This window comes from Herpailurus yagouaroundi, unplaced genomic scaffold (assembly GCF_014898765.1).
Source record: "Herpailurus yagouaroundi ecotype Mexico unplaced genomic scaffold, PumYag 189, whole genome shotgun sequence".
NCBI lineage: Eukaryota > Metazoa > Chordata > Mammalia > Carnivora > Felidae > Herpailurus > Herpailurus yagouaroundi.
Window position 1 is genome coordinate 7334543 of NW_024412420.1, and position 72089 is coordinate 7406631.

Genomic DNA, 72089 nt, shown 5'->3' on the forward strand with positions numbered 1-72089 from the left:
AGAAGGCTTCCTTGAGGAAGTGATATCCAATCTGAGAGGTGAGGGAGGAGTAGGTGTTAGCAATCCATTGAATTTAGCAAGAAGGAGTCGTCGGTGACCTTGTCAGGGAACAGTTGGCAATGGTTGGAGGAGTGAGTGGGAAGTGAGAATGTGAGGAGCCAGAAACATTTCTTTGAAAAAGCTTGGCTGGGAAGGAGACAAATCGTGCAGAAGCCAAAGTGGGGTGGGATGCTGATGGGTAATTATATTTTGTTTGGTTTGGTTTTAAAGATGGACACGATTTGAACATGTGAAATGCTGGTGGGAGAGACAAGTGGAGGAGGAGATATTAAAAGTACAAGGGTAAAGGGAGAATCGAGTGAGGCCTCCATACATTACATGATTCCATTTACATGAAATGTCCAAAACACACATATGTATAGAGACAGGAGGTAGATTAGTGATTGCCCAGGGCTGGGGGTTTGGAGGTGGGTAGGTTGGGGTAATAGGGAGTGACTGCTAATGGGTACGATTATTTTGGAGAAGAGTGAACATTTTGCAAAATTGATTGTAATGATGGTTGCACGACTGTATAAATATACTAAAAACCATCCCATGGTGCCCTTTAAGTAGGTTGATTGTACGTGAATTATGCTTCAACAAAGCTGTTATTTTTTAAAATGAGAGGAAGAAAGTGGGGGTGGGGAGAATGTGATTCACCAGAAAGGGGAAGTGATGAGTTTTAGGTAAGAGAAGGGACAGCTTTCAAGTGACATTAAAAGGAGTATCTGATGGGTCCAGGTGAAGACTGCACCTTAAGGTGGCTGGAATTTGAAAGAATCCAATAACTTTTGTGCATGCATGTGAAGTAAATGTATGGGACAGGAGATCAGCTGAGGGTGCATGAGGAGGTGGTGAAAGGTCTGAATATGCAAGGTTAATTGTTGCCACAAAGAAGGAAGTGATGAGTAAGGCGTCAAAGGACTTGCCAGGTGGTACCAGGAGAATAGTTGACTTTGGAGACTGTGGCTTTATCGTGGCCTCAATCTGCCAGGTCCTGTTCCTTCCACCAGCAGGCTTGCCGATGTGGTAATCAGACAACAGTCAGGAGTTAAGAATGACTCAGATTCCAGGTCCCCTCAGGACAGGGCTGTGGAAGGACGGTGGTGGCGTGTGATGAGGATAACAGGGTAGGGTTAAGCTGTAGTCCCTAAATCTTAACTGGAGGTAAAGTATGATGTGAGAGTACTGAATTTTACTTGTGCAGTAGGCCAGTTTCTTACAGCATATTGTGTAGCTACTGTAGTCCCAAGAATCATAATAGTTTAGGTTTATGTGGTACATTATCCTTTATAGAGCATGTTTGCATATTTTATTTTCTTTCCCTAATAATGATGTCCATGTTTCATGTCTGTCATTATTTATGCATGCAGTCATTAGAAAATATGGAAAAGGACTCTGTGCTTTTGCCCCTGTGCATCTAACCTCCTAACACATACACACAGACATACAGGCACGCACACGCACACACGCGCACACACACACATACACACACACAGCTGTACCCAAAGCAAGCATATTATAAATGAAATACAACAGTTCTGCTGAGCAGAGATGACTTAAATGAGTTCAGAATGTGGTCGCAAATCACCTACATTTAAACTAGTTTCATCTCTTCAAGTTGTGTACATTAGGGCAAGTTATTTAAACACTCCTGACTTTGATTAATATTTATAACAAGTGTATGTTTAACTTTTGCTGTCCTAACTTTTGCTTATTTATAGGTGTTTCCCAGAAGGTTTGCTACGCAGCAGCATAGGTTACTCTTGCGTTACTCTCCTAGCTGCTGCCTTGCCACATGATCTAGTCCCTCTGCTTACAACATAATATTTGATCTCTTTTCTTCTGTTTTTTCCAAAAGTAAAAGTAACTACCCCAATCACCTGTCACTTAAAAGGAAGTACATTATTTTTAACTAAAAACAATTGTAATACAGCATTAAGATACATATCAATTGAGCAAGTCCTCTCTGAACATTTCTTAGATCAGCCTTGCTCCAAAGCTCCCGTCTCTCTGCAGTAAATGATGCATAGCTGTCATTGGCCCAAGATCAGGCCTCCAGCGTGTAGTCAAGAAAAGGAAGTCCGAGCTGGTGCTCTGCTGGTGAGGTGATATATTAAGCTATATACCCTGATCCTGACTTCTCTGACCTGTTTCCGTGTAACAGTTTTATAGTCTGTAGAACTGGAATGTGCTCGTGTAACAAGAACCAAGGTCTTTGTTGGGGAGTTCAAGCTTGTAACATCATTGCCCTTTCAATCAAGGGAAAGAATGGTAAGGGTGATGGATTTAGCTATGGGCATGGCTTTGGAAAGCAAGCCAGGAAGGGGTTAGCTGCAGCCATGGGGATACTGGTCAGTATTCTAAGCAGAAAGGCTTGGTCTCTAACAGGGAGCCAAAAGGACATGTCACAATCCTAGGGTACAGAATGGAGAATAGCATGTCCCAATTTGTTGTCTTTTCCTGAAGCTTCTGCTTTCTAAATTCTTTGCACTAAAAACTACCATTATTCCCTGGTTATAAAAACTCACTTTTGGGAATTTAGGGTACATGTGTCTTCCTAGGCATTTAAAATAACTAACGGGAACCTTTTGTGTCTCCATGTGGTTGTATGTATGCCATAGAAAGTTGAAAGAGCGAGCCCTCATGGAATAAAGTATGTGAAAGTACTTTATAAAAGGCAAAGCATTACAACCTTGTAAGGAATTATTTCTTTAATTGAATTGAATCATCCGTGTATCTGCTTCACTTTCTCTCTGCCATCCTCCCCATCCCCATGCTTAGCTAATGGTCATAATCTTCTCTGATGTGTTAACTAAAAATAGCTAGAGGTATTCTCTCTCCCTGGGGTGTCTGGATATATATTCTCATATTTATCCAATTAGAATGATTATTCTTTTAAAATAATGAGAGTAATATATACCTCTTATAAAAATTGGAAAATACATGAAATAATGAAGACAATAAAGTTATTTGTCATCCCTCCACATCAAGGTAATCATTTTTATGTCATTTTTTGCTTCGTTTTACTAGAGATACTAGGAAATAAAAACATATATATTTTACACATTATGATCATCATGCATATTAATTTTTAATATTGCTTTTTCATTTTAAATTATATGGAGAGAATTTTATCTTGTGATTAAAGGTTCTTCAAAAATTACTTTAAGTGCTTCATCATGGAGCATAAATCATTTTAAAACTAATTCTCATACCAATGGATATTTTTATTGTTCCCAATTTTCATTATTTTTTAAAGCTAATTAACATTTTATCATAAAGCTTCAACTTGTTTTCTTAAGTTTCTACTTATCTTCTTAGGATCATGTCTCCAAATGGTATTATAAGTTAATGGGATGTCAAATGTGTGTGTATTTAGTAGAACACTCTTTAAGGTATAAATGACTTAATCTGGAATATAAAGTTTTAGACATTTTGTCAAGAACAGCAGTGAAGAGAATGTATGTTAATGAAGGTCTCTTATGTTGATGTAGTCACATCCTACCCACCAAAGAAAGCACAGTATGTGTCCTTGGCATTTCCAAGTTTTTATGACTTACGTGAAAGGTTTACATTGTGTTCTTTAATGACACTCTATTTCCTTGATATGGCTTCAAACCTTCTCAGCCTACTAGTTCACTTTGGATAAATTTTATGAGTACTTGGTCTATATATCCACACACAAATTGAACCATCTTCTCCTTTGCAAGACATTTAATCCCTCCACCACTGAGAGTGTATGGACTTGCATTATTTATTATTTGTAGCTTGTGCTATATACTCTTAGACTTATAGCTCCTAAAGGTGATAAAATATGTTATTTGTTTAGTATAGTTGTCTCTGGCTAGGTTTAGAGGCTACATATCAACAGAGTAAATACTATCTTCAAAGTATCTCTTTGACTATTATTGTATCTATATTTTGATACTGTATTGATGATTTTCAATCGTCCAAGGTTAAAAGAGCTTCATCTTTTTTTTCCCCACACAATCCTGAACCACTTATCTCTCCTGCCCCCACACAGTTTGATATAGTGTGAACTTAAGTAAATAAAATGTGGGAAAATGGGAATATGGCATTTGTAACCTGTTATTTATTTTAAGATGACTTTACCCAGGTAACTGTTAGGATTTGGCTGCTGAAGGCTGTTGCCTCTTGAGTAAACACTCCATACCTAACTCTTCAGCTGAAAATTTTCCTTTTCCAAGGCTGGTTCTGCCACTGAACTCAGCAAGTTAACCATGCTTTACCTATTCATGTATAGGTAAAATACATTTAAAATGATTAGTGGAGTAGGTACACATACCTCAAATATGGCAGTCGTGATGTTCTCTCCATGAGATATGTTACAGCTAAGCAAAATTTTGATATTGTTTCTATTTCTGTATTGTCTCAAATAGAACTGTAACTTATGTTTTACAATTTGGTTAACATATCCATATACCTTTGAGGGTTCTTTCTTACTTAGTCGGTTACAACGTCTTTTCCCTAATAGGCCATTGGATTATTGTGTGAGGTTGTTAATTGTATACAAGTGGGACAGCCAAGGGTCCAAGTGGACCAGCATCTCATTCTACTTTTTATGAGCACAGAGCAGCTTCCTTTATGTTTACCTGGGCATTTGAATCATGCTGTTTGCTGGTGTCTCCAAATTCAATTCTATGACCCAGGGTCTATATTCCTGCATTGGCTTTAATAATTCAGTATCTGCTGATCCTTGTTCTGTTTCAGTCCTCATAATATGGCAGGATCACAAAGACCAGTCATGCTGATACTGAGGAATCATGGCCAATATTAGGGTTTTAGCCCAGGTTAATAACAGAAAGACTTTAGAGAATCAGTTAAATCTAGACCATGGCATGAATCAAAGTTGAGTTAGGCCACAGCTAGACAAGGAATTAAAGTGCCAGCTCTGACAAATCTGAGCAGGACTGTGCCTGAGGATGTGTCCTTGGGCAAGACTGAAGGCTGAAACTACAGGAGTTGACAAAGAAGTAAATATGCTGAATTGGGGAGAGCCCAGGGGGCAGATTTAAAACCATGATTCTTGGACTCCACCTTGATATGGTAAAACAACCTGTGAATTTTGAAGTCCCATGCTCTGTGAAAATCCTCAGCTGGTCTTGAAGGCACTCTACTTTGAACCCAGTGCCTGTCAGTCCAAAGCCTAGTATTTCCTCTTTGGGTCAAAGCAGGATCAAACCAGCAGATGGAAGACTGTGGTGGCCTTCACCTCCCAGACTGGTCTGTTTGAAGCTTGACCTCCGGTGCTTTATCTCTAAATTTGAAGGAAAACTCTGGATGAAGTTATGGAAATAAATGAAGATAAACTTAAATGAGAGGAGGTAGAGGCTATTTTGAGTTTGCTACAGCAAGCTAGTCAACTAACCATCATTTGTGTTTGGTAAAGACTCAAATACAGGCAAGAATGAAAAAGATTTTTAGTTGAGAACAAGACAGAAGATTTTAGGTATGCTTTCATTGGAGGTTGCTGGCATGAGGAAGCTGGAGTCAGGCTAAGTAGAAGCAGGAATCTTACCTGATATGTTGTAGAGCAATATAACATATTTTGGTTGGTCCTGAGGTGGAAAAATGAGCAAAAATTAGGGAAGCTGGCAGTCATTTGCCAAGTCTTGACTGGGGCAAATTACTGCAGAGACTGTTTTGGATTCCTGGTAGGTGCTACAGAGTTTTACTGTCAAATGTGGTCTGGTCATTGTTCATTTGCATATTCAATCTCTCAATGTATGTATGTGTGTGTGTGTGTATATATATATATATATGTATATATATATATATATATTCTAAAATCTTGTCAGGCAATTGTGTTGTATTCATATCTTAACATGAAATAATTTCAGTTAAACTAGTTCAATGCTAAGGACAAAATCTGCCCTCAAAAAGTTTATAATCCAGTAGGGGAATAAATAAGCATTAAATGACAAGTTCTACAGTACAAATGCTCTAGAAATCCAAGTATGAGCTACCATGCCTAATTTTGTTGAGTAGATTGATTTTAAAACGGCTCCATGGAGCAGACAGATTTCGAGTTGAGCCTTTAAGAATGTGAAAACAGCTCTTTAAAGTGGGAAAAAGATGGCTATAGGATGCATAAATCCTAGGAATAAAAGACCCTGCATGGGAATATTGTCCATTATATTGTGATAACATTATATGGTGACAAATGGTAGCTACACTTGTGGATGAGAACAGCATAACGTATCACTATGGATGTGGAATCACTATGTTGGACATCCAAAACTAATGTAACATTGTAAGTGAACTCTACTCAAAATATAAAAATAAAAAAATAATAAAATAATAAATTTGGGGGAGAGAGCTGCGGATATGGCCTTAGGGTTGAGTGCAGTTGAGTGAAGTAAAAGCCCCAGACAAATTAGCTGACTTTATTAGGTTTGTATTGACCCAGGCTATTCTTTGTTTTGAATCTTCTTACTGATTCTTGAGTCCTACACTGAGAGTCCTTGTTCTGGATTCCATCCCCTCTTTGGTTGTTCATCTCCTATCCCCGTCACCGCATGTCACTTCTATGAAATTATGCTAAATTGTAAGTTTTCAATATACAATATTGCTTAGGTATATTCTTATCAAACTGTTCCTAGAAAGAACCCAAAGAAGAGGTTTTCAAAGCATTCCATTAGTGCAAGGTCCAAATCATAAATATTTTTTGGCTTTGCAGTTCATACAGTCCCTGTAGCAACTACTGATCTTTGCCACTATAGCACAGAGCTAAGACAAATGGGTGTGACCAGATTTGACATCAGTATGCTAAATTTGGCCTGAGACATGGGCTCTGGTTGGCTGATCCCAGTGTTAGCAGATGGAAGTTTTCTAAGGGAGATTGGCTTTGTTAAAACAGAAGTGGGAATTGAGAGAATGCAGGACATTGGAGCTTTGGAGGCATTCCAGAAAGATATCAAATATATGTACCAATTACCTTCATGGAATGTTATCTAGACACCTTCCTATTACTAAGAAAATATGCAGTTCATTATTAAGAAAAACAAAGAGTTAGGATATTCTTCTCTTATGAAAACTACATGTAATTCAATTACGTTCAACAGATGTTTCCTGGGCCCTTACTACTCTTGTGGAAGAGAAGGGCATAGTCTTGCCTGTTAGAATCTTACAGATTAATAGTGGATTAAGACAAGCAGCAGGATGGAAGTACAAACAGAGTTTATGGGCACATTTATGGTAAGGAGAAGTTAGGCAAACGTGCTATACCCTTCTTTTCCTTCATGAACATTTCAGATGGAATTTGTAGTTTAGGTAGAATTAATGAGTGAAAACATGGAATGTTAAGGATTTAGGCAAGAGAGCCAGGACATGATGTGCGAAATAGTGTATCATCTGCTTTAAATTCCTCCCAGGTCTCTTAAATTTGTCATATATCAAATCTTCATCTTACTTTCCCCCTATACCTGCTTTCTCCTCTTTTACCAATATGCTTAATATTGCTGGGGGTATATTCTTACCAAACTGTTCCCAGAAAGAACCCAAAGAAATGATCTTTCACCATCTCAAAAGTTGTTCAAACTAACATGTCTGATTGTCTTCTCCAACCTATCAGTATGTTTTTTCTAAAATCTAAAGTATATTTCTAATTTCTCTGCTTATCTCCAGTGTATTTATTGCCCATTGGTGCCAAGCACAGTTGCATCATGCATAGACTCCTGAGAAAGCCCCTAATGATTCTTACTACTTCTCTTGCTCGGTTCTCATCTCTTCCTAACATCATAGTCAGAATACTGTTTGTTTGCTTTTTATCATAAAATGGAGTGTTTCAATGCTCTACATGAAACCCTTAAGAACTTCCAATTATGTTCAGGCATCCAGGCAAACTTTTAGTTCTTAAAATTTGCAGCAGCCTTTTCTGCCTGAGGGCCTTCCAGTGTATTCTCCCCTCTCTTTGGACAAATTTTATTTCTATTCTTTGCAGGGTTGATTCTTTTTATCTTTTGAGCTGAGGCTTAATTTTTCTTTTTTTAAACTCCTTAGGGATTCTTTCCCTGATTACCCTATCACCAAACTGTCCATTCTTGGATTTCATAACATGTGTTGCTTAACTCTTCATGTTTTATTTATTTTTTTATTTGAGTTTAGTTGACACACAACATTGCATTGGTTTACAACATAGTGATTTGACATGTTTATACATTATGTTAACATTCACAAGTGTAGCTACCATCCATCCCTGTATGTCACTATTATAATAGAACTGACTTATGTTTGTGCCTTTATTTTCCTGACCTGTTCATTCCATAACTAGAAGCCTTTACCTCTGCTCCCCTTCACTCATTTTGCCCACTCCTCTGCTCTGGAAACCATCAGTTTGTTCTCTGTATTTATAGGTCTGATTCTGCTTTTTGATTGGTTATTCTTTTTTTCTCTTTCCTTCCTTCCTTCCTGTTAGATTCTACTTATGAATGAAGTCGTATGGCATTTGTCTTTCTCAGTCTGACATATTTCATTTAGCATAAACCCTCTAGGCCCATCTATGTCATCTCAAATGTCACCATCACATTCTTTTTTATGGCTACAAAATATTCCACGGTATATATATGCCACATCTTCTTTATGCATTTGCCTATCGATGGACACTTAGGTTGCTTCCATATCTTGGTTATGATAAATAATGCTTCAGGTGTACATATACCTTTTAAATTAGTGTTTTCATTTTCTTTGGATAAATACCCAATAGTGGAATTATTGGATCATATGGTATTTCTATTTTTTTATTTTTCCAAAGAAACCCCATACTGTTTTCCACAGTGCCTACACCAATTTACATTACCACCAACAGTGTACTAGTGTTCCATTTTATACACATTCTCACCAACATGTCATTTTGTCATTTTGATTTTAGCCATTCTGATAGGTAGAGGGTGATATCTCATATAACTTGTGGTTTAGATTTGCATTTCCCTGATAATTAGTGATGTTGAATGTCTTTGTATTGCTTAATTCTTTATTAGCCTGAGAGTCTCTGCAGGCAGAAATAGACTGTTTGGTTCACCTTAGATATCCAGACCTGAATATAGTGCCTGGCACTTAGTAGGTATTTATACAGTCATTCCACAACTGTTTGTTGAGAATATCCAAGACAGTTGCAAATATAGTTTAAGGTTGTGAGATATTGAGGAATGATACATGTAAATTTGGTAGTCACTTTCATGGGGGTGATTGATAGGGCTATGAAAGTGAATAAAATCATCAGAGGAGATGATGGAAAAATTGAGACAGACTTTAGGGTGCTTTGGGTGACTTTGAGTGAGTTTCTTAACCACTTTGTTTCAGTGTTTCTTTGTCCCCTACAGTCTTGAACTGAAGGTGCAGTGATAGGTACCTAACATATAATAGCATCATCGTCCCTTTTCCTTCTCATTGTAAACTGCTAGATTCCATGCAATATAAACAAAACTAAATATAAGATTGCATTTATGTCATTTGGGGAAGGTAGTCCTAATTTACCATCTTCTGTGAATAGCAGGTTTTATGCCAACTTCTGAGGATATTTAGAAAGAAAAAAAGGAGTTTATGGTTTGGAGAAGCTTACAGACATATAATATGATGGGCATGAGGGTGTAATATAAACATACAGAAAAGTGTTCTGCTCTTTTTAAGAACTTAGATATTCCAATGGGATCAGTGTGATCTTGTCAGGAACTTGAATCTTTCCTTAGGCATTTGCTAGAATGTGATGGGGGCAATTTATGTAATTCTTGAATTTCACTTACTCACATGTAGTGTGAAGACAGTAAGAATCCCATCTTTCAAGGTTGTTGGGTGTCAAATGGATTAAGACAAATGACTTGCTATATTCTGAAGGGATTTTGGCAAGGATTTGCCAGTGTAACTCAAAGAAGTTCTTTTTTAAGTTTATTTATTTATTTTGAGAGAGAGCAAGCACAAGCAGGGGAGGGGCAGAGAGAAGGTGAGACAGAATCCCAAGCAGACTCCGCACCATCAGTGCAGAGCCCGACGTGGGGTTTGATCTCATGAACTATGAGATGATGACCTGAGCCGAAATCAAGAGTCAGTCGCTTAACTGACTGAGCCACACAGGCACCCCCAAAGGAAGTTCTTTAGAATAAAGCAACTGCATTTGGTACAGGACTTACCAAATACTGTCAGCCCAACAGAAGAATTATAGAATTATCACTGCACACCCTTATCACCTAAGGTACCTACCATCATGAAAATACTTGTGTAGAAATAAAATCATAGCTTTGATTAACTGGAATCTTCCATTAGATTTTTAGACATGCTGTCCTTTAGAGAATAAAGAAAGTGATAACTGATAATAGGGAATCGGCAAGGGAAATGACTCCATGCTATGTCTTGGAAATAGTTCACATTCAGATCAGTCTCTCATATGTTGTTTTTATTTAGTTTCTGTGCCATACAAGGAAAGTATATTTAAAATGGTGACCCTTAAGCAATATAAAAGCATTATCAAAGAACATTTCTTTCATTTTGCTATACATAGAGTATAGCTAAGGCATGAAAAGGGTACCTATATTTAACATAGACTTTTGAACAACATAGTCTTGAAAAAGTGCTATACCAATCATCTTTTAGCTAACAATTTTGATTTATCAGCACTCAGAATTATAGAGAATAAGTCTTAAGAGACTGATTTTACACAGCTTAGAAAAGGAAAAAAATAAAATCTACATCACTTGATCCCAAATTAGATTTCCTGTTTTTCCTTTATTGCCAGGAGGTTTTTTTTTTTAAAAATACATTTTAATATTAATGAAAATATTATCATTTAAATAAGTTGCCATTTAAGGATGGCATCTGTGTAAAATATTAGGCAGAACATCCTTGACAAATTCAAGAAAAGCAATCTTGAAGTGATAACCTAATTTTAACAATATGACTGCTGTTGTTGTAACTTCTCTGTTAACTCTTGTATTTTTGTCACATTTCAATCACCTGTTTATTGTTCCATGAGTATTTCTTTTCCCTATTTCCGACTTTTGCCTTCTTTTGTAATAATGCTATCTTTGTCATTACCAAGTCTAATTTGAAAGTTCTTGTGAAATATGTGTATATTTAGAGCAAAGAATCCTGAATTTGGTAAATTCATAACTGAATTAATATTAAGTGAATTACATTTTGTGGAAGCAATGGCAGCAAAATCTAGCAAGTTATTCCAGCAGGTGGCTCCCTAGTACTGCCTGATTTATGGCTGTGTCTAAAGGATTCTGAATATAAGTAATAAAAATTCAAATGGTGGATTTTAAATGTGCTGGAGTTCCCCCACCTCTCAGATTCAAATGAATGAACTGCAGTCCCAAAGCCAGTTTGCCACTTGGTTTCCCTGTTGATACAGTCTCTTCATTTAAGAAGCAAATGGCACAAAGAAGGCTGCTAACAATTCAACAAAGTTACAACTAAGTAACGACCTTTGGGATTGTTTGGGGGGGACTTAATTGCCATTCCATGTTGCATAAATAGGGATAATAAATGGCCTGGGAATTGTTTGCCTCCTGGCTTTTTATTCAAGCTTCAAAATATTCTTTCCATACTTTGCATTGTTACGAATCATGAAGAAGAAACAAGAAATGAGAACACGGATTGGAGATTGTATGTTTTTCTTTCCATGTTGCCTCTGATGAGTAATTTTCTGTCCTTGCCTCAAATCCTTTAATAAAGAAGTTTGCAGGTAATAGAACGTACTTGTACTTTGGTACTTTCCTCACTGATTCGTGGGAGCCAGCATGGTAGGGTGGAAAGACTCAGAGAGACAAGGCTAGGGATTTTTATTTCAGGTCCGGCAATTATTCCGTGTAGAACCTGAGAAACCTACTGAATTTGTTTTTCATCTGCAAGGTAGAGTTTGCAGAAATCAATCTAGAGGATTGTTAGAAAGATCAGAGATTTCTGTAAAATGTTTCGGGTATGTTAGATGTTCAGTAAATTGCAGTTAATATTCTCATAAGCAATCTTATTTGATCCTTACCATAATTCCACTTTCATGCAATTTATGATTTCAACTAGCTTTGAAACCTGCAGAGCCAGACGCTATTAATTCCATTTACTGATGAGAAAAAACAAAAAACAAAAAGAATCTGAGAGTTGAAGATACTCACAACCAGCTTGTCAGTGGTCTGTTATTACGTTACTGTTGGACAGAAATCAGAAAATCTGGAGATAAATACTGAGTCAACCCCTTTGTTTCTAATGGAATAGCTCATTTCATTTTTTATCTGAACAGTTGCTAGTAATCATAGGGATACTTAAGAAAATAAACTTCAGCTTTTGAGAACAAAGAAATTGACACAAAAATCTTCACAGATTGGTAGGTTTCTAATTTTTTATTTGCTACCATCTTTTTGAGGGTAGCAGGCACTGTTGAAACAACTTAGACATGAACTGCATAGGGAACTTCAGCTGTAGCATTATAGCAGTCTCTGTAGAGGATTTTATGCTATAAATTTTATCTAAAGCAATAAATCCTCCCAAAAGAAATATAAAAGCTTATAGGTCAGCAGCTTTTTTTTTTTTTCAAGTTTATTTATTAGTTTGAGAGAGAGAGAGCACACCTGGGTGGCTCAGTTGGTCAAGTGTCCAACTTTGGTTCAGGTCATCATCAGGTCACGATCTCAGGGTTTGTGGGTTCAAGCCCTGCCTCAGGCTCTATACTGACAGCTGACAGCTTGGAGCCTGGAGCCTGCTTCAGATTCTGTGTCTCCATCTCTCTCTCTGCCCCTCCCCCTCTGGTCTGCCCTTTCTCTCTCTCTCTCTCTCTCTCTCTTTGTCTCTCTCGCTCGCTCTCTCAATCTGTCTCTCAAAAATAAATAAATAAACATTGAAGAGAGACAGACCGAGAAAGAGAGGCAGGGCTCAAATCACAGGCTATGGAACCATGACCTAAGCAGAAGTCAAGAGTCAGTTACTTAACTGACTAAGCCTCCCAGGGGCCCTTGCAACATTTGTTTTTTTTTTAATGACATTCATGTATCTGAAGAGAGTTTCCCCAATCATCACTTTGGTAACTGAAGTATTTTAATTTTTATTCCTATTTTCTTTTATTTGATTCTTCTTCAACTTTTTAACTTCTTAAAATCTTTTCTAAATGATAAGTTCACAACGAGAAAATAAAAGCAATGGACTTTGGGGATTCAGAGAACTTTTCTTAAAAAAATTTTATTATGCAAAACTTCAAATATACACACACAAAAATGTCCAGAGAATCGTAAAATGGACCCTCATGTACTCCTCACATAATTTCCACATTTAACATTGTTTATCAGTTTTCTTTCTTGATGATGGTTTAATTGTGTTTTATATATATTTCTTACGTGACAGAGTATTTGAGTATTTGACTACGCAAGTCAGCATGCAATCATTGATTATAACAAAAATAGAAAATAAAGTCTTGTGTTGTCACACCATTCATACTAAATCCTTTGGATCCACTGTGAACTTTCTCCATAGTATTTTATCTCTAGTCCGAGACACCTCACCTGGAAGAGAGTCAGGCACTGTATTTTCCACGACAGTGACCAAAGTCGTGCCTGATCCGATTAATCCCAATATCTGCTTTTTCTTTACATGTCACAGGCTTCTTTAGAAATGAGTCCTCTTTTGGGGCGCCTGGGTGGTGCAGTCGGTTAAGCGTCCGACTTCAGCCAGGTCACGATCTCGCGGTCCGTGAGTTCGAGCCCCGCGTCAGGCTCTGGGCTGATGGCTCAGAGCCTGGAGCCTGTTTCCGATTCTGTGTCTCCCTCTCTCTCTGCCCCTCCCCCGTTCATGCTCTGTCTCTCTCTGTCCCCAAAATAAATAAACGTTGAAAAAAAAATTTTTTTTTAAAAATAAATAAATAAATAAATAAATAAAAAGAAATGAGTCCTCTTTTAAGTAGAAGGATCATATTGTTAGTTCAGAGTAATTCTGTGTGTTTTCAGAAGGTAGCATATTTTCTTAGGAAACATCCAGGAGCCATTAGTCTATACTGGATAAAATCTGCTTCTCATGCATGGAGATAATGCTAAATGCATGTGAATAATTTATACTTTTGCTGCTCTTAACAGCAATAAGTTTCCGTTTATAACTGAATGCTCTGTATGGAAACATTTATTTTTTCTGCTACCTGGTACATTAGAAGCAAGAAAAGGAGTTGTTACCCATTTGCGTTACTCAGCTGTGACAAAAATCTTCATTACTTCTATTGAGACAGAGTAGTGTAATGAGTTAAAAGCAGATTTACAGTTAGAAGACTTAGATTCAAATCTAGGCTCTGATAGTTACTTACTCCTTGCGTTAAGGTCTTCAGCTTTCTGTGTCTTATTTTGACTCTGTAACTGAGGATACACCCATTACCCTAAGGATATAGCTTGTCTACAACGGGGAAAAAAAAAATCTAATGTATTTAAAGCTATTGGATTTAAACTGATGTGGTGAATTGTCTGAATGGAACTAGAGGGGACTTAGGGGAATGGGGAATAAGGGGAAAAAAGTAGCTAGTGAAAGGGCTGTACGTGTTGTTTTTCAATAAAGTGACCTAACACTGGATCAAAAGCAGAAATCAGGGGCGCCTGGGTGGCACAGTCGGTTAAGCGTCAGGCTTCAGCCAGGTCACGATCTCGCGGTCCGTGAGTTCGAGCCCCGCGTCGGGCTCTGGGCTGATGGCTCAGAGCCTGGAGCCTGCTTCCGATTCTGTGTCTCCCTCTCTCTCTGCCCCTCCCCCGTTCATGCTCTGTCTCTCTCTGTCCCAAAAATAAATAAAAACGTGGAAGAAAAAAAAAATTAAAAAAAAAAAAAAAAAGCAGAAATCAGGACAAACTGCAGAAAGGAAAGCAAAAAGGCATCAAAATCCTGTTCAGAAAAGGAGCTGGAATTGGGATTTGGAAAGTTAACCCAAGATGTAGGTATGAGTAGCCAGGCTATTGGTGTGGTTGCAGTATTAATTCCCTAATTCCTCCCCAATGTCCTTCTACATACTGGAGGTTATTTTGGAGTTTCAACCCGGTTTTTTTTTTTTTTTTTTTTTTTTTTGGCAGAGACAGAGGGAATGTTCAATTTGTAACACAGTGTGAAGTGCTGAATGATTGCTAATAATTGTTATTACTCTTAGTATTTGTAATTGTGTATTCTTTAAAAAAAAATATTTACTTAGCCCACATGCATGTGGGAGGAGGGGATGGGCAAAGAGAGAGAATCATACGGTGCTGAGGGCTCAATCATACACAGGGCTCAATCCCATGAACCACAAGATCATGACCTGAGCTGAAATTAAGAATCAACGCTTAACCAACTGAGCCACCCAGGCACCCCTGTAATTGTGTATTCTGATGAATAGAATTATAGTACTAATAATGGTTAAAATGGACTTTTTTTTTTTGCATGCAGAAATTATTATCTTTGTATTGTAGGGTTGGAAAAATAATTCTTCTATGTTTCTAGGTTCTTGGCTGAGACCCCTGTGTAACAACAAAACCCCCACCGGATTAATAGAAGAAAACAAACAGAAGTTTACTAACAAGTATACCTCCTATATACATTTGAACTACTTGGGAAAGCTGAGGAACTCTCCCAAATGGTCCATGCCTCCACCTTAAATACCATCTTCAGCTAATGACAAAAGAAAGACTTCAGGGGTGCGGAGAGTCATTTAAGGCAGGTTGCTGGGCAACGCACAGTAGAAACAAGGGTGTGGTTGCTACCTAGATTTAAGTCCATATCTTTTTTATTGATAGATTTCTAGAGATTGAATTATCCTCTTCTGGTTTAGAGAGGAAGACACTCTTACAAATGGAGATTTCCCTTATAAGTTTCCCTTATAAACATTTCTTACAAAAATGTAATTTCTGTTCAGTTTTCAGGACTTCTTGGCTGTCTGCTGTTTCTTAAAAATAATCAGTCTAAAATAATTCTTATGCCAAAAAAGCATATTTTGGGATGGCAAATTATGTTCCCCTTCCACATACTTTTGAATCCCAGTTACTTTTCTTTCTCATATCATTTTTTTTAACTTTTATTTTGTGCTTTCAATACGAATAAGTAAACACCTCCGTTTTATTAGGGCTTAATGGGGTGCTCTACCAGGTTTTTTATGTACATGTTCTAATCTTTACCACAAACTCGTAGGTGAGAAAAAAGATCCCTTGAAACTATCCCTTGATTATGATCCATGTCTGTGATACCTGGTAAGAGTGAGAACTTCATTTCAGGTCCAGATCTGTCTGACTCCAAATTCTATGTGCCTTCTTCTGCAATGCTTATAGGATAAAGAAAATAACATCATGAAAATCAGTGAACTAGAGTATCAGAAAATCAAACTGAAAACTGGATACCTAAAACTTGAAAAATTCATTTGAATGTGTTCTGTGGAATTCTTCAAGTAAACTTTGCTTTACTAAAAGGTGAAACATGTGAAACAAATAATCATATTTGGGTAAAAGCATGGACTTCTTTCCTAAATGGATCAGGGTATTGGGCATGTACTTTTCCATTGATGTCTCAAAGGAAGTGATGATTATTACCACCTTACTTTTTAAATTTAATATTAAATTACCTCAAGGTGAAGTCCTTGGCACACTTTTTTTTTTTTTCAGGGAGACATCTGGAATTAAATAACCCCAGGCAGGTTTTTCACAAGGAAATGTGAACAAATCAGACCACTTGATCCTCAGCATTTCAGATGCTCGGTACATTCCAATTCATTGATGTAGTTTGCATCACATCAGACACAAGGAACCTTGTGCTCAGAGGTCACTTTGTATGAAGAAAAAGAATAAAGCATGAAAGAAGTGCTTCATGTCAGCTATTCACTCCTGTGTGAAGGAAAGTATATATATATATATACACACCTATGTACGTATATGTATATATACATGTATATAGGTGTATATGTATATATATATATGTAGGTGTATATGTACATATATATGTATATGTATATATACGTTTATATATGCACACGTATGTGTATATATACGGATATATACATATATGTATATGTATACATATATGTATATATGTGTATACATACATGTACATATGTGCGTATACACACAGGTGTGTATGCACTGTGTGTATATACACACACATGTATATACACACATATATGGATATATGTGTGTATATACATATATATAACACTCATATATATAAGACACATATATATATATGTATATATATATGACACTCATATATGTAGAGAGAAAGAGAGCTCTCGAGAGAGATCTCGAGAGAGGGAGTGACAATTATGAAACTAGGGAAATACTTTTCTGGAAGTTCTTCAATGTATGTTCTACATGTCAAACCAATTAATGGTACAAAAATAATTGTAATTTTTTTCAATTTAATATACCATACAATCAATTCATTAACTTTATTTACTTATTTTTATTCATGTAAAAAATATTTGTTTAGCACCTACTGCTAGTCAAATAATATGTGAAGAGTTGGAAAATTATACTGCAGTGTAATGGGAAGGACATGGGTTTGAGTGTCATACAAATAAATGGTAAAAATCATGTAATTCGATGCCAGTGACTTTAAGTCTGAGTTTCCTAATGCAGTGTATTAATATAGTAGTTCCATTCCAATTGATGTTGGAAGGATAAACTGAGATAAGGTGTAAGTTAAAGCTCATTGTAGTGTTGATTTGCATTTCCCTCATGATTAGTGATGTTGAGAACTTTTTCATGTACTTTCTTGCCATTGGGAAAAAGTCTATTCAGGTCCTTTGCCCGTTTTTAATTAAGTTGCTTCTCTCTCTTTTTTTTTTTTTTTTTTTCTATTGTGTTGTAGGAGTTCCTTGTATCTTCTAGATATTAACCCCTTATCAGATATGTGGTTTGCAAATATTTTCCTCCATTTCACATGTTGCCATTTATTTATTGATTGATGGCTTCTTTTGCTGCACAGAAGCTTTTTTGTTTGATATAGTCCCACTTGTTTATTTTTGCTTTGGTGCCTTTGCTTTTGGTGTCCAATACAAAAAAACAAAAACAAAAACAAAAACAAAAAAAACATTGCCAACATCAGTGTCAAAGAGCTTACCTCTGGGGGGCCTGGGGGACTCAGTCAGTTGAGCATTTGACTTTGGCTTAGATCATGATCTCACAGTTTGGTTCATGAGTTTGAGACCAGCATTGGGCTCCCTACTGTCAGTGCAGAGCCAGCTTCAGATCCTCTGTCTCCCTTACAGTTTTAGGTCTTGTATTCATCTTTAATCCATTTTAAGTTGATTTTGTGTATGGTGTAAGAGAGTGGTCCGGTTTCATTCTTTTATATGTGGCTGTCCAGTTTTATGACTTCTCTTTATTGACGAAATTACCACTTCTACATTGCATATCCTTTGGTTTTATTGCAAAAAGTTAATTGAAAATATATGCATGGATTTATTTCCAGGCTCTATTCTGTTCCATTGTCCTATATGTGTCTGTTTTTCTGTCAATACCATACTGTTTTGATTACTACAGCTTTGTAATATAGTTTTACAGTAGGTAGCATGATGCCTCAGGCTTTGTTCTTCTTTCTAAAAATTGTTTTGGCTACTTGGGGCCTTTTGTGGTTCCATACACAGTTGAGGATTGTGTTTCTATTCAGTGAAAAATGCCATTGGAATTTTGATATGGATGTATAATTAAATCTGTAGATCACTGTGGGTAGTATAAACATTTTAACAATATTAATTCTTTCAGTCCAAGAACATGAAACATCTTTCAATTTATTTGTGTCATTTGCTATTTCTTTCATAAACGTCTTACAGTTTTCAGTGTATAGATCTTTCACCTCCTTGGTTAAGTATATTCCTAAGTATTTTATTTTATTTTTTGAAGCTATTATAAATGGGATTTTTTTTAATGTTTACTATTTTTGAGAGAGACAGAGAGAGACACAGAGCATGAGCAGGAGAGGGGCAAAGAGAGAGGGAGACACAGAATCCAAAGCAGGCTCCAGGCTCTGAGCTGTCAGTACAGAGCCCGATGTGGGGCTTGAACCCATGAATCCTGAGATCATGACCTGAGCCAAAGTCAGATGCTTAACCAACTGAGCCACCCAGATGCCCATGTTTTCTTAATTTCTCTTTCTGATAATTTCATTGTTAGTGTATGGAAACCAAGCTGATTTTGGTGTAGTGATTTTTTTTTAACCTGTAACTTCGCTGAATTTATTATTTCTAACATTTTAGATAGACCCCTTAGGATTTCCTACACATAGGCTCATTTCATCTGCAAACAGAGATGATTTTACCTCTTCCTTTCTGATTTGGATGCCCTTTATTTCTTTTTCTTGTCTCATTGCTCTGACAGGGACCTCTTGTACTATGTTGAATAAAAGTGGTAAGAATGAGCATTCTTGTCTTATTTCTGATCTTAGAGAAAGCTTTTCACAACTGAGTATATTATCTGTGGGCTTTTATTTATGGCCTTTATTATGTTAAGGTATGTTCTGTCTATATGCAGTTTGTTGAAAGTTTTTATCACAAAAGGATGCTGAATCTTGTCAAATGCTTTCTATCGAAATGATCATATGATTTTTATCCTTCATTTTGTTAATGTGGCACATCACATTTATTGACTAGCAGATGCTGAGTCATAGGGTCCATAATTAGAAAATGCCATACATTAAAATAGGTATTGTTATTTTATTTTCTTTTGGGTTCCTAGCTAAGTTCCTCACATGAACAACAAGCAGTTCAGGTACCAGCTGCGTGTCCTATAATTCAACTCAGTTCTGACACTGTTTACTAGGAGACAGTATCAGACCCCAAAGGTTAAACATCAGTCCTACAAGACTGCCTCCGACCTCATTTCATGCCCCAGGTTACCTGTGCTCCAGACCAACTAGCTGTAAATAAGAGGTTCCCATGACCTCTTCCTTAAGTTTGATTAATTTGCTACAGTGGCTCACAAAGCTCACAGAAACATTTTACTTACTGGATTATTGATTTATTATAACAGGACAGATATCAGGAACAGCCAGATGGAAGAGATGCATACCGCAAGGCATGGGAAAAGGGCAGGGTTCCCGTGCTCTGTCTAGGCCCACCACTCTTCTAGTATGTTCTTGTGTTTACCAGCCCAGAAGTTCTCCAAACCCAGTCTCCTTTTGGTTTCTATGTAGACTTTATCACACAGGCATGATTGACTCATTGACCATTCTCCAATCTCTAGCCCCCCAATGGCATTGAGTATCATCTATTTACTGACATCTACAATATCTGTAGTTCTAAGCTCTCCAATGATCTAAATTGGTATTGAGTACATTAATATTGAACAATATATTTAAAAACTATACTTGATACCCAAATAGTCTTTTGAATTTTACATAACCTTTTGCTGGGTGTCCCCAGTTTTAGTAAATTCTACCACACTTTACTCCATTCTTTTATCCCTATGAACAAGTAAAACTCTTGACTTTTCTCTGCATCCTTATGTTTAATTTCTCATTCACTATGTTTGGCTCACCCGGGATTATATTCTAAATCCACTCACATCTTGTCATTTCCAATGACACCATCTTAGTCTAAGCCAAATGACCTTTCACCAGGATTATTCTTAATTTCTTTGTGTCTACTCTTGACCCCTTGCAGTCCTTTTTCTGTTAAAAATGCAAAATAGATCATATCTAATCATATATATTACTTTCCTACTCAAATGCTTCAAAAACTTACCATTGCACTTGGGATGGGATAAAATCAAATTTATTTTTTATGACTTGTAAAATCCTTAAATAATCTGACTCCAGACAACCATTGCAATCTCTGTTCTCTCACTTGCCACATACACTGGCCTTTCCTTTCCTTGACTTGAGCAAATTCATTCTCCCCTCTTAAGGTCTTCACATCCTGACGCTTTCTCTGTCTTAAAACTTCAGCTCTTGGTTTTCCTATACCTGGATCCTTCTTCTTTTCAATTCTGATTTTAAATACCATCTTCTCACTGGCCATCCGCTGCCTAAATTAGTCCCCAACTTAGTCTTTTTAATTAATATGTTTTTATTTTAAAAATTTTAGGGGCGCCTGGGTGGCTCAGTCGGTTGAGCATCTGACTTCAGCTCAGGTCATGATCTCACAGCTGGTGAGTTTGAGCCCCGAGTCAGGTTCTGTGCTGACAGCTCAGAGCCTGGAGCCTGCTTCAGATTCTGTGTCTCCCTCTCTCTCTGCTCCTAACCCACTGGCATTCTGTCTCTGTCTCTCTCAAAAATAAATAAACATTAAAAAATTTTTTAAATAAAATAAAATTTTTATATTTTTAATTTTTAATTAATTCAGTATAAATAATATATAGTGTTATATTACTTTCAAGTACAGAATATAGTGATTCAACAATTAATGTTTTGAATCTTATTTCCACTTGAAATTATCTTGTTTATTTAGTTGTTAATCTGCTGCTGCAACCTACCAGAACACAAGCTCTAGAAGAGAATGGTTCTTATTTGCCTGATTCACTACTATATTTCTAGTACACAGAATAGGACCTTGTGCATAGCACATTTTTTATATTTATTAATTGAGTGAACTAATGGATAAATAAAAATTGTAAATAAATAAACCTTCTAGATATTTTTTCTCCCATAGGACCTGACATGAAACCAGATTTTTCATAACCCATTACATAAAGTTTCTCAGATTATGTATTTTAATGGTTACCTTGTTGATTTTGGTTGAAGGGACTTTAGCTATTCTAGAATATCATTCTAACACATCTTTCCAGCTTTTGATATCTAATATATTGAGTTAACATCTGATTTAAAAATCATTTTTCTCATCCAATCTGTCAGCCAAAAAAAGAATTCTCTGAAAATTTAAGCAAATAGGCATTTATCTGGGCAATTAGAATTGCAATTCAGGAGATACAGATTCAAGTAGAAAGCCTACTCACGTTTTGAGGAAGACAAAGAGGGGGTAGAGTTATAAAGGTGAGAGGTCATTAGTGCAGGTCTCATTTAGGTCCTCTATGCAAAAACAGGGATTGAAATTAGGTTAACTGGGATTGGTAGAGATAATAAGCAAATGAAGGGTTGAAGCTTGTCAAAATGGCCTTGGCTCCTTTAGGAGTGTAGAATATATATGACTCAGGTGTCATGGGGAGGAGGGAGCTAAGTCCAAGATGAGGGCTTACAGCTGACAGAAAGTGCATGGTTCCTTCATGAGTACCTGAATACGACCTCCCTGATAGGCTCCCTCTCCTATATTAAAAAGAGATTCTCTTAGGTAGGCTTGCTGACTCCATTTTGAAATCTTCTTTTACAAATCAGTGATTAAGTGGTACTAAATAAAGGCAGATAACTACAGTATTTTAGAAGCTTTATTCAGGATGATTCCATTAATCAATACTTCAGCAATCCTTTTAAGAGTACTATTACTCAGTTAATATTTATTGCCTTATACCCAGGGTATCATATGATACTTTTCTTTGCTGAAATTAATGCAACATGTTGTCTAAATGTTTTGCTGATCAGTAGCATTAAAAACTTATCAAAGAAAGGATATTATGTTACTTTGGATTAATTTCCTCCCAGGGAACTCATGTTGACTCTCAATAATCCTCACTTTTTATTCTACATGGTCATTGTCCATTGCTTTAATAATCAGTGCTTGAATTTATTAAAGACATAATGTAAGTTTCCAGAATCTGCCATTTTGGAAGTAGACATTTGTATCTGTCTTTGGTCATGACATAATTCACATTTCCATCATTTCTCCAAGAATAATGATAGTGGCCATGAAATTATACCTTTAAATTCCTTCATCATTCTGAGAAGTGATTTGTCTAGACAGGAATGCATGGACTCATTTAAAGCAGACAGGTGATTTTTTATGAGTTCTCAACGTACTTGGAGCTAGAATACCCTTTCTGATGTTTACTCTCCGCTCCTATTAAAAAAGCTAGGTTGCAGTATGTCATAAATCTTCAAAGTGAAAATCCTGGCATGGATGCTACACAGATCTTATTTCGAACTTTGTTTTAAATTAGATTTCAGGTTTCATTGGAGACAGAGGATTTGAGAAAATGGGACACATTAAAGACAAGCATATTTCATATGTGAATTATCTACAACTTTAAACATCACAAGACAATTATGAAGGATGTTGAGTACACTGAAATAGGAAGCCTGTTTGTTTTGATAAGTGGTTGTGAAATCAGGGAAGAGGCACTAAGAACACAGAAATAAAGAATAATGTTAGGGGATTAACACTGATTCATTGACCAGGCAATACATTGACGGTAAGATTAATCAAGAATCAATTATCTAAATAAATATTTTTTCAAATTAAAAATTTCCTGTGGACTTTGGAAAACATTCTCATAAACAAGAGTTTTAAACTATTTATGGGAAGTTGTGTTGACAAAGAAAGAAAATGCATATGAACAAAACCATTAATAGTGAATGTAAGCCCTCACCTCCAAACAAATAAATAAAAGCCCAGTGACTATAGAGAAGACCACATTGTATCTTAACGCACAATGAGCAATTGAAAAGTGTTTTCTTTTTGCTAGAAATATCCAATGTGCTAAGCCTATTTTCTTGGGTTATTTAGGCATTAACCATCCTAATAAGTCCTTCTTTCTTTGTGGTTATGAATAAGATTCATTCATGAAGAATGGAGTATACACTATAATTAACCTACATATAAAAATGATACGTGGAAGGGTAGACTCAAACATGGCAAATATATACAGGACTTTCTAATAAAAATTCCTAAGAAATACTTCTGTGTGTTAGAATTTATTATGGATTATATTTTAAGGAGTGTTTTTCCCCTACATCTGCTTTTCGGTTTATGCACAAGAAATTTATGCAAAGTCTAAGAATTATTGCATTATTTGTTTATAAACTTTTCATGCTTATCTCTAAGTGAATTTGGCAAAGCTGAAGATAAACATAAAATAAAATTGCCAATTAATCATAGATTATAAACAATGTGGAGAGAAGGAGGTAAATATTCTGAAAGCCATTAGCTGAAGATTCACGTAAGTTACTCATCTCCTGGAAGTCTTATGGAACATCTGTCCAACCCAGAGTCACTTCTCACACAATGTTAAATATCGAGATTTTAAAACATTTGGATGTTTAATGTTAAGACTGGGGTTTATGTCTACTAAATAAAATAAACTGGTGTAACTATTTCCTGCAAAAGTCCCTATTGTAAAGACAGTGATGATAATGTGTTTAGAATAATTTGTATTGACTATATATACCGATTAACTTCATGAGATAATTGCCCTTTTACTTTTGTCAAGGTTGAAAAAGTCTTACTTCCTTCTGCTTATTATTTAGTCTTGCTGAGGAGGCTCATTCTCCAGCTTCTGACTCTTGAGTTGCCACTTAATGGAAAGGTTGACAAGGCTAAATCTCCTAAACAGAAACAGAAGGAAAACTTAACTCCATGAATTCAATATTGAGAATTCAATCTGGAGCTTGAGAGAATAATTTGACAAGGTCCTTGGAAAGAATACCCTGTTAGCATTTGGAAAACAAACAAACAAATGTGGCCCTGAATTTTCCAATTCTATTCATAACAGAGATCCAGAGAATGACATACAAGCTAGAATGAAAGTTTGCACTATGACCATCAGCATCCTAATGGTTTTCTAAGCTGCCCTATAGAGCCTGTCACACTGTGACAGATTTTCATTATAGAGTGAACAATAAACTCTATCAATAGGGAAAGATAAGAAAAATCAGAAGACACAAGAAAGTTGGCTGGTTCTGCATGTTAATATCTTTCACTTGTATAGCACTTTATTTACAAAATGCTTCTACATAAAAATGTTCAGTGGTATTCAGCCTGCCAGAAGTTTCATGCTGCATCTTCTGTACTTAAACCCCAACAGTGAGCATCCTCTTAAAGAGCCACAACACCAAGTCATCACTAAAAAGAAAGTTACTTTCTTTAGGTAAGAATTTTTTTTCAGGTTCTAAAATAGAACCTGAATTCTTTATTTTGAATCATTTTGCCATAAACTAGACCATGTGTCAGTGGGAAGACATTATGAGATTTTAGGCAAAGGAGTACAGGATCTAGTTTAGAGTGTTTATGAGGTGCCAGATATTACTCAAGGTGCAGAGGTTTGGTAGGAAGGATTCTAAAACTGATTTGCAACATTCCTTCAATAGTATTTGGCACATGGTCAGTGGAATCAATATTGTTGCTTTAATCAGCTGGTCTGATTTTCATCATATGGCTTTATATCTAGATTACCCACCCTTCTTAGGTCATTGGGATGGTCCTTTTGAATCAATTATCTCAATTTCTGCCAAAAACTTATTTTCTCTGTTGCCTTCTCCTTATTAGCTAGAATCTTCTGTCCCAAGCCCAGCTCTGCATATGCTGTATTATCACCCAATAGAGACACAGATCCTTGCTTCCACCTTTCTGGGTAGAGTACCTGATATAGTACTCAATATAAGTGGTGCAGTAAAGACAGGAAAATATAAAGAATCAAGCTGGGGAGAATGGCAAAACTGGAAGTCTCATGTCCCTGAAGAAGCTCTATAGGAAATTGCAGCCCAGGATGAAAAGACCGGAAGGGTAAATCCTAAGAATTAGCAATCTGAGTAAATCTAAGGAGATACAAGACAAAAGAATAGAGTTGTTAGCGAGAGATGGATCAGATGTGGGAGAAAGTGTGGTTGACACTGAAGTTAGCCAGAATGTAAGAATGTATAGAATGAAGGAATAGAAGCAAGTGGAGGTATATCCAGTACACGCAGCTCCAAGTAGTTTCCTGTATCTGTGCACACTCTGCCTGCAGACTCCTGTTCCCCAGTTCCTAATTGAAATGTCATCTATGCAGAAAACACTTTACGAAATTTAACATTTCTATTTCCAGGTGAAATTTAAAATCTCGCTCAGAGTAAATTCACTTCGATTTAACTTTGTACAGGTCTTATTTTTCTCAAAGGCAACAAGAATAGCCCAACCACACCTCTTCCTAGAAGAGTACATGTGTTAGATGACCCTGAGACTTTTTGTCTTAAAGAATTCTCCTGCCACTTAAGGAAGCTTTGAGTTAAATAAAATAAAACGACATATGGGGGACTTACTAATGCCAATGAATGCCAAACTTCTGTAAGACAAGAAACTTCTGTTTCTTCAAGACCCATTGAATAGTCTATGCAGAAACATTACCATAAAACCTAAAATAGCCCCATCCCTTTCCCTTTTAGGACAGCTTCTCTAATCCTCTCAAATTACATGAGGGAAGTTACATGAGGGAAGTTACCTAGAGTAGCTTTCCTCATGTTTACTTCCCTCTTCCTTTTCAACTCAAAATTCCCTTTCTCCTGAAAGTATCACTTGCTTGATTCCATCAAATTTGGATCTGTAATTATTTTGCCTTTCTTTAGCTTTATATCAGTGCTTGGTGCTATATTAATCAGGATGGGTTATAGAGTGGGCTGTGAATATAAACCATGTATTTGGTACTATAAATGAAGTTATTTCATATGATTATTCTGAAATTCTAGGAATTTCATGCTATAGTGGAAAAAAGGGCTGGTTTTATATTCAAAACTATCCAGAACTGACTTACTCTCTCTGAGCCTCAGTATTCTCAATTTGCTTGGAGGCCAGGCAGTGCCTGGGTTTGTTTCTTTCTTTCTTTCTTTTCTTTCTTTTCTTTTCTTTCTTTCTTTCTTTCTTTCTTTCTTTCTTTCTTTCTTTCTTATTCTCTTTCTTTCTTAGTTTTTAAAAAGTTTTAAAATGTTTATTTTAATTTTATTTTTTTTTTGAGAGAGAGAGAGAGAGAGAGAGAACAAGCAGAGGAGGGACAGAGAGAGATGGAGACAGAGGATACAAAGTAGGCTCTGCTCTGTCAGCACAGAGCCAGATGTGGGGTTCGAACCCACGAATGGTGAGATCATGACCTGAGCTTAACACTGAGCCACCCAGGCACCCAGTGCCTGGGTTTCTAAGAGTTAAGATAGATTATCCAAGTCCCAACTCCAACCCTAACTAGTTGTGTCTCTTTGACCAAGTAATGTAATGAATGTACTTTCTGAACCTCAATTTTTCATCTGTTAAATTGGGCATTATAATTCCATCCTTACAAGAATTGTTGTAAGGCTTAAATGAGGTACTGCATGCAAAAAGCATAGCACATTTATAGCACCTATTAATATTGCTATTATTATCTATAAAATGGGGAATTGTATTAACTGTCTTATTAGGTTGTTAATAAGGAGTAAGTATAGTAGGAAATGGTAGGAAATCTAAGCAACAAAGTGTGGATAATATTAGCATTTGAGTGCTCCCTTTTTAACTGATTCTTTCCTCCTCATCCCCAATACATACAAACACATATTTGTTGCTTTTCTTTTAAGTGACAATATAACAAAATGGACCTGGTGGTGTATTTTACCTCCTTAGTGGAATTCTACTACAGAATAGCATATGGGCATAGCAGTAGACCTCTTTGTTTTGTTCTCATAATGAAAATACACATAAACACGTTATTGTTAGTGCATACTTGCTGAAATCTGTGCCAGGAAGTTCTATTTCTTTACTTGTTGCCCCCCTTTTTTTCTTTAAACTCACATAAAATAGTGTTACTGATGGCATAGAACTGTATCCAGTAGTTGTACTCACACCACCTCTATGATTGCTAAGATCTCCTAAACTGGTGCAGGTAATTTGTTCAGAATGGATGCTGGAGGCAGGTGCCGTAAGCAGTCCACCACTGGGAACTTGTCCCTCTGGTGACAGGAAAGTCCTCATGTGGTCCCAACTCTGGGGGCTGTCTGTAAAAGGACCTATGGCCAGACCTCTCATTGTCTTAAGAGCTGACAATTTCATTTTCAGAGATGTGGCTGTAACCAGCCCTTTCTGATCAATTTGGGGCATTGTGCCATCTTTCCTGAAGCTAACCAAAGGGGAAGAATCATAGCCTCTGTTCTGGGTGCCCATTTTCGCACCGCGTGGCAGGGGAACAAATAACATTTATGCAACCTAAATGCTTATTCTAACAATCCAAGTAGAATACTTTAAACATTTCTCATTTCTTCTGGCACACATCTCAAAATCAAATTGAAAATGCATATCACCGTGTCACCCCCAAAAGTTGAAAGCCAAATAAAACTGCTGCATTCCAATATTTGAGCAATGCCTGGCAATACAGAATGTAGCTGTACTTTTAACAAAAGATGTAAAGATAGGGCTTATAAACCTGCTAATTGGCTTTAAAACCACTGCCTGGGATAGCATTAAAAAGTTTCCTCTCCGGAGCATATCAGATCACCAGGGGTGTTTCTAATATTGCCCCAAGCATTTACAGTCAAACAACTCATGTGATCCCAAGCTAAATTGTATTGACTTTCCCAAGGTATTCCCTGCCTGTTACACACACATGCATATATAATTAAAAAGCACATGTGAAATAATAGGCCATAAGGCCTTAATTATTTATGTACCACTTACTTTCTCTAACTGCTACCAGGGTTCCGGCTAATAGGCTTGGCTCCGCTGATAATTATAACAGAAGGGGAATGTTATTAATTAAACAGGCACGATAGCATAATCATTAATAATTGGTTAACTGTGGGTTGTTAGTGTGAGACCAATCAGTGATTGGGATCCCCATTAATAACTGTGTCACCTTGTGTAAATTACTCAACATCTCTGAACTTTAGATGAGCTTTAAATTTTTCACCTATAAACTGAGAATAATAATGCCTTTGTATGGGGTTGTTGCAAGATTTAAACAATATTCTACAGCAAATGCTCAGTAAATATTCATTGTTATTTTTATTAATTATAGTAGAATTTAGAGCCATGCAAATTCTGTTCCACTAAAGTTACATTAAGAAACTAAAGCATTGTGAAAAGTTCTTTACAAAAGTAAAACGGGTCTGGATTCCTTGACTCTCAGGAATATTGGAAATTTGAATTTCTTAACAGAAAGGGGAAATGCATGTTTAGTAAAAGAAGTTAAGTTCTGAATCTGATTTAGAAGTATCATTATGGATATAGATTCCTGGTATATTTGATGCTTGTGGAAAACATTTCTTTACAGTGAAAAGGTTTATAACCAATTATTGACTCAGTAGAAATGAGCAACCTTAGTTTACCTGCTGTGGTTTCTAAATACCGTTTCTCACTCAAAGGAACCAGGGGTGGTTGGGCATCTGCACATGGAATGTACAAGATGGGCCTGGCTTATTTTGTCATGATCAGACTGCAAAGAGACTATCCTGGATTGTTATGATCGTATTAAAAGAATTTAAGAGAGCTTCCAAAGGCTAATAATGGGACAAATTGGCCACCAATAAGTGTAGTAACTCTAAAGGATAAAGTACATCAAATATATTAAAACCCATGAGATAATAATGATATTTAAAAAGGAAGTAAAATTGGTTAGTAATAATTCCACTTATTTTAAAATTGCCAAATGTAGTGAAAGTGTGACAAGCACTTTTCTTCACTCTTTATACATACTCTTCCCCTGAGAAACCAAATAGCAGATGGGAGTTTTCTTTTCATAGACATATTGTAGATAATAAAGGAAGAAGGAATGACATAATTAGAATATTACCATTTCATAGCCCTAATGAATGAATGGATCTAGGCATCCATTAGTGATGGCTACTGATGTCATAAAAAGAGAAACAATCAGATATACACACCTTCTGATGAAGGGACACAGCACTATCTGTGAAGAATCTTTGCCAAAAAGAAAAAAAAATCAATAAATAAAACTTGAGTCTGATTAATCTCTAGATCCAGTTACAGGGAATATGGAGATTTCTGCTGAGTAACACCACAGAGCCATAGGGATGTATTAAGCAAGACCCAGAGTGTGAAAAACTGTACAGGACAAACAACCTTGTCTTCAAACAAGTAAATGACCAAGGTAAAGAGAGAGATAAGAAAGAAAGAGGGGACATCTGTAGACTAAGGAGACTTAATATTTATATTAACTATTGTAATTAAAATGAACAGACCTCATTTGGATCCTGATTTTAAACAACAACAAAAAGACGTTTATGGGACAGTTGGCAATTTGAACACTGAGTAGCCACTGAGTGATATTAAGAGATGTGTTAATATTTTTATATGTGACAATGTTATTGTGGTTGTTTTATTAACATAGTAATTATCTTTTGAAATAGGTATTGATATACTTATGGAGTATGTGTTTTTCAGTTGCTTTTTCACTTAAATTCACTTTTGGTATAATAATAGCAAAAAATTACTAAGCTTTTTTTTTTTTTTTTTGATGTAGAAGTAGCCTTCTACATGTGCATCATGTGGCTGTAATTGAAACAACAATTTGACATTTCTGCCTTAAGCCTTTCTTCAACTAGACTATGAGCTCCTCAAGGTCAAGGACCATAGCCAATTAGCTCTACATTCTAAGTGCCTAGAATAATGCTGATTCATAGTAGGTGTTGAAGAAGTACTTATTTGAACTCTTATTGAACTCATGTATGTTATCAAAGACGATAAAACTTCTCCCATCTGAGTGAGGCATACACTGATCTTTCCCATTCATTTGGTCCCATTCATTTGGACAGGAGGATTTATAAAAGTATGGAGGATCATCATCCATATCACTTTCCTCTTCTATAAATAGGATTTCTATGGAATTCTCCCCTTTTGTAATAATCATGCCATAGCAAGCTTGGACCTACTACCCATTTATCCACAGAGACCAATTGGTTTATTCAGATTGAATATCTTAATCAGATATGTGAGTTTAAGATAATAAAGACAGTATATTTCATTTTTCATGAACATTTTCTTTCTGATTTTGGCCAATACTGAGGAAAGAAGGTATCTTAAACTATCGTCCTCCTAAGTATCTCTGAGCTCCTCAGGATAGGCAGCCCTGTTTCAAATTTAAGAGCACATTCCTATATTGCTTGATGTGGCTACCAAGTTTGAACATCACAGAAGCAGGAACACCCTCATCTGTCACATACTGGAGAAATAAACTGTGATGTTTTTCATTCTGGATGGTAAACATTTTAAAGATGGTTGGTTTCTTTTTCAAAAGTCAATCATTTTTTTTTTTGTTTGTTTTTAATTTGGGGAGTTCTCAGGTAGAAAATAAAACCAAGCATGTGAGGTTTACTACCAGAGAATTTATTTCAACTGTGGCAGGATGATACTTAATTTCATGTTATGTATTTCTCAGGACAAGACCAGAAACAGGAAAAAAGATTTACTGAATGCTTTCAATATGCCCTTTGTGTATCATCAGTTAATCCTCAGAGTAGGCAGGAGTGGCAGGTGGCATTTTGTCCATTTTACAGTAGAGGGAATGGTGGGGTGGGAAGGGGGTATCATTGAGGTTAATAGACTAACTTAAGAGAGGTACCGTAGGGTTCACACTGATTTGTCTGATTCCAGTACCTATATATGCTCCTTCCAATTATAAACACACATCTCTTGGAATGGGGAGGCGTATGGCTATTCTTGTTATGGCAGGCCAAAAGGATCCATTGATGGAGTCGGTCATGCCGTATTAGATATTTACGCATGACAGAATGACACAGAACCCAGGAAAAATTAGGTTGTGTTTCAGAGGAAACATGTCTGGAAAGAAGTGCAATGTGATTCTGTATTCAGGTCATTTATAACCATGGCAGACCATGATAGCATCTTTTCTGAAGTATTTTAAAAATCACAAATGTAAATAAGGTTAAGAAAATGTACTAGATTCACTTTATGAATACAAGATAGTGGGCATACTGATCTGTTAAGGTCAACTGTGTCATGAATGAGTTGAAAAAATTTTATAGAGAGGCCTATATTTAAAAGCTATGTTTTCTAACACATGTCTGGCCTGTTCACAACATAGCGAACCTCATCATTTGAACAGAATTCTCTAGCTAACCATCCCATCATTTATTAATTTAACTTAACTTCTACTTTGCCTTGCTTGTGAAGAAATTTGAAATGCATTTATTAAATTCTGTAGGATTCCTTCCCTCTACTGCAGACAAAACAGATTTTTTTTTGGTGTTATCTTCCTGAGGCAATGTTGATTGTTACAAAGATGTCTCTATATTAAATTCCTTTTGTGCGAGATAGCTCTATGGTATATCTAACGGTTTTATCTACACTTATTTTTGTTCTTTGTCCATTTCTCTATGGTACCATTAAGAAATACAATATGATTACAGTATGTTCCCCATTTTGGTGTTTCTACACAAAGAAATACCCTAGTTTCCTTTTAATGTATGCTTAACAGTAACATTGTTAGTTGCTGAATGTCTCAGCTTGAACAAAAAAAATATATATAGTTCATAGTGCAATGAAAGCAATATTCTTAATTTAAATCTGAGGTCCCTGGGGCTATGTGTTATTGTTACCATTTATGGATACAAGTTTAAAAGCTATGTTTTTTTTCTTTCTTTCTTAAGCATTATTCTTTTGGTGTGTGTCCACAGATTTGATCTTCCTGAATAGAACAATTCCACATCATGTTTCAAATAAGATAATGCATGCTGTGAAAAGTTTCATAATAAATGATTTGTAATCTCAAGTGTCTGTTAAATCTTTTAGAAAAGCCTCTATGCCTCTGGGGCACCTGGGTGGCTCAGTCGGTTAAGCGGCTGACTTCAGCTCAGGTCACGATCTCACGGTCCGGGAGTTCGAGCCCCGCGTCGGGCTCTGGGCTGATGGCCCAGAGCCTGGAGCCTGTTTCCGATTCTGTGTCTCCCTCTCTCTCTGCCCCTCCCCCGTTCATGCTCTGTCTCTCTCTGTCTCAAAATAAATAAATAAACATTAAAGAAAAGCCTCTATGCCTCAATTTGTGGACTGTTCTGTGGCTCAGGTAAAACTGGAAGAAAGGCCATATCCAGTTGTCACAGGAAACAATGTCTAACAACTCAAGAAAAATAAGCCAGTCCTAAAAGTTACTTACTTAATTTTAAATAATAATTCATTAGAAAAGATTAATTTAAATTTAAAATAAAAATATAATTGGGGCACCTGGATGGCTGAGTCATTTAAACATTCGACTTTGGCTCAGATCATGATGTCACGGTTTGTGAGTTCAAGCCCTGTGTCAGGCTCTGTGCTGACAGCTCAGAACCTGGAACTTGCTTTGGATTCTGTGTTTCCCTCTCTCTCTGCCCCTCCCCCACTAGCTCTCTCCTCTTTCTCTCTCAAAAATAAAACATATATTTTTTTAAAATAAAAAATATCATTATCTGTATTAATTGGTATTTTCTTTCAAAAGCAAATACCTTCCTGGGCACCTGGGTGGCTCAGTCAGTTAATCATCTGATGCTTGGTTTCTGCTCGGGTCATCATCTCACAGTTCATAAGTTCTTTGGGCTCTGCACTGACCATGAGGAGCCTGCTTGGGATTCTCTCTTTCCCTCTCTGTCCCTCCCCTACTCATGCTGTCTTTCTCTTTCTCCCTGTCTTTCAAAAATAAATAAGTAAACTTAAAAAAAAATAAAAGCAAATACTTTTCTTTACAAAGCTGATAAATCCTAGTCATATACCATAAACCCTTCTCAAGGTCAGTGTGGTACGGGCTACACTTGAAGGACATCTTGTATTGAGATTTCCTTTTTTTTTTTTTTTTTTTTAGTAATTCTGACAACCTGATTCATTGGGAAGATAAATCTCCTCTGCCCATATCTACACTTTGGTGCTCCAGAGAAACCTGAAATAAAAAGCATTCCCAGAATTCCTTGTACTGCTGGTGTCAACTTGTGTAGCAAAGCAGGTCTTATTTTATTTTATTTTATTTATTTTTTTTTAACGTTTATTTATTTTTGAGACAGAGAGAGACAGAGCATGAACAGGGGAGGGTCAGAGAGAGGGAGACACAGAATCGGAAACAGGCTCCAGGCTCTGAGCTGTCAGCACAGAGCCCGACGCGGGGCTCGAACTCACGGACCGCGAGATCATGACCTGAGCCGAAGTCGGACGTTCAACCGACTGAGCCACCCAGGCGCCCCAAGCAGGTCATATTTTAAATTGCTTGCACCTGAATTCTTCCTGGGGAGAGAACTACCTTTGATTATGAACATCTCTGGACCAGCCCCTGTAATTGTGGACAAAGTGGCACCGAAGGCATGATCTAGAGAAACACAGTACCTAAAGAGGTAGTAAAATACTACATAAGTTAACAGAAATATGGGAGTTGGGAGGGCAGCAAGAGAAGAGAGCTGAGAAGATGGAAGGAAAGGCAGTGACTGTAGTAGGAAATAAACTGATGATGAATGGCTGGAGCTTGGGGAGGACCCAAGTAAGGGAAATACCTCATGCAGTGAGGATACTGATATTTTCAAGGCACAGATGTTTTCTTTTCTGGGTGGCAATTTAACTCTTCTCTACTGACCTAAACTGAGTAAAACTGGCTGCATATCCCCATTTTTGAATGAGAGTTATGTTAAGAGGATAAATTGCCAGGAGGCTGATACAGGGATGAGAAGGATGTTTCACATAAAAAATATTTACATTTATTCCTGCAGCAAATATTTATTGTTATTTGTCAAGCACTTTTCTAAGTGCTACATACATAGTAGTGCATAAAACAGATGAAAGTACTTTATATTCTAATGGGAAGACAAAAAGAAATACACATGCTAAGTAATTACTAACTTATGAAGTAATGCTATGGATAAAAATAAAACAGTATGTATAATTAGAAATGGGAAAGAGAGAAGGTGCACTTTAAAATAGTGTAGTCAGATTAGGCATCTCAAAGAAAGTGAAGTTTGAGAAAAGATTTAAAAAAGAGTATGAGCATGAGCCATGCTAATTGTTGTGGGGAGAGCACCTAGGCAAGGAGAACAGGAAGTGTGCTTAGACAGGAAGTGCTCCAGGAGCAGCAGGGAATCAGAGTGGCTAGATGGAGCGGAGGGAGGGAGATAAATTCAGATCAGTAATGGGGTCAGGTTATGTAGGATTTCCTAGGCAACACTGTCAAAGGAGTTTGAGTAGAAAACTACCCTTTTCATTGTTCTATAGTCTGTAGACCTCTTCTCCAAGCTTCCTCTTCCTCCTCCTTTTCCTCTTCCTCTTCCCCTTTTTCCCCTCTTTCCCCTCTTCTTCTTCTTCTTCCTCTTCTTCCCCTCTCCTCTTTCTTCCTTCTCTCCCTTCTTCTGTCTTTGTTCTCTTTGCTTTTGGGTGTTTGAGGATTCTATTGCTATATCCTCTAGCTCAGAGATTCTTTTCTCAGCCATGCTTGGTTTACTAAAGAGCCTATCAGGGACAGTTTTCATTTTTGTTACAGAATTTTTTACCTCTAGCATTTCTTTTCCATTCTTTCTTAAGATTTCCATCTCTCTGCTTACGTTGCCCATGCATTCCTGTGTGCTGTACTTTTTCCATTGGAGTCCTTAGTATATTAATCATAGTTGTTTTAAATTTCCAGTTTGGTAATTCAGTTTCCTGTCATATCCTGTTCTGATGTTTGCTCTGTCTCTTGAAATTGTGTTCCTTGCCTTTTGGTATGCTTGTGATTTTTCTGTTGATAGTGAGGGGGAGAAAAATATGCTGCCACAAAACATACGACTTGCACATATTGATTCATTTGAATTAAACTGGCTTAAGAAACAGCTGGTGCAAGAAGGACACTCTGACGCTTCTTTGTCCCCCTGAAAATGGGAAATAAATCTCCCATGTGAACATATTTTCCCATACCAGGAGGGTAGAAGGCATTCTTAGAACCACAGAGAGGGGAAATTCAAGGCTGAGAAGGCTGGATAAACAGAATTTACTTTTCATTAATTTGCTACCCCAAGCCCAAACCTCTTTATTTTGTTAGATATTCACAAATAAGTATTTCCTAGTCTAAAAGGCATGAAGTCTGCCTGCTTTGGTCGGTTCTTTCAGACTCATATTTTGGGGTTCTTGTACACATGAAATTAAATTAGTTTTTCTCCTGTTAATTCCTCTTCTGTCAATTTAATCATTAAAGCAGCCAAAGAACCTAGAAGGAAAGAAGAGAAATGTTTTCTAACCTTACAGTAGTCATATGTGATGCGCTGGCCAAAAGGAACTGCTCTACTAGGCCTTGAGCAATGCAATGAGAAATACGGAGAGGAAGTGATCTGTAGTCCTCTGATTAGGTCCCAGTCTTTAATGAGTATATGGCTTCTGGACTGTGAACTTCACAAGTGTTTCTTAGTTTTTTTCTTGCCCCATCCATAGGTGAGACAGGATGGCTACAATGGGCTGGAGTTCAGTATTTTCCTTTTCCCACATGAAAGACCAGAGTCCTGGAGTGGAATATTTTCCTTCCCCCATTTCAGTTAGGCTCTGATTAAAGTGCAACAGGTTAACATAGTTACAATGATAGTATGGGCAATTAGTTTCCCCTGAGGTTAGTTCTTATTTAAGAAGAAAGAGTGAGGGTGTCTGGGTGGCCAGTTATGCATCCTGCTCTTGGTTTCAGCTCAGGTCACAATCTCATGTTTTTGTGAGTTTGAGGCCGGCATTGGGCTCTGCACTAGAAGTGTGGAGCTTGCTAGGGATTCTCTCTCTCTCCCTCTCCCTCTGCCCCTCCACCACTCACGGTGTCTCTTTCTGTCTCAAATAAATAAATCAACTTTAAAAAAGGCGGGGGGGGGGGGGCGCCTGGGTGGCTCAGTCGGTTAAGCGTCCGACTTCGGCTCAGGTCATGATCTCCCGGTTTGTAAGTTCGAGCCCCATGTCCACTCTGTGCTGACAGCTCAGAGCTTGGAGCCTGCTTCCGTTCTGTGTTTCCACCTCTTTCTGCCCCTCCCCTGCTCATGCCCTGTCTTTCTCTGTCTCAAAAATGAAATAAACATTAAAAAAATTTTTTTTAAGAAAAATTAAGAAAAAGAACAATGTTCTGATGTATTTAAAAATGACTACATTTCCCCCTTCCCCCTTTGGAAGCATTGTTTTCTCTGGTATTTACTGTGGTACCTTGTCAAACTTCTAGAGGTAAAGTTTACAATATTGTGCCCCCCCCCCCCCACGACTGGGTCCCTATGGAGGTTTTAACTTTCAGACTTGTCCACATTGAGCTTCCAGCAATTTGTCAATTAAGTTCAGATTTTTCTTGCCAGGCACTGGTTCCTGTGGTGGTTTCTGCTGGAGAGCCTATTTTCTGTAAGATGGGACTCTCTATTTGCTCTTCCATATAAATTGTAGAATTTTTTTTTTTTCTATTTCTGTAAACAATACCATCTAAAGGAATCTTAGATGGCTTTGGGTAGAGTGGACATTTTAACAATACCATTTTTTCCAATCTATAAACACAGGATATCTTTCCATTTATTTGTGTTTTCAGTGTCTTTCATCAGTGTTTTATTGTTTTAAGTGTATAGATCTATCACTTCATTGAGAGAGTATTTTATTCTTTTTACTGCTATCATAAATGGGATTGTCTGCAACAATTATGGTTGTGGTGTTTGTCTTGAATATATATGTTTTGAAGTGAGATCATGCATGTGATCTTAATAGATGGGATGAAAAGTGGGAGAAAGTAGATTCAAGATCACCCTAAAATTTGTATTCTGAAAGAGTCTTGGCTTGAATTATTATTAAAATGAAATATGTAAGAATGAGGCTACAGCAGGTTTGAGGGTACAGTTTATGAATAGGATCTCAGCTATGTTCACTTGGAGATAATCATGAAGTATTCAAGTGGAGATGTCGAGTGGGCATTGGATAAATGAGCCTAGAGTTTGGGGAGAGGAATGCAATAGAGACATAAATTCAGGGGCATGGGTATGCAGATGATATTTAAAGCTTCAAAACTGTATGAGGTCCCAAGGGAATGTATGTAGAGAAAGAAGAAATCCAGTGACTGCACCTTGAGGTAACCCAAGGTTAAGAGATCAAGAATTTTGCAAAATCAGAAAGTCAGAATGAGACATGGTCACAATAATTTAAGTGTCTGGAGAAATAAAGCTTGACAAGAGCTAATATTAGGATTCAAGAAAAAGAGTTTGAGAGGTTTGAATTAAGTCTCCTAGACATGGTGACTTTATGAGTCCTTGGTCCTCTGAGAATAATGTGTGAATTTGTTGTTAGAGTTTCTTTCTATACTAACCATTTGAATTCAATACCAGGGGAATGAATACAAGGTGTTTGCATCCATAATCCTGCTTAAAAAGCAGGGTTTTATGAATTTGTCAAAGGCAGCAGTGGTAAAATCCCCAAATTCCAGAAAAATGCCAGTTTTCTTGAATTTAGCCCTATGTTTCTTTTTTCATCTGAATTAACCAAAAATATAATTTACTTAAGAATCTAGGGAACATAACTTGCTGTCAGTTGGGTTAGAGATATTTTTACTGATTTGTTTCTATAACAATTGCAGAGTCAGATGGCCAGGAGACAGGATCTAGACATGTTGTTTCATAAAATACAGGAACCCTATTGGGTCTTGCAATGCTACAGAATGACGAGGTGCTGCTGATGATATCAAAGTTTGTTGTCATTATTTTAGCATTAACTGAAACTCTTTTAATTTATGATTCTTGGGAAAAGAAATGACTGTGCTTTTTACAACTTGGGTGGTTAATCAATAATCCAACTATTTTTCAACTCTGGCAATTATATAATTTAAAACTCAATTTTTGTTTTATTTTTTAAAATTCATTTATAAGACCTTGTTACTCTTCAGCGTTACTCTTCAGTGTAAGGAAGATGGAATAATCTATTTTGGAATAAGACGGGTTTCTGAACTACATATATACAATATGAAAAAACATTAGTGTTTGGGGATCAATATTCTTCTGTTGGGCAGAGCGATAAGTTAAAACTATCTTGGGAAGGTCATAACTGAATTGAGTAAAACCATTTCTTTTCATTCACCACACATCCTCAATCTTAAATCGCTTAAATTCCTCCTAATTGCCCAAAGGAAACCTAGGGACATGACCAATATTAGTTTCCAATATTATGAAGTTGAAAATAAATATTTTTTGCTGTTTTATATTTCCTTAGTGTTTTACACCTATTTGACTCTTCACTTTAAAATACACTAGCTTGTGTAGATTTTAGCTTGAAATTGTTTTCTACTAGCATGGGTTGCCATGCATTCATACACCATAAATATTTTCTCTGATTACTTAAATTTGTTAAGTAGCATGTCAGGCAGATTAGTGGGGAGATGGATATCTCATTGAAATAATTACCCAACCTTATTTTATTCATACCTCTCCTTTTTAGATCACTGGACTGATTCTACCAGATACGATCAGTGAGTATAGAGTTGGGCTCTGAAGAGTTAATTAAAGCAGAGTATCCTCCTTAAGATACTCAAATTAGAACACATCAAGAGAACTGACGGTACATCTGTGGTTTTGGAGAGAAATTAAAGTCACATACAGGGAAGTTTGAGAACTGTGTGTCAATCTTTTAAGACTCTATTCCAGGTGTTTGGCACCTACTGTGTGGTCAGAAAGTATTTGTTGAGTGAATGAATGGGAACAAAAACACTAAATGTAAGGAATAGTAAATAAAGCCTGTATGGAATTTGGATACAAGAGTCAAAAGCTAAACATAGAATCAAATCAGAATGGGTACTAGAGACCCCATGAAAAGCACAGGAATACCTAGGGTTTGTTTCATTGGTCTGTGTCCTATATCAGACGTGCTTAAAGCAAAGGGGCAAATATAATGAAATTATTCTTCCTGTTTTCTATACTTTCTTTTCCCCTTGGGATGCTAAGTCATTTCAATAGAGAGAGAATTTGAAAGACTTTTCAGTATAATTATGACACCATCAGGTACCGTTCAGCACTGAAAACAAAATACTCATGGAAGTATAAATGCCACTCTGAATTAAAAACTATATTCCTTTAAAGAATTAGAACTTTTGCATGTATTTAAGTTTTTATTATGAAATAATTTCAGACTTACAGAAAAGTTGAAAAATTAGTACAAATTCCCATATATCCTTTACCCGGATTACCCAAATATTTTACCATAATTTCTTTCTCTCAGACATAATGCCCCCTACCTCTAAATACTCAATTCACTCAATACATGTATTGTAATTACAGTACAATTATCAAAATCAGGAAATTGACATTGGCAGAGTGCTTTTATCAGAGGCTTATTTAAATTTCACCATATGTCTCAGTAGTGTCCTTAATAACAATTTTGTTTTTTTTTTCCTGGTCCAGAATCTAATCCAGATGACATTAAAAAGTTCAATACTTACTTTATCTTTCATGATCTTGATGTTTTTGAATATATAAACCAATTGGGTCGTCGAATATTTTCTTGTGATTAGGTTTATTTTTATTTTTTTTTATTTTTATTTTTTTTGATAGGAACACCAGAGAAGAGATGTGTCCTTCTTGCCACATTGTATTAAGAGACACAGAATATCATCTTGTCCATTTTTATGTGCAAAAATTACTTGAACCCTTCCTTTGTCTTCTTCAGTGTGGATATGCTGTACATTTCAAATATTTGTTTCTGTTGTATTACATTTTGGGTACTCCCCATTCCTTTTATTTTTAGTCTATAATACATTTGAAAACTGTACAAAACTCAGAGCTACACAAGAATCTACAAGTCAGAGGGCCAACATGAAGATTCTGCCAGTGACTCACAAGCCAGGACTCTCTTCATCATCTGACTTGATACCCACACATCTCTATTCTAACTGTAGTAGCATCAACTCAAGCGCTGTGTCCAACAACTCTCAAAAGATCTGCTATTCTCCTTTCTCTAGTGTATGGCTAAATAAAAAGTCCTAGGGCCTTTGGGGAAAGTCACTATGACATACTTTTGCCATGTTGTTGTAGAGTCTTTCCTCCTTGGGATGCAGCCGTATTTTCAATTGATTGGCTCTGGGTCTTAGGACTGCTTAGGGCTAGAAATGGTGCAGGGGATTATGGCTTTCTAGTGGACAGCTGGCCTCAGCTTTCTGCCCAACTATTCTTGGTTTCTTTGTATTCTTCATATTAAAAAGTAACCTTCTTGGTTGTTTATCATGCTCCTGAGGACACCATATTCTATTAACCATCTCCATTCATCTCTCTAGGTGAGGCCTTCCAGCTGCCACTCTGCGTGTCTTGCCAACTGTAATTATGCCCACCTTGCTTCTGATAGCTAAGTGCTGCCACCTGGCCCCTTTTCCCAGCATCTTATCATACCCATTGCTATGAGAGAGCCCAGTTTGTGATGATAGCTCCTGGTGTCAGTACTGCTTACTTGGCCCAGGCACCCCAGACTTCTAATTGATGCTGGCACCCCTCTCCTCTACATTCCTTATCACCTTTGTAAATAGAATGGAATGCACTTGAGATCCTCCTGAAAAATGTAGTTAGCAGAGGCTTTTTGTTTTTGTCTTATATAGTAGATTTCTTTTTAAAGGCTCACTTTCTGAGCCTTCTGATTTTTTCTTTTTCCCTCCATGGGCAGCTATGGCAGTTTTGGCCTCTGTACTTCTGCTTTTTCCAAGCTTCCAAAAGCCATTGCTGCAGCATGTTAGACTCCTGTCCTGGGGCTCTTGCCAGGGTGTCATCCTGCGTCACAACAGTGGTCCCATATTAACAAGCTCTTCCTTATCCAGTTACATATCTTCACCTCCTAGTACTCTCAGAATTCATTCCTAGATAGAATCGTTTGGTTCTTCACAGTATATTAGCCATATCCTGAAGCTCATATACTTATATTCACTCTTACCCCTTTGCAGAACGAGGTAATGCTGAGATTTGACTCCGAGTATGAGTCCAGTAACCAGGAGGAGAGGTGAAGGAATCCTGAGGAGGACAAGCATTGGGTTACAAGTCACCTGACCCATTCGAGACTTCTGTATAAGGGGGCAAGGCTTTATCTTTCAACAAAAGGGAAGGGGGTCACTTCAAGTGTATCTATCATCTCAATATCACTATTGTAGCCCTTTTCTATTAGAGCCCTGGCTTTGGCATAAGAGACTTACTGAAGCTGAAAATATAGCCATCTCTGAGGTTCTGCTACTCTTATAATAATATCCTTTGCCTAATATTTAGTTGTATCTGTTCTCCAACTGCAGGAGATGGGGGAATCTCTATAATTAAGTCAAAGGGGCCCTTTGGACCCCTTGTACTTTACATTGCTAATTACTAAACCCGTCTTGTCATTTTTACTTTAAATGGATCAATAGTACTTAGTAACACACGTTCAGTATCACAGTTGTTATACTTTTTCCTTTATACTTGTCAAATGCATGAGATAGTCCCCGATAGTATATTCCCTTTCACTTTTTTCCCAATCTCTTTTCACCAGTGGTGAAATCTCTTTGTAATTTTTTTTTAAATATGAAATTTATTGTCAAATTGGTTTCCATACAACACCCAGTGCTCATCCCAAAAGGTGCCCTCCTCAATACCCATCACCCACTCTCCCCTCCTTCCCACCACCCATCAACCCTCAGTTTGTTCTCGGTTTTTAAGAGTCTCTTATGCTTTGGCTCTCTCCCTCTCTAACCTCTTTTTTTTTCTTCTCCTCCCCCATGGACTTCTGTTAAGTTCCTCAGGATCCACATAAGAGTGAAAACATATGGTATCTGTGTTTCTCTGTATGACTTATTTCACTTAGCATCACACTCTCCACTTCCATCCACGTTGCTACAAAAGGCCATATTTCATTCTCTCTCATTGCCACGTAGTACTCCATTGTGTATATAAACCACAATTTCTTTATCCATTCATCAGTTGATGGACATTTAGGCTCTTTCCATAATTTGTTGAGAGTGCTGCTATGAACATTGGGGTACAAGTGCCCCTATGCATCAGCACTCCTGTATCCCTTGGGTAAATTCCTAGCAGTGCTATTGCTGGGTCACAGGGTAGATCTATTTTAATTTTTTGAGGAACCTCCACACTGTTTTCCAGAGCAGCTGCACCACTTTGCATTCCCACCAACAGTGCAAGAGGGTTCCCATTTCTTCACATCCTCGCCAGCATCTATAGTCTCCTGATTTGTTCATTTTGGCCACTCTGACTGGTGTGAGGTGATATCTGAGTGTGGTTTTGATTTGTATTTCCCTGATGAGGAGTGATGTCGAGCATCTTTTCATGTGCCTGTTGGCCATCCAGATGTCTTCTTTAGAGAAGTGTCTATTCATGTTTTCTGCCCATTTCTTCACTGGATTATTTGTTTTTCGGGTGTGGAGTTTGGTGAGTTCTTTATAGACTTTGGATACTAGCCCTTTGTCTGATATGTGATTTGCAAATATCTTTTCCCATTCCGTTGGTTGCCTTTTAGTTTTGTTAATTGTTTCCTTTGCTGTGCAGAAGTTTTTATCTTCATGAGGTCCCAATAGTTCATTTTTGCTTTTAGTTCCCTTGCCTTTGGGTATGTGTCAAGTAAGAAATTGCTGCGGCTGAGGTGAGAGAGGTCTTTTCCTGCTTTCTCCTCTAGGGTTTTGATGGTTTCCTGTCTCACATTCAGGTCCTTTATCCATTTTGAGTTTATTTTTGTGAATGGTGTAAGAAAGTGGTCTAGTTTCATTCTTCTGCATGTTGCTGTCCAGTTCTCCCAGCACCATTTGTTAAAGAGACAGTCTTTTTCCCATTGGGTAGTCTTTCCTGCTTTGTCAAAGATGAGTTGGCCATACTTTTGTGGGTCTAGTTCTGGAGTTTCTATTCTATTCCATTGGTCTATGTGTCTGTTTTTGTGCCAATTCCATGCTGTCTTGATGATGACAGCTTTGTAGTAGAGGCTAAAGTCTGGGATTGTGATGCCTCCTGGTTTGGTCTTCTTCTTCAAAATTACTTTGGCTATTCGGGGCCTTTTGTGGTTCCATATGAATTTTAGGATTGCTTGTTCTAGCTTTGAGAAGAATGCTGGTGCAATTTTGTTTGGGATTGCATTGAATGTGTAGATAGCTTTGGGTAATATTGACATTTTGGCAATATTTATTCTTCCAATCCATGAGCACAGAATGTTTTTCCATTTCTTTATATCTTCTTCAATTTCCTTCATAAGCTTTCTATAGTTTTCAGCATACAGATCTTTTACATCTTTGGTTAGATTTATCCCTAAGTATTTTATGTTTCTTGGTACAATTGTGAACGGGATCAGTTTCTTTATTTGTCTTTCTGTTGCTTCATTATTAGTGTATAAGAATACAACTGATTTCTGTGCATTGATTTTGTATCCTGCAACTTTGCTGAATTCATGTATCAGTTCTAGCAGACTTTTGGTGGAATCTATCGGATTTTCCATGTATAATATCATGTCATCTGCAAAAAGCGAAAGCTTGACTTCATCTTTGCCAATTTGGATGCCTTTGATTTCCTTTTGTTGTCTGATTGCTGATGCTAGAACTTCCAACACTATGTTAAACAACAGCAGTGAGAGCGGACATCCCTGTCTATTCCTGATCTCAGGGAGAAAGCTCTCAGTTTTTTCCCAGTGAGGATGATATTAGCTGTGGGCTTTTCATAAATGGCTTTTATGATCTTTAAGTATGTTCCTTCTCTCCCGACCTTCTTGAGGGTTTTTATTAAGAAAGGATGCTGAATTTTGTCAAATGCTTTTTCTGCATCGATTGACAGGATTGTATGGTTCTTATCTTTTCTTTTATCAATGTGATGTATCACATTGATTGATTTGCGAATGTTGAACCAGCCCTGCAGCCCAGGAATGAATCCCACTTGATCATGGTAAATAATTCTTTTTATATGCTGTTGAATTTGATTTGCTAGTATCTTATTGAGAATTTTTGCATCCATATTCATCAGGGATATTGGCCTGTAGTTCTTTTTTTTTTTTTTTTTTTTGCTGGGTCTCTGTCTGGTTTAGGAATCAAAGTAATGCTGGCTTCATAGAATGAGTCTGGAAGTTTTCCTTCCCTTTCTATTTTTTTGTAATAGCTTGAGAATGATAGGTATTATCTCTGCTTTAAATGTCTGGTAGAATTCCCCTGGGAAGCCATCTGGTCCTGGACTCTTATTTGTTGGGAGGTTTTTGATAACTGATTCAATTTCTTCACTGGTTATAGGTCTGTTCAAGCTTTCTATTTCTTCCTGTTTGAGTTTTGGAAGTGTGTGGGTGTTTAGGAATTTGTCCATTTCTTCCAGGTTGTCCAGTTTGTTGGCATTTAATTTTTCATAGTATTCCTGATAATTGCTTGTATTTCTGAGGGATTGGTTGTAAAAATTCCATTTTCATTCATGATTTTATCTTTTTGGGTCATCTCCCTTTTCTTTTTGAGAAGCCTGGCTAGAGGTTTATCAATTTTGTTTATTTTTTTCAAAAAACCAACTCTTGGTTTCATTGATCTTTTCTACAGTTTTTTTTAGATTCTATATTATTTCTGCTCTGATCTTTATTATTTCTCTTCTTCTGCTGGGTTTGGGGTGTCTTTGCTGTTCTGCTTCTATTTCCTTTAGGTGTGCTGTTAGATTTTGTATTTGGGATTTTTCTTGTTTCTTGAGATAGGCCTGGATTGCAATGTATTTTCCTCTCAGGACTGCCTTCACTGCATCCCAAAGCGTTTGGATTGTTTTATTTTCATTTTCATTTGTTTCCATATATTTTTAAATTTCTTCTCTAATTGCCTGGTTGACCCATTCATTCTTTAGTAGGGTGTTCTTTAACCTCCATGCTTTCGGAGGTTTTCCAGACTTTTTCCTGTGGTTGATTTCAAGCTTCATAGCATTGTGGTCTGAAAGTATACATGGTGTGATCTCACTTCTTGTATACTTATGAAGGGAGCTTTTGTGACCCAGTATGTGATCTATCTTGGAGAATGTTCCATGTGCACTCGAGAAGAAAGTATATTCTTTTGCTTTGGGATGCCGAGTTCTAAATATATCTGTCAAGTCCATCTGATCCAATGTATCATTCAGGGCCCTTGTTTCTTTATTGACCGTGTGTCTAGATGATCTATCCATTGTTGTAAGTGGAGTATTAAAGTCCCCTGTAATTACCACATTCTTATCAATAAGGTTGCTTATGTTTGTGATTAATTGTTTTATATATTTGGGGGCTCCCATATTCAGCACATAGACATTTATAATTGTTAGCTCTTCCTGATGGATAGACCCTGTAATTATTATATAATGCCCTTCTTCATCTCTTGTTATAGCCCTTAATTTAAAGTCTAGTTTTAAGTATGGCTACTCCAGCTTTCTTTTGAGTTCCAGTAGGATGATAGATAGTTCTCCATCCCCTCACTTTCAATCTGAAGGTGTCCTCAGGTCTAAAATGAGTTTCTTGTAGACAGCAAATTGATGGGTCTTGTTTTTTTATCCATTCTGATACCCTATGTCTTTTGGTTGGTGCGTTTATTTACATTCAGTATTATTATAGAAAGATATGGGTTTAGAGTCATTGAGATGTCTGTAGGTTTCATGCTTGTAGTGATGTCTCTGGTACTTTGTCTCACAGGATCCCCCTTAGGATCTCTTGTGGGGCTGGTTTAGTGGTGATGAATTCCTTCAGTTTTTGTTTGTTTGGGAAGACCTTTATCTCTCCTTCTATTCTAAATGACAGACTTGATGATAAAGGATTCTTGGCTGCATATTTTTTCTGTTCATCACATTGAAGATTTCCTGTCATTCCTTTCTGGCCTGCCAAGTTTCAGTAGATAGATCCATCACTAGTCTTATCGGTCTCCCTTTATGTTAGAGCATGTTTATCCCTAGCTGCTTTCAGAAGTTTCTCTTTATCCTTGTATTTTTCCAGTTTCACTATGATATGTCGTGCAGAAGATCGATTCAAGTTATGTCTGAAGGGAGTTCTCTGTGCCTCTTGGATTTCAATGCCTGTTTTCTTCCCCAGATCAGGGAAGTTCTCAGCTATTATTTCTTCAAGTATGCCTTCAGCCCCTTTCTCTCTCTCTTCCTCCTCTGGAATCCCAATTATACATATATTATTGCGTTTCATCGCATCACTTAGTACTCTAATTCTCCCCTCATACTCCTGGTTTTTTTTTTATCTCTCTTTTCCTCAGGTTCCTGTTTTTCCATAATTTTACCTTCTAATTCACCAATTCTCTCCTCTGCCTCTTCAATCTGAACTGTGGTCGCCTCCATTTTATTTTCCAGCTCATTTATACAATTTTTTAGCTCCTCCTGACTGTTTCTTAGTCCCTTGATCTGTAGCAATAGATTCTCTGCTGTCCTTTATACTTTTTTCAAGCCCAGTGATTAATTTTATGACTATTATTTTAAATTTATTTTCTGTTATATTGCTTAAATGATTTTTGATCAGTTCGTTAGCTGTCGCTACTTCCTAGAGTTTCTTTTGAGGAGAATTCTTTCGTTTTGTCATTTTGGATAGTCCCTGGAGTGGCATGGAACTGCTGGGCACTTCCCTGTGCTGTGTGGTGTAACTAGTGTTGGTGGGCAGGGCCGCAGTCAGACCTGATGTCTGTCCCCAGCCCACTGCTGAGGCCAAAGTCAGACTGGTGTGTACCTTATCTTCCCCTCTCCCAGGGGCAGGACTCACTGTGGAGTGGTGTGGCCCCTGTCTGGGCTATTTGCACACTGCCAGGCTTGTGGTTCTGCTTTGATGGGATCTGGCATATTGTCCAGTGGGGATCCGCAAGGTCCACAGGGGTGGGAGGGGCAGGCTCAGCTCACTTTGCCTCAGGTGGTCTGCTGTGGAAGGGGCCCTGTGGCACCGGGAGGGAGGCAGACCCATCTGTGGGATGGATCCACAGAAGCACAGCATTGGGTGTTTGCCTGGTGCAAGCAAGTTCCAAGATGGGAACTGGTTCCCTTTGGGATTTTGGCTGGGGGATGGATGAGGGAGATGGCGCTGGCCAATGCCTTCATTCCCCGCCGAGCTGAGCTCTGTCCTCTGGGGCTCAACAACTCTCTGTCCCATTGTCCTCCAGCCCTCCCACTCACAAAGCAGAGCTCTTGACTTATAACAATCCAGATGTTAAGTCCTGCTGGCTGTCAGAACACACTCCATCTGGCCCCTCCACTTTTGCAAGCCAGACCAGGGGGTTCTGCCTTGCCAGGTGGGCTGCCCCTCCGACGCCCCAGCTCCCTCCTGCGGGCTCCCTCCTGCCAGTCCGTGTAGCGCACACCGCTTCTCCGCCCTTCCTACCCTCTTCCATGGGCCTTTTGTCTACGTTTGGCTCCGGAGAGTCCATTCTGTTAGTCTTCTGGTGGTTTTCTGGGTTATTTAGGCAGATATGGGTGGAATCTAAGTGATCAGCAGGATGCAGTGAGCCCCGCATCCTCCTACACCCTGTAATATTTTTTTTAATGTTTGTTTATTTTTGAGAGAGAGAGCGCAAGCCACAGAGTGGCAGAGAGAGAGGGAGACACAGAATCTGAAGCAGGCTCCAGGCTCTGAGATGTCAGCATAGAACCCGACATGGGCTTGAACCTACAAACAGTGAGATCATGACCTGAGCCAAAGTCAGATGCTTAACCAACCAAAGTTACCCAGGCGCTCCCTCACCAGAGGTGAAATCTTAAAAATTGCACTGCTATTGCATGCCATGGCCCATGAATAATTTACCTACTACCAGTGATGGAATTCTCATGACAGGAGATCCAATTCATTTTTAGAATCTGCTCTTAAAGAATAGACTAGTAGTAGTATTGGGGCGCCTGGGTGGCGCAGTCGGTTAAGCGTCCGACTTCAGCCAGGTCACGATCTTGTGGTCCGTGAGTTTGAGCCCCGCGTCAGGCTCTGGGCTGATGGCTCGGAGCCTGGAGCCTGCTTCCGATTCTGTGTCTCCCTCTCTCTCTGCCCCTCCCCCGTTCATGCTCTGTCTCTCTCTGTCCCAAAAATAAAATAAAAAAACTTTGAAAAAAAAATTAAAAAAAAAAAGAATAGACTAGTACCAATCAGACTGGTACAGCAGTCCTGGTATCAATTGTATTAGGTCTAGCTTTTTAGAAGCAGAGCCTGAGGCAGGGATTCTTGTGCAGTTGATTTACTGTGAGAGTGCTCTTAGGAGAAAGTGAGGGAAGCAGAATAGAACCGAAGAAGAATAGAGAGAAGGAAAATGCTAAGCAATTATATGGCTTTAGTGGGAGAGAATCTTCAATCTGATCCTATCAGAAGCTCTGGGGTACTAATTTCCCCAGAGTTGATTCTACCTGAGGGAAGGAGGGGACAACTTGTGCATAGTTTCCTTGGCAAAGTGACCCCCATTTGGCCAAGGCCAATTCTGTAGACAAGAGACATCTTTAGCAACGGGGGATGGACACACCATTTCAGTTAAAGGGTTCTAGGAGACATACCTACAGGCTGCACTACTTAAACGGATACATCCAATACATGGTAAGCAGGGGAAAGGTGACTGGGAATAAATGCTTACTGTTACTCCCATCATCCCATCTTCTGCCAGTGCCTCCCCTTAGTAAAATGCAGCTAGATGCAGAGGAAGAGGTTTGCTATTGATGCATTCTATAAGAGACAGCATCCTAGCGCACAGGGCAGAGAGGTAAAGTGGAGAAAAGGACTCTAAAGGGACAAATGAAAGATGTCTCTTACTCAAAACAGTATTATAATCAATAATGACTTGAACATGTTTTATCCTCTTGATAACCATATCTATTAAAATTAAATTTTGTGTTTATTTATTTTTGAGAGAGAGAGAGAGACAGAGAGACAGAGCACAAGTTAGGGAGGGGCAGAGAGAGAGGGAGACACAGAATCCAAAGGAGGCTTCAGGCTCCGAGCTGTCAGCGCAGAGCCTGGTGTGGGGCTTGAACCCACAAACTATGCGATCATCACCTGATCTAAAGTTGGTCACTTAATCAACTGAGCCACCCAGGCGCCCCCATATATATGAAAATTAAAAACAAAATATAAGTATCTCTTTCTAGCCTTCAAATTGACAACAGGATTAAGCCTTCTTACACATTCCTGGTGAGAGAGTAAATTTAAAAAAAAATTCTGGATGAATTGGTATTCTGTTTCAAATATTCTAAAATTATACTCATTATTTAACTTAGAAATTATACAGAGATTTACCCTATAAGTATATTACAGAATTCCAACAATATTTAGAGAAATTCAACCCCTCAAAATATCCTAGAATTTGACTCTAAGATTGAACTCTAAGAGGACTCATATTATTGTTTATAGTAGAGAAGAAAAAACCCCTTCACAGTTGGTGTTTAAGAAAACAAATCAGGTTTTAAACAATCTGCATAGAATTATCCAATTTTATTAATTTTTTTAATGACAGAAATTTTCAGAAGTTAATGTTTGGCAGGGTGCCTGGGTGGCTCAGTCAGTTAAGCAACTGACTCTTGATTTTGGCTTACATCATGATCTCATGGTTTGTGAGTTTGAGCTCCATGTCAGGCTCTGCACTGATGCGCAGAACCTGCTTGGGATTCTCTGTCTCCCTCTCTGTGTGCCCCTTCCCTGCTCGCTCGCTCTCTCTCTGTTTCTTTCTCTCTCTCAAAATAAAAATTTTTAACAACAACAAAAAAAGAAGTTACTGTTTGGCTTACCTTTACAAATGGGGAAGGTAAATTGAGTTTCAGGGTGCAAACTCTGAAAATCGAAACAAGATTCAATTATAAGAAGGAAAAATATAAATAGCCCAGACATAAATCCAAACACAATTTTTGAGGCAACCTGTGCTCAAATCTGAACTTTTGATCCGTTGTCTCTCACAACATTTAACTTAAAAAGAAGCCCCAATCTATAGGAGAGTTCATGAGTATCCTCACTGGGTAAGTGCAAACAGTACTTTGTAATCTCAGAAGCCTTCAAAATGCCTTTGGCTCTTTCAAGGTTTTAGAACCTCACAAGAGCAATGATATTTATATGTTACCCAGCACTCTTTACCCAACTTTGCTCAGAAAGCAGTTATGCTTCTGTTCTGTGTCCATTGACCTCTTTGATCAGCTGTTTGTTTAGCAGAGCCTACTTGACGACAGTCACATGGCCTTTAATCAGAACTGGTTTTGACCAATGATATCCCAACAATATGATATGAAAAACTTCAGATTCACCTGCTTTCCATTCATCCAACTCCACAATTATTTAACAAATGTCAGCTATGTTCAGGTCACTGTCAAAATGTTAGGAAAACTTGGAAATGACGAGATTCTTGGGCATTCTTTCACTGCAGTGTTTGTCCCTTTGATTGACTTTCTATTGACTAGACCATTTTATAACTCTAAGGGACAGAGATTAATTGGTAGATTTATGTTGGGTTGAGATGCAAATAATTTCTTTCCAGTAGAATAGATAATCACAAAGTTTACGGTTTATTAACTTATTGTACGTTAACCAGTTTTGTGTCTTATTCAGCAATGTTATCTTCTATTCCTTTATTAAATAGCTCCTTAAATTCTATTGAACCAGGTTTAACCTTGCTCCATTAGCTAATGAGTTAAATAATCTTTGACATATGTTCATTTTACATTTTTATGAGAGGCATGTTATTACCTTTTAGAAAGTTATACATTAGCATTTACTACCTAGGTGCTGTGTCTCTGATTCCTTATTAAAACTGAGAACAACTTAGAAGTTATGAATGATAATAGAGAAAAACCTATCATTCTGCTGGAAGTGATTATGGTACTTGTGTTGGTGTTTGCATGTAAGAGAAGAGAGAAACCAAAATGGTAACTGATACAGCTTTAAAGAAAATATTCCAGATTGGAAAAAGTAGTGCATGTGTCTAAACCTTTTTAATGGGTATTGTTTTTGTAGCATATACATAAACAGTTTTTCATAGTTGCCATTGAACTTTTACAAATCCTATCTTATATTTATTCTCACAAATTTTCCTGTTGCTGCTTTCCTCAAAAACTTTTGAGAAGTATGGGAAGAATAATGACATCTACATATGAATGACCACACTAATACAGTGATACGATGTGTTTCTCTACCTACACAAAGGAGAATCCTGTAAAAGGATAAGTCTCTTTAAGTCACACAATTCATGGTGACAAACTAAGTCTTCACAATCAAATTTCTCAATGAGAAGTTATTAAATTACTAGATAATTTTTAGAGCAACAACCAGAGTTAAAACTGTAACCATTGAAACAAATTGTGTGAAATAAATGCATAACCTTCTATTTAAAGCAAGACAACAGAAATATGCACCAAAATCTAATGATGCCTGAATCTCCATCAGGGCTAACATAGTGAATTTAATGCAAGGATTTTACTACATTGTCAGCCTGTCCACTTTGCCAAGTATTTAATACTAAGAGATTTTTCCATAGAGTGATTACAGCTGTGTTTCAAATTTAGATTTCTGTTTCTGGATAGTTAACTATCAAAATTACTTTTAATTTCATGACCTGCCAATGCCTGGATATTACATTTGTTCTACTCCTAGAGGAATAGTGTATATCTATATAGGCTCATTTTTTTTCATTTTAGTAATTCTTTCAGTATAAGAGGATTTCTGCAAACATTTGCCTGAAGATAGGACTATTTTAAAATTCTCATTTACAGGGGCGCCTGGGTGGCGCAGTCGGTTAAGCGTCCGACTTCAGCCAGGTCACGATCTCGCGGTCCGTGAGTTCGAGCCCCGCGTCGGGCTCTGGGTTGATGGCTCAGAGCCTGGAGCCTGCTTCCCATTCTGTGTCTCCCTCTCTCTCTGCCCCTTCCCCGTTCATGCTCTGTCTCTCTCTGTCCCCAAAATAAATAAACGTTGAAAAAAAAAATTAAAAAAAAAAATTCTCATTTACAAAGTTTTTTTTTTTTCCTTGTAGTTTTGCCACTCTACCTATTGGATAACTCTTTAAATTTTTTTTTCAACGTTTATTTATTTTTGGGATAGAGAGAGACAGAGCATGAACGGGGGAGGGGCAGAGAGAGAGGGAGACACAGAATAGGAAACAGGCTCCAGGCTCTGAGCCATCAGCCCAGAGCCTGACGCAGGGCTCGAACTCACGGACCGCGAGATCGTGACCTGGCTGAAGTCGGACGCTTAACCGACTGCGCCACCCAGGCGCCCCTGGATAACTCTTTAAAAAACAGCTTTTACATTTAAAAAGCTCCAAATGGGTTATGATCAACAGGGATATTTTGATATAAATGTCTAATAAGTTTCTTCTGTGTAGCCAGTTTAGGCTTCAGAGTCTAAAGATTTAGTTTTAGGAATAATCTCACAGATCATAATATTATGCATTTAAGAAGATACTACCCTATTTTGTGAGACCTTTTTCCCTTATCTACCATTTCAGACATTTGGCGAAGGTAGATGTTGACTGCCTAACAATTACAATTGTGGGGGGAAAAATGTCATTGATGAAAGAGTGATGCCTTCTAGACTACTGGGTGACAACTATAATCAGATGCTTTTCTGGAAGCTTTTCTAGTTATAAAAACTGTAAGGGTAAAAAAAATATTTAGTTCACATTTAAATTTCAGAAGAGGAACCATTTTGAGACTTTTTGCTATTTGCAAAATGTCTAGAATTGATTCATCCTGCCCTCTGGTCATATTGAATAATTAACCTTGATAAAGCTAGAAAAGACTAATAAGTGTTTAGAAACCCTGTCCTTAAAGCTTCCCCCCCCCCCCCCACCGCTGACTCCACTCCAAATTGTAGTCTTAGGAGAAACGTCAGCATTTAAGTTTCTTTTATAGAAGTTGGAAAATACTCCAGTGATTTGGGATGATTCTAATATAATCTGAAGTACTTAAAAATCAAAATGTCAAGGCTAACCCTAAAGATCCCACCCTATGCCATGTTTGGATCTCAAGTAAAACATCCCAAAATAGTACTTTATTCAGACAGTCATTTCTTTACACCAGAATCTATTTTCTTGTAAATTCTACCCATTGTTTTTGATTCTGCCCCCAAATTGTTTTTCCATATCTGTACCAGATCTGTGAATCACAGTGCTTGTTAGGGTCACAGCATTTTTTAAAGAAAGTTATATCACCTATATTTTTACTAAGAAGGTTATCGGGATTACCATATCTTGAAGCTTTAAATGTTTGCATACTTGATCACTGGGCATCCAACTCATGGTTAAACTGTCAACTTTGGCATGGTCTTGTGCCAAAAGATGAGTTAGGTCAATGGGATTCTCACTCTTGCATACTTCCATTGTTAATTATAAAGTAGCTTGAAGCAGTGGGGAGTAGAAATGAAACAATCTACAGAGCACGGATGAAACTTAGAGTATATATGTTATCCAAAGCCTAAATAAAGGAAAGGAAAAGTACTCTGAGTAAGCAGAAACTTTAAGATAGAGAAGCACATGTAGAGAATAGAGGACAACAAATCTGGCTGATGGTGAAATAAGCAGCAAGAATATACCTAAATATATTTTATATTTAACAACGGAAGATAGAGGGGATAGTGATGTAATAGTAGTAAAACATAGATGAAGGGCCATGAGACCATATTCCAGTTTCTGGCTTTAGTTTGTTTCAATGAATTTCAGTGTTAAATCTCTTCTTGGATGATTTCCATTTGATTCCTGTCTACCATATTGATTGTTATAATAACTACCATCGCTATTTTACTCTAGTTAATTTAAGAAAGCCTCTTTTTAAAAAAAAAAAGTTTATTTATTTTGAGAGAGAGAGGCAGAGAGAGGCGGGGAGAGAGAGAGAACCTCAACCAGGCTCCATGCCATCAGTGCAGAACCCGATTTGGGGCTTGAACTCACCAACCATTAGGTCATGACTTGAGCTGAGGTTGGATGCTTAACTGACTGAGCTACCCAGGTGCCCCAAGGCTCTGTTCTTTTTAACCACAAAAACCTAATTCAAACAACCTGAGAGTTACTAAAACACCGGATGCCAGCTTTTATGTCCCCACAGATCTTCTCCATGTCATACCAAATATTTCCTGTTACTCAAATCATTGATGACAGTTTGATATTCATTGAAATCGTTCCTCATAGGTACTGTTTAAGAATACCAATGAGGGTGTTGTAACAAACTCATTAAGAGATGGCATTTCATGTAACCACAGACCTTTCAGCTCCTTGATGACTAAATTCTTGCTTGCAGTGGTGATACAAAAGTAAAAGACATTCTGAAAAACAAAAAAGAAATAAAATTGTTTTGAAGTCATAGAATATGAGATAATAAGGTAAATTGCAAAATAGATCAAGGAAGTCCAATTGTAAAACAAATGAGTGATCAAGCATCTTCATTTTTTTTCTGCCTAAGAGAGAATATGGAGGCCTGATTTATCCCACCTCAAAGCAATAAAAAAACTGGACAAAATGTGTGCAACAATGGTTTTCTGACATGGGACATCAAGTGACACAGGACAGTGATAGCAGATGGAGAGGAAATGAATGAGGTGAGTAATACAATTGCCTAGGTTACTTCTTGGGAGAGTTTCCAGGCAGCAGCACAGGGAGGGGGATGTGAGAAGATTATGGGGTCTCCTTGAGTTCAGGAAGCAGAACTTGGGGTTCAGAAAGTCCAAGCAGTTCAAGGTCACAGAATAGCGTATTGAAGAAAAGAGAGCTGCATGGAGAGCTTCAGAAATCTACAGAAGGTTCCATTCAAGTCCTCAGCTGAATATTGCTCAATGACAATATATGATGAAACTATCCAAGACTGGAAAAATACCCTCTCCATACACACACACAAAAGGAACAATTCTCAGAGTTCGTACAGTGTCCATATTCCCACCAGCCAGAGTAAAGCTCTTCTTACCCAGGCATTGGGTAAAGTACATCAAAGGGCTATTTCCTCAATTGTGAAGCAAAATAGCCTTACACTAAAAGCTTTTCTGTTGTCACCCCAAAAAAAAAAATCTTTAAAGGCAAGCTTTGAAATAATCAAGTTGATTCTGTATAATTTAATCATGTCTCAGAGCAAAGCTAAGGATATTTACAGGAATGTAAAATATCCAGCAAACAGAAAGATCAAAATCACAATGGTTGTCATCCAGTCACGAGTGTCCAGGCAAGGCAAAAAAACAGGAAAATAAGACACATAATGAGAAAATTCAATCAGTAGAAACATATGGAAATGACACAGATGACAGAATTAGACAAAGACATTTAAATAGTTGTTATAATTTTATTCTATATGTCCAAAAAGTTAAGAGACTAAGCTTGTTAAATAGACTTAGAAGATGTAAAAAGACCCTAATAAAACCTCTAAAATTAAAATTGTAATACTTGAAGTGAGAAATGCATTGAAGGTATTAATAGTATATTAAATATGTAGATGAAAGATTAATGAAATAGAAGAAAAATCAATAGAAACTATCCAAAATGAAACACATGAAGAATAAAAGAAATGTGAACTCTCCACTCACCAAAAGCATGAAATACATTCTTTTCTAGTGCATGTGGAACATTTACCAAAATGGGCTATATTCTGAGCCACAGAAGGAGGCTCAGTTTAAAAGGACTTAAATCATACAAAGCATCTTCAGTGACTAGAAAATCTGTAACCAAAATATACTGAGAAAATATTTGGAAATTAAATAACACATTTCTAAATGACCCAGGGGTCAAAGAAGAGATCAAAGGGAAATTACTGAGTATTTTGACGTGACCAAAAATGAAAGTAAGACATCAAAATTTGTGAGATGCAGATAAAGTAATATCTAGAGGTAAATTTATAGAGTTAAATACTCCTATGAGAAAAAGAGTTTTAAAACACTTGAGCTTCCAGCTTAAGAAACCAGAAAATGTAGAGCAAGTTAAACTCAGAGTAAACAATAGAAGATTTGAACAGAAATCAGTGCAGCCCAACATAGAGAAACAGTAGAGAGAAAAAAAAATCAGTGAAATTAAAGAGGGTTTTTTTGAGAAGATCAATAACATTTATAACTCTCTCATCGGACAGATGGGGAAAAAAATGAGAGAAAACACAAGTTACCAAATATTAAGAATGACAAGAGTGATGTCACTACCAATTTTATATGCATGAAAAGAATACTAGGGATATATTATAAACAACTTCTTGTCGATAAGTTTGAAAACTTAGATGAAGGGAAAAATTCTTTGAATGACACAAACAACCTGGAAGGTATTATTCTAAGTGAAATAGGTCAGAAAGAAAGAGACAAATATTGTATGGTGTCATTTCTATATGGAATCTAAAATAAACCCAAAACAAAAAACAATAAAAAACGTTGACCTCAGAAAGAGAGTAGAATGGTATGTGGAGTGGAGGAAATGAGGACAAGTTGGTCAAACGGTACAAATTCTCAGTTATGAGTAAGTTCTGAAGATCTAATGGGCATGGTGTCTATAGTTAATAATACTCTGTCATACACTTGAAATTTGCTTAGAGAGTAAATCTTGGGGCGCCTGGGTGGCGCAGTCGGTTAAGCGTCCGACTTCAGCCAGGTCACGATCTCGCGGTCCGTGAGTTCGAGCCCCGCGTCAGACTCTGGGCTGATGGCTCAGAGCCTGGAGCCTGTTTCCGATTCTGTGTCTCCCTCTCTCTCTGCCCCTCCCCTGTTCATGCTCTGTCTCTCTCTGTCCCAAAAATAAATAAACGTTGAAAAAAAAAATTAAAAAAAAAAAAAAAAGAGTAAATCTTAAGCATTCTGACAAAAAAAAAGTAACTATGTAAAGTGATGGATATGTTAATTAACTTATTGTAGCAACCATTTCAAATGTATGTGTATATCAAATTATTATATTGTATATCGTAAATACTTTTTTGTCACTTTACTAAAGCTGGCAAAAAAACAAAGATAACTTGAATATATATATATGTGTGTACACACATACGTGCGCGCGCACACACACACACACACACACACACACACACACACACACATATATTTGAAATTGAATCTGTGCTTAAAAACCTTCACAGCGTAAAAACTCCAGATCCAGAATTACTAGTGAATTCTTGGCTGTAATGTTGGTTTCAGGGAGGTAGGCATACGTCATAACTTCTCATGTTGTACTTGTTAAATTTGTACAGTTTTTGCATGCCAATTATACTTCAATAAAGCTGTAAAGAAGAATCAATCATTTCTAAAAAATAGAAAATGAAACATTTTACTCAGGTTCATGTAATTATTTCTTTTTACTTTTGGTACTTAATAGAATACCCTTTCCTTTTGTAGGTTTTTCAGTATGACTTTTCCCTTAGGTTGTATTTCTTACATTTAGAAATACAGCATTTAGCATTAACATATGCAATATGCAATTAACATATGCAATATGCAATTAACAGCATTTAGCATTAACATATGCAATAATGCATTTAACATTCTTCTGTTTAACGATATATTTAAATCTTCAACACTACCACATTTTCTATGGTAGGCACTCAATAAATATTTCTTGAATGAATGAATGCATATTAAACTGGAAACAAAAACTATTTATTATGTTTATCTCTAATACTGCTCTTTTTTTTCCTCCAGTATTCTTTTGTTTTTAAGTTTATTTATTTTGAGAGAGAGAGAGAGAGAAAGAGCATGAGTGGAGGAGGGGCAGAGAGACAGGGAGACAGGGAGACAGGTTCCCAGCTCGAACCCATGATCTGTGAGATCATGACATGAGCCAAAATCAAGAGTTGGACACTCAACTGATTGAACTATCCAGGTACCCCCTCCAGTATTCTTTCATTAGGATTTTAGAGTTTTACTCTGGAACATTCTTATTTGTCAAGTTTGGGCATATCTCCATGACTTCCTCTTAACCACTGATTTTCGGTTACTGGATAATCTTGCATAGGTTTGTATCTCAGCTGTTATAGGAAAGCAAATGCCCACTTGGATTTCTTATGATAAATAATTTGTGTCTCATTTTTGTGCAAACTCTAGAGAACCAAAGGAATTTTAAAGACCATTTTTCTTGCTTTCTGACTTATTTATTTTTTGACTCTGGCATAGGGAGCATGACTTTTAGAAGTTTTAGAAGTTCTGCCTAGATGGTATGACTAGTTTTTCAGGAAAATGAAATATATTTAATTGATAAGGAAAGAGCAAGAAATAGTGGTAGTTTCCATTTCACAGATAGTGCTTTCATAAAGGAGTTGTAGTAGATATTTCCTTTCAACAGACATTTATTGAGCAACTGCATACACAGGAAGCTGTGCTGTTTGAAGGTAAAAAACTCTTTCCATTGTCCTTTAAGACTGACAATCTTGGGGTTCAATGGGTGAGAAAATGAGGTTACACTGCAGAATGGATTCAGGCAAGGGTTTGGAGTAAGAAGACCTGGGTTTAAGTCCCAGCTCAAGGATTGAAATATAACTTTCTTTTGAGAAGGATGTGTGTTGAAATGATTTTTTAAAAATAAATACACTACAGCATTGTAAATGTATTTTCTTTATGATTTTCTTAATAACATTTTTTCCTCTAACTTTATTGTAAGAATACAGTAAGTATATAATACATATAACATATGTGTTAATTGACTGTCTATGCTATTGGTAAGGCTCTGATCAACAGTAGACTATTCGTTTACACTTTTTAGGGAGTCAAAAGTTATCTGCACATTTTTTAATGCTTGGTGCCCTTCACCCCTCTTTGTTCAAGGATCACCTTTGTTCAAGGGTTCCTATCCCCAACCTGCTGGTCAGAGCAGAGGTAATGAGGCAGCTTCAGTGCTGTTGGTGGATTGACTGTGTGGTTTGTAGTTGGTACCAAGATGAAAAGAACAGAAGAGGAAGACTAAGTCTAGCTACATTATTTTACATAAGGAAACGAGATTAATAAATCATGGTGTTATGGCTGAATTTTTTATTCATTACATATTTTAAGTTGCAGCATTCATTACAGAAACAGTGAGATTTTCAGAGAAAACTTCCACTGTCTAAACTTGAAACTATGCTTATTTTTTTCATCTCATTCACAAGGTTGAATAACCACAAACGGAGCAACTATCTTTAACACATACTTTCTATTTTTGCCTCCCACAGAAAACGTGAAGCTGTATGAGGCCAGTACACCTGTCTGTCTTGTTGTTATGTTACCAGCAGTTTTTGTCAAAGTAGCTGACTTAGAGTAGAAATGCAATAAAAATGCGTTGTATTAACAAATAAATGGGGCCACCTGGGTGGCTCAGTCTGTTGAGCTCAAGGTTAAGCTCAAGTTGGTTTCAGCTCAGGTCATGGTCTCATGGTTTCATGGGTTCCAGCCCTGCATCGGGCTCTGTGCTGACAGTGCGGAGCCTGTTTGGGATTTTCTCTCTCCCTCTCTCTCTGCCCTCCTCCACTCACGCTGTTTCAGTCTCTCTCAAAAATAAAGAAATAAAATTTAAAACAACAACAACAAAAAACAAATAAATGGCCAAAACGAAGAATAAATGGAGTAATGTAATGTGAAAAGAGCTTTGCAAATTTCATCATGCCACATCAACATTACTAAAAGTACTAAATGAGGTGGTTGGATAAAACCCAATGCTTTATAAATGAGATAATAAGTGCGATTTTTATTAGCTATTTTTTTTTTTTAATTTAGAAAGAATGAAGAGGCACAAAAAAGACTGGAAAGAAGACAAATACTGACCATGGGAACACAATCAAGGAAAGGGCATGGTAAGAACACGTGACTTGTTCATGAATGGCATAATGAGAGAGCCATGATTGTCTTATTGTTTTAAACATTTGTTCCCAGAAACATCAAATTCCATAATTGGTCATTAGTCTGTTAATATTTCTAACTTGGACTCATTGCTGATATTGAGAGAGAAGTTTTTATTTACTTCCAGATTAAATTATATTTTTTCCAGGTAAATCCTACAAGGATTTATATACAAATCGTATATAAAAATCATGTAAGATATATGTAAAAAGACAAATCATTTTAAAAGCCTGAATCATAACATTTCCTTGTCCCAACCCACAGCCCTACTCCCCAGAATCGATTTTCAGTCTTTTTAATTTTGTTGTTTATTAACTTTTGAGAAAGAGAGAGAGACAAGGCATGAGTGGGGGAGGGACAGAGAGACAGAGAGAGAATCCGAAGCAGGCTGCAGGCTCTGAGCTGTCAGCACAAATCTCAATGTGGGGCTTGAACCCACAAGCTGTGAGATCATGATCTGAGCTGATGTCGGATGCCTAACTGACTGAGCCACCCAGGCACCCCTAATTTTTCTGTTTATTCTTGTATTAACTTTATTTTATTCTAAATACTGTACCAATCCTATAACTTCTTATCAGTTTTAGATATTATCAATTTGATATTTTCCAGAATGTACAGTCTATTTGTGAAATGAGGATAAACTTTTAGCTCCTTTCCCTACTGCAATCCTAAATTTCTCCTTTCTGTTTTTCCAGTAGTTATCTTTTAGCTTCTTTGTTGTGTCAAAAAGCAGTGTCTGTATTATTGTAACTTATTTTTTTGTTCAGACACAATGTGTGCTATCAACACATTTGTTGGTTAAAAATTTTTATAGTATTTTTTTCCATTTGCTTTCATTTGAGGTATTGGTTGCTGTTTTGTGTCCTCAGGTTACAACAGCTTTATGCACTATGGGTTTTTTTGCTCCTTCACTCAAAGCATTAGTTGATAATTTGCCTGGATATTCCTTAGAAACCTCTTGTAGCCTATCCCAAACTGCATTCAGTGTTCTCTGGGCCCTGCTCTGTAGTCATTATTCTAGAACTTTCTTTTATGGTTCCCCTGGTTCTTGAATTGTCTCTGTTTTGTTAGCGAGGGATTACAGAAAAGTAACTTTTAAAAAGTCATGTCTGTATGGAAGAAATGAGAGATGCAAAAGGCTCCAGAAATAATCTAGTCCAATTCTTTCATCTTGGAAGTGAAGTGACTTACCCAAGATCTCTGAATGGGTAGTGGCAGAGTAGGAACTGTAACTGTTTCTAGGCCCAGAGCTTTCTCAACGCTTGTAGAATCCAGATCATTCATTACCCATGGAGGGAAAGAAACAGATAGTCTGTGTTGAATCCAGAGTGTGGAGGTTTTAGTCTTTTCTGTGGAACTTATTACCTTTTTTTTTTCCTGTATCCTATGTCCCATTCAGTTTTTTAGGGATCCTCTCTCTAATAGATATCATTTGTTGAAGAAGGTAAATAGCCCTTTGCCTTGTATTTCTACAGTGAGAGAGTTTCCTGAAACTCCAATAGTGATAGACCCTCATTTTGAGTGTCTTGGTTGTACATTTCAGGAAATGATCTGTTAATGTTTCTGGGCTCAGACATGCTTAGAGATTGATGTGTGTGTGTGTGTGTGTGTGTGTGTGTGTGTGTGTGTGCACGCGCGTGCGCGCTTTTGATTTTTTTTAATGATGCTCAGTGAGGAAATATACAATGTGACTTTCTAAGTCAACACTGTGATATTCATGTATTGGCCTCTCTAGTGCTGCTTCCAGATGAGCATCATTGCAGCCATGATTAACATAGCCAGAAATGTTCCAAACAGCTGTGCAGCTATGACAATCACCAATTAAAGTGTGGCTCCAGATGTTCCATACTCAGAGCTACAGCCCTACAAGGTGGCTGCTGCATGGAGTAGATTACATCAGAACTGCCAGTGTTAGCCTATCTTGTGAGTGTTTATGCCAGGGAACCATTGACTTTCGCATACCTACAGTGTTGATATCCAACCGAATTGCAGTCATAGCTCACATAACCCAGAAAATAGGAAAAATGGGCTGTCTTAAATGGATCCGCCATTCACTGAGGCTCATGAGGTTTTTCCAGGAAGGATGGAAAAGCAGTGGGAAGCAGCATTTCAATACATTGATGTGTTTCCTGCACACTGCACTCTCCTTCCTGGTCAGATATTGTCATGATTTCAGAAAAATAAGTAAACTTCCCATCAGGAAAGTTTGTCAGCATTCTATTTCCATCTGAAAGAATATTCACTCACAGAATTTGAGAGCCTGTATACTTTATTTTCACATATACCCTCTCCTAAAGTTCCAGTGAGTATAGGGTTGTTGACTAGACATTTATATGCCCTGTGAAAAGAAAAGTGTTAATTTGTAAATTTTTGCCCGATATTTATGTAAACATCAACAGATACACATTCTGACACCAGTAGGTTCCAGAGCCCAGCCTTGAATTCCAAATATTAATAAAGAGATCCAGAAAAGGAGATGTGGGCTTGCTGGTGTCCAAAAGGCACTGAGAATTTTCCCAATAGTACTACAAATTATGATTCCTATTGTGAATGGGGGTCTGACTGTATCTAGGGCATTTATAAAACTTTTTATTTTTCTGGACTTGGACTGCACAGTCACTGAGAATTAATATTGTACAAGAGCTATTTTGATGTATTTTATGTTTAATTAAATTTTTACCCATTGGATAAGCAGAAAGAACCCTCAGTCTGCACTTCAAAGGTGGCAGAGTTTGGTTTGTTGACATCTGCCCTTAACTGTTCTACTGAAGGTTTTGGGTCCCTCCTTCTCCTACCACCTTCCTGGTATAAGTATTGGCCACATAACTTAGACTTGCTTTACGCTGGGCCTCATCCATGCTCTGAGGTGGGGATGGGTGTTGGAGATGTGATAGGTAGGGGAGTGACTCAAGTAGAGTAGGGATTTAATCTGTGTTGGTATGAAAAAGAGAAATCTGTTTCCCTTCTATAGAAAAACTTACTTCTAGAAAGTAGAATGCCAGTTGCTGGAAAGGAAGAACTTGCAGTTTTCTATATTTTCTATTTCTGTTCTTTCAGTTGTTAATTTAAAATGCATGAGTTTGATCAATGTCTCCTCCTCCCCAAGATGGTTCTTTATCTTCCAGTGCTGAGGCCCGTGCATGATTATGTGGGGAAGAAGTAGGATCCTGGGTTGGATTAAGATAATAATCGATGACTTCTTTTTTGCCATACTGTGATTCTATGTAGCAAATGAAATTTGTATGTCCCTAAGGTTCCAATAATCTGTTCCAAGAACTAGAAATCTGTGCAGTTATTCAAAGGGCTAACCACTGCCCATGCTTTCTTGATAAACTGTAATCATGGGCTACTTTCAGGAAGTGTTAGAACTCATACCATTTCATGCCATTTTTTTCCATTCTGAGTTTTCAAAAATCATTCTTTATCAGTTCTCTATTGTTATTATAAAAAACAACCACAGATTTAGTCATTTAGAGAAGCAGATTTATCATCCTATAGTTGTATCAGTTAGATATCTGATCCAGGTCTCCTTGGGTTAAAATCAAGCTGTTAGCAGCTGTGTTCCTTTCTGAAGGCTCAAGGAGACACATCATTTTCTCTTCCCTTTCCAGCTTCTGGAAAGCCATACGTGACCCCTGCCTTCCTCATCCTCAAAGCCTGCCTTAGCTGGTTGAGTCCTTTATACATCACATCACTCCAACATTCTCTCAGCCTTCCTTTTTCATTAAGAACCTTTGTGATTACATTGGACCCACCCAGATAATCCAGGATAATCTTCCCATTTTAAAGCCACCCAATTATCAACATTAATTACATCTCTAAATTTAATTCCCTTTTGCCATATAATCTAACATATTCGCTGGTTCTGGGGATTAGTCTATCGTATGCTCCATCTCTTACCTATGCTCCGGATATACATATTCAACTGCTTGTCCTGCTTAACCAGGACATCTCACCAATTCCTTAATCTGAATTCATGTTCTTTCCCAAGAAGAACTTTCCTTCATCAAGATTTTCTTTTATTGTTGGTGGTATGGTTGTTCTCCTATTCCTTCAGGCTTAAGGTTTCAGAATCACGGTTGAATTTGTTTATTTTCTCTATTTTCCATCTAAATCAAGTGTGAAACCAATTTTGTCTACTCCTATAGTGTTTCTGAAATCTGTCTCTTTATTTCAAGTCCAACTAGAATGTGGGTCCTCATTATAGCTCAACCTATTTTAATAAGTAAACTCTTAACTGGTTTCTCAATCCTTCACCCCTGCCCTTCCCATGAGTCTATCCTATACCTGCCTTTAGATGGAGCCCTAGACAGTTCTGGTCATGCCACTTTCTCGTTCTCCTTCTTGGACATCTAAATTTAGTGGCATCTCCTCAGTATAATATCCACATCTTTCCACAACATGGTCACAACCTACTTTCCACGCAAACTTGGCTGCAATTGATTTGAACATTAAATGCCATTCTCATATAACCTTTCAAACAACAATGTTGGGGCGCCTGGGTGGCTCATTTGGTTAAACGTCCAACTCTTGATTTCGGCTCAGGTGATGGTCTCACAGTTCGTGGGATTGAGCTTCGTGTTGACAGCACAGACCCTCCTTGGGATTCTCTTTGCTCCCCCTCCACTTCAGCGGGCTCTCTCTCTCAAAATAAATAAACTTAAAAAACAAAACAAAACAGCAACAGTGTTGAGTGGCCTTTTGATGCCCATTTGAGGCCTAAAGAGATTAAGCACCTTGACCAAGGTCATCTGGTATATAAGTAGCAGAATGGAGACTGAGATTTGTTTATCCCAAGTGTGTTGCTGTTAGTGTGGTGGCTCAATCTCCTACTCCTCCTCCAACTCCTTTTGCAGACAAAGATGGGCCCTCGTTTTTACCCAAGCTTCCTCAAGGTTCAGTTTTTTTGCTCTTGCTTATGATGTCTATTCTTCCTAGACTACTTTAACCTCAAACCATTCTGCTGACCAATTAATCCATCCTTAAGGCCCATTTTATTAGTTGTGATCTTCATGGAGCTGTTGTTATTGCTTCTTACTTTGATCTTTCATATTATATTGTTTTGCCAAAACTTATTGAGACTTGTATTTAAGTTATCTGGTCCCTTGTTTTAAACCACCATCTCCTTGTTGGAATGTCATCTAAAGCTTAGTACTTGGAGTCTGGAGCCACACTTCCTGAGTTTTAATCCTGACTTTGCTCTTACTGATTGTGTGACCTTTGGCAAATTAATCAATATTTCTGTGCCTTGTCTGCAAAATGGAGTGGTTTACTAGCACCTATTTTATGGACTGTTGTAAAGATCAAGTGAATTAATATTTATAAAGCCCTTAGAACTATCCATCTGTCTCAAAGTCAGCAATGTTAGCTTATGATTATAGTTATTACCTTCTTAGTTTTTGCATTACACCCCTTCCCAGCACACAGAACACTCATATGTTCATATTCATATTCAAATAGATTTTGAGAATCTATTTCAGTCTAATTTGGGGGGTAATCATGCAAGTAGCAAAAGTATAAATTTTAAAAAAGAGATAAAATTGCATAATTAGATCATTTAAAAAATCTATTTCTCTACAGCTGTGCTACTATTATGTTCCAATATTCTCTACTCAATCTTCTCTACCTTTCTGGACAGTTCCCTTTTTAGTGTCACATGACTATGATTCTCTCAGTTTTATAATTTTGATAGAGATTCAAAAGCACCTATTATTCTTGCGTGTGACACTAAAGGTAGGAAGGGTCACCACTATGATAGAAAATTTAATCAAGGTTCAAATTTGTTAAGTAACAAATATTGGTCAGAATTCAATATGATGGTTTTAATAAAAGAATTCAAAGCCTCGCAGCTTTTATTTCATAATCAAATTGTATATACCTAAGATGGGGGAGGACTTGTCTCAAAAGAAGTTTACATAAAATGATATATTTAGAAAATTAAAAGACTGTTGAGGTAGGCATTTTTCTTTGACAATCCCAACACACATTCTCAATACTTTCTCTTTGGTTGTGTTTTGTCAGCCTTCTTTCCTGCTATGGGTAGATATGTGATGGATTTCTGGCTCATGAAATGTGAGTAGATGAGTGTTACGCAGGGGTGTTCCTCAGCAAACCTTTGTTTTCTTTGTTAACAGAACAGCTGTTGGTGGTGGCATATATTTATTTTTTATTTATGCCTCAATGGTTTTGATTCCTGGAATTGTGGCACTAAACTTGTAAGCGTGAGGGGGAAAAACGCCAAAGGAATCAGAGATGTGGGGCTGATATTTTGGAGATGCTGAATCAATGCTAGAAGATGCCTATCTTTAGACTGCTTTTGTTATATAAGAGGGGAAAATATATCTTTTCAAAGCCACATTTATTTGGATTCTTTAGTTACTTACCACTGAAAACATACTTAATCAACATAACTATTAAACTCAAAACAAACAGTTGTCAGCGACTAAACATCAAACACAACGTTAGGTTGTACAGCTGGAAGTAGGATGTACAGTTCTTTGAAATTAATACCATAATAATCACAACTTCTTACCATCTGCAACATTGAAACAAAGGAATATCAGTGTCCATATTAAGCGAGGTAATAGTAGGAACTCAGGGACTTGTGCTTGAAATTAGAATATTTCCTTCTTTTGCTTATTTTTTGGAATTTTATGTGACCAGATGTTATGCAAATATATACTGTCACACACACAAGAAGACAGTCAATTTTTATTTTTAAATTCTTCTAAGATTTTTGCATAACCAAAGGAATATGGAGGGGTAATAATAAAACATGTCACGTTTCAAGTCATAAAGGATAGGCTTAAATATTGAAGTCCTCATTTTCTAGCTATGTAACTTAGGGTAAGTTATGTATTTTCTCTGAGACTCAGTTTTCTCACCTGTGAAATGGGAATACTACTGGTAATAAACTCACACCATGGATGTGAAGATTAACTGAAATATGACAGTAAAATGCTTAGCACAGTAACATTTTACTAAGTGTTGGTTGTGAGGGTGGTAATCTCTTCAACCTCTCATCTTTTAGGCAAAACTTTCATACTTCTCTCTTTCTTCTCCAACCTACACATACTCTACTTCACACAGAACACTGAAACCGCCTGAAGAGAACTTTTATAGACTCCCATCAGCACATCTACCCTCCTTCCACCATCTGTTTCCACATACTCTCTTCTTGACTGTGAACATAAATGAATTAACTATGCTCCTATTTAAAGCTAATCCTCCCACTTTTATTCTTGATGTCATTTCACTTTGCATCATCCAGAACATTGTATCAGCAGTGTTCCCTTCTTTTCTATTTTCTCAAGTTATCACTCCCTACTGGATCATTCCCCAAAAACACACACATGTCATTTTTATACCATCTTAAAACCAACAAATAAACTTCCCATGATGTCTTTTCCAATGACACCTATCATTCCAATTCTTTGCTTCTCTGGAAAGCTGTTAACTATAGTCCTTTTCTTTAATTACTCTTTCCCCTTCTCCCCTGAATCCACTTCAAACGGTATTTATTGCCCTCCACCAAAAGCAATCTGATGATGATCACCAGTGACTTCCATATTGCCAAATCCAGTGATCAATTATCCATCCTCATTCTACCTGACATTTGAGCCAAGTGTTCACCACATCCTTCCTGATACAGTTCCTTCCTTTGGTTTCCAGGTCATCAGGTTTTCCTAGTTTTCTTTTTACCTTTTCTATTCACTGTCCCCACTTCCTCTTCATTTCCTAAACTCTTGAGGTAAGAATCACCATTGGCTTAGGAATTTATTATCTAATTCCTAATTTTTGCCAAGGCAAAAATATACAGTTGATCCTTGAAAAACTTGGGAGTTAGGGGCACTGACACACACCGAGTTGATAATCTGTATATAACGTTTGACTCTTCCCAGACTTAACTATTAATAGCAACTGTTGACTGGAAGCTTTACTAATAACATAAACAGTCAGCTGACATATATGCTGTGTGTCGTATGTATTGTATACCGTATTCTTTTAATAAAGTAAGTTAGAGAAAAGAAAATGTTATTGAGAAAATCATAAGGATGAGAAAATACATTTACAGTACTGTACTGTATTTATATTTTTAAAAATCCACGTGTAGGTAGAACAACACAGTTCAAACCCATGTTGTTCAAGGGGCATCAGTATATGCTTTTAGGTGGTTCAAATCAAAACTTGACAACAAAGCCAACATACAATTTCTGAGCAAGTCACTTCAATCTATTCTGCAAAAATTGGGATAACAAAGACAGATTTGAGGACCAAATGAGGTAGTGTATGTGTGAATATTCTATATATTACAGACAGCCTATTTGTATTTTTTAACATATCATCATGGTACAAGGCAATGATCATGAGCATACATTTGGTAAGTTCTATTAGCATTCAGAGGTAGGAACTCAGGGAGTAGTATTTAGGCTGGGACTTGGAGAATAAGTAGAGTTTTGCCTGGGGAAGGACATAGGGGAGAACTTCTCAGATAAAAAGAATAGATGGTAGAGTGGGAAAAGAAGGGATTTTGTATACAGATATAAATGGCTTGAATCAGGACTCAACCCCTTAGTGGCTACATAATTCAGGCACATTTTTTCATCTTGTGGTATCTCAGTTTTTTCTTCTATAAACTGGTTCTAGGAGGGACTTTGCAATACTATATTGAGATGCTATTTGTTAATGTCTGGAGCAATGTTGGCCCTCAGAGGAATTTTGGAGAAGTCATTAAGATGTAAAGGATAAAGGTCCTGGTTTTGAGTTAGGTGTGGAATCACATCCTAGTTGTATCTCTATAGGCTTTCCACACATTATTCAATCTAAATGTGTTACCACATACATAATTATCTCCTTTGCTCTAAGAGTTAAATATGATAGTATGTGTGAAATACCAAGTGCAGTGATGGGCATGCAAAATCAATTGGAGCCTCAAAAATATTATCTAAATGTTACCCAGCAAAGTATAGGAAACGAGAAAAAGAAAGATGGCATTAGTGCTCTTTAGGATAGAGACTCGGGACTTCTCCTTTTGGGAATTGGGGACCATGAAATGTTTGGAGCAGGGGAAAGTGATGATTTTTCCTGCCAAAAAAAATGGAAGCTGTGAAAAAAAAAGAGAGAGAGAACTAAACTCCTTTTGGGATATATAAATCTGGAAACAACACATAATGTTTCAGCTCTGCAACATTTGATACAAAAGCCTTCCATTCAGATTGAAAATGTCTGATTATTTCACCCAGAATTCACTGTTACAACTGTGTCATTCCAATTAGTTATCTCTGGAGAGGAAATCTCGCCAGACAATATGATTAAACCTAATCAGTATAGGTGCCAAGCACTCGGAACATATTAAAAATGACATTTCCACTTATTTTATAGCATAAATGTTTGTCTTCTGGCATTTCTCAAATGTGAGCATTCAAAGGAAGTCTTTGAAACAGCATTTCAGGATGCAAGGTTAATGATAAAGAGCAACCTAGACACAGGTTACTTGATGTAAGAAAACCATGTTTTAACAATTAACTTTTGATGTCTCAAACAGTGACTTGCACCTTACTGCAAATTGATTTCCAAATACCAATATTTCTACCTGAATGAGGCATAAAGTAGCAAATAAAATTCTGTGACACCTGGTAAAATGTTTAAAAAGATGTAATTATTGCTACCAAATGTGAAATACCCTGTTCAATAAAAGAGAGGTTAGTCAGTTACAGGAAGTACCTACTATGGGTTAAGTTTTAGGAAAATCACATTGAAATAGATATGGTTTATTGTAATTTATCACTTAATTTTAATTTCTCCCACTAAAATGTTACAAATGAGATAAATAAAGACTTCAAAAGGAGTTGGGGAAAGGGATATTAAAGGAGTATCGGTGGTAAGATTTGGGTTTCCACATATGTTCTTAGTGCATGCTGATGACCTTCTACTTCTAGCTCCTGATACTCAACCATCGTGATTTCTCAGGCCTGCTGCATCTGTCTTTGGGTAGGTTGGAGAACTGATGCTCAGGAAATATTCAGCCAAGGAGGGACAAGAGATGGTGGATGGGTAGCTCAGATACCTCGCTTCTTATGTGGGACTATTCTGATTTTATTCTACATCATGTCCCAAAGATTCCCAGTAGAATTGATTTCTCATTGCCCATATGGTAACATAATCATAATATACCCCGTCTTACCCATTTTCCTACCATTTCTTCTGAGATCAGCTCGTAAATAAACTGCTTTGACACAAATCTTTGTCTAAGATCTTAAGGAGGACTAAGCTAAGCCTTCCTCTTAAAAGAGAATAAATAGATTATTCCAAGGAGAGGGAAAAGCATGACTAGAAATGTAGAGGAAAGAGGAAGTGTAGCACAAGTAAGAAACTTTCAGTATGACTAGATTGTAGAGTACTAAGAAAAAGTGGCTAGAGTTGAAGCCTGATTGGTAAGTGGGGATATCACATGAAGATTTCAGATATAGTGTAAAGAAGGTGGGCTTCATAGTAGAAGAATTAGGAACATTATGGTGTGTGGACTGGGAGAGTTGCACTGCAAATTGAGAGGAGGATGGAGTTAAGAGAGATATAGGACTGGAGTTGACAGTAAAGACAGAATGTGATGGAGAGAAGAGTCAGGAATAAATGGAATTTTGACTCAGATAGTTAGATAGATGACCATATTATATAAATCCAGGGGGGCACCTTTTAAGTTCTATTTTATGTAAATTATCCTCTCTTGATTACTGCAAAATGAATGGTTCTCCCTGGAGTTCTTCACTGCAGGAGCCCATTGGCTGTGCTATGTTGAGCTAAGGAATATAAGATGGCCAGCTTAGGAAAGCAGGAGTAGATGAGTTAATTTTTGTATGTGTTGAATCTAAAATTCCTGTGGATATTTTAGTAGCTGAATCAATCTGGTGCTCAGGAGACAGGTTTCAACTAAAAACAGAGGTTGATAAATATCAGCAAGTGTATTGGAGGCACAGGGGTAATGAGATCAGGAAGAACACATAGGGATAAGAAGACGTAGAGGAGAATTCTAGAGAACCTTAAATTGGCCTTTAAGATTTTTAAAAACACTTAAAATGGGGGGAGAAACATGTAATATAGTATAATAGGAAAGAATACACAAAGGGCAGAAGGAAACCCAGAGAATGTGACTTTATAGAAATAATAATAATAAAAAAATAGAATTCTATAGGAAATAAATGATTAGCAATGTCAGGTACTGCCTAAGGTCACGTAAGGTAAAGACAGATAAATACCTGTTGGAATGAGCAGATGTATTAGCAATAGCAATTACTGAACATTTGACATAGTTGCCAGATTGCTGAGTAGTAAGAGGGAGGTTGGTGGGTACGATAAGGTTCAACATGTCAAATAAATGAAGTTGCTGAGGGTATTGACAAGAATGTTGTTAAAATGGGAGCACCTGAGTGAGTCAGCTGGTTAAGTGTCCAACTCTTGATTTTGGCTCAGGTCATGATCTCACAGTTCACGAGACCCCCACATTGGGCTCTGTGCTGACAGTGAGGAGCCTGCTTGGGATTCTCTCTCTCCCTTTCTCTCAGCACCTCCCCTGCTTGTGTGGGCTCTCTCTACCTCTCTCTCTCAAAAATGAATAAATAAACTTAAAAAAAAGAACGTTGTTAAAATGGAATCCCTGCACAGCAAAAGAAATTCAGTCAGAAGGAGGTGGTAGGGAGAAAGTGGATATGTATATATACAC